This window comes from Scomber scombrus, chromosome 9, assembly GCF_963691925.1.
Source record: "Scomber scombrus chromosome 9, fScoSco1.1, whole genome shotgun sequence".
Lineage (NCBI taxonomy): Eukaryota > Metazoa > Chordata > Actinopteri > Scombriformes > Scombridae > Scomber > Scomber scombrus.
The window spans coordinates 8,751,018-8,823,106 of NC_084978.1; the positions used below are offsets into that span (position 1 = coordinate 8,751,018).

Genomic DNA, 72,089 nt, shown 5'->3' on the forward strand with positions numbered 1-72,089 from the left:
CCACCCTTCAAACATACTGACAAGATCACACTCACATTGTTTACAGTGTAAAGAACATGTTGTTAGCCATCATTATTCTCATGAGTCGATGTAATTATAGTCACATATATTTCCCTTCTCAGTGTTGCAGGTATTTTGGTTGGATCCATCCTTCTCCTACTCAAGCTTACAGCCTGTGCCAATATAGCAGCCTGCAAATCCTTAGCCCCACTGCGCCCTGGGAGTTGGGTGACAGTCTGTGTCAGCTGCGTTTTTTTACCTGTCGTCAGGGAGTGACTGCTATCCTTCTTCTTCTCTCTATCCCTGCTCCAACAGGGAAACAGGTTCACTCTTTCGACCGCCTGCATCAGAGGAATCCTCGCTGGGTGTCATGACATGGTAATGCTGAGGAGCCCCACAGCTATTTATCTCCATTTCTGCACCTTTTGGAATTGGCAACATCCCATTTCACTGGTGATCCTTCAATCAACAGCTGAGTGTCTGGCTAGCTGGCTGTTGCTGTGACAGTTGTATATTCTTACATGCTGAAATAGCTGCGGAGTGAGTGAGTGAGTAGGTGGGTGAGTTGAGTGTTGAATTTGCCAATGTACCACCATGTTTAGTCAGTGGGGAGTCCTTCAGGGTTACAAAATCAGCAGGAGTGTAATACCACAAATGTCACAAATCTCCAAGTAGCATTGCATCACAATAAAACTGAATGTAAGTGTAAGAGACAAATTGGTGACAAATGATGGTAACTTCCACTGTAATTAGGCCTTCGGATTGAGGACAGTTAGCTCAGTTGTAACACACTGATGTTTTTTGGCTTTGTTTTTAGCTTATTAACCGGTAGAAGTTTCATATCATGCATGTATCATTGCCATTGTTTTTATATTGGGTAGTGCATATGAGATGTTTTCAAAGTGAAGCAGCTGAAAACTGAAATTCTCAGAAAAATGTTCGACTTGCATTCAGAAGCAGTACAGAAATGAGCATCAACTAATCCAATGTTCAGATGAAGCTAAAGCTCCAAAATGACTTCAGAGGGTGCATAACATCACCAAAAAGCTAATAGCTGTTTTTGTTGAGCATCAGAGGTATTCAGCTAGCTCTACTACAATAAAAGTTCACACATGTTTTCTGAAATGGCCTCTTTTTCAACTGTAAGGTTCAGACCCATTACAGTGCTGGGTAGTGCAATCAAAAGAGGCAGAATGCTTAACCCTGCTTTTGTACTATATCAAATAAATTACCTGAATCGCAGACTGCAGAGCAAACATTTAAAGTGTCTGTTTTGAAAGAAATTGCTTTGTTGCTGCGGCAAATAAAAAAATGTCTGAATTGTTGACACAGAAGAAGACAGAAAAGGCTCATTTTTTAACGGTAACCCTACAGATTATCCTAATTATACACAATAACAGGCAGAGTCTTTTGAAGGTTAATCCTCTCCTACCTCCTCTCTTACCTCCATGTAACCACACGCTGCAGTAAAACACTGGAAACCCCCTGGAACAGTGTGAACATGTACGAGGTCTGCTGTATGTACAAATATTGTGTACGCATATAAGCACAAACATTATAAGGAATGCTGTGCCTCCCATGACTGAGGGAATTTTTCCAGCGATTAACCAGGTCTGTTAGATGTCCACTTGTTTGTGCAGAGATGCATTCAACTCAGCAGTATTTTTGATATTTTGTGCATTCACTGCACAATACAATAACTATATATTTTAAAAGCAAACTAAATAAGGATTTGTGTATCTTGTGTTTATCTGAGATCGATTCAGGTTTGTCCCCTGACGGCTTGTTGTTGTTGTGGACCCGCTGCTTGCTGAGGATTTTCAGCTTGGAGCTTGTGTGATTTTGACTGCAATTTTGTCAGGCCTCTCTTGTAAATGAGAAAGACAATGAGGTAATCTCCCTGGGTTTACCTGGAATGAAGTTGAAACACACTCACATGCATACTCTCTTAAATCCATCTGCTGCTTCACAACCAGTGTGATGTACTTTTATTTCTGGATTTCACGTTTCCTCACTGACACCCTTCCATACATGTTTGTTGTACTCTACCATCTCTGTTGGCGACCATCATGATCTTAATTGTTCAAATTAAAGCCACACACACACACACACACACACACACACACACACACAACCCACATTTTTTGGAGTTTAGCCACACACCTGCTCAGAGTTCGTATGACTTTATTGAGATCTTCTCCACCTGACTGAGGAATCATATGGCGAGCGAATGGAGCGAAAAGATTTATCGAGCTTTATGTCTTGATGTCATGAAATTTTATGATATGCTTTCCACGTCACCTTTTAAGCACACCTTTACCAGAAAGCTGAGAACTATAATTCACTCATGGTCATAATTTAGTCAAGACAGCCTCTCTAATCCTGACACGAACCTGCTTTGAGTTGCTAAAGCACATGTACAAGAGCTGCTCTTCAGTGTTTAGTTTTTTTTAGCACAGCCACATGTAATATTTCCTTGCCAGGATCAACACAACATTGGGACTTTCTGATGATCAATTTGACTGGAAACAAGATTGGGTTAAAAATGATTCATTGGACTGTTATTGATCCTTTATTAAACGTAAGATATTGGTCAATCTGTGTCATCCATTGCTAATATAGGTTCTTCACTGGAAGCTGCATAAATGTAGATCTGTGAAACCTGCAATTATACTGTCATTTTCTTTCCATATACTTTTAAGAAAATGTGATTGTTTTGTACAGTGTAGTTATTTTTTTTAGTTTTGGTAAATTGGGATATTTTGATTCAAGAACTTAATTGCTGAGACTTGGAGTCAAACACAAGCACACACATACATTTAAAAATAAACATACTTTAAAAAGTCCAGTTTAACCTTTTTGTGGAATTGGAATTGAAAACAATTATGATTATTTTAAAATTATTATTCAAATGATCTGTTACAAACAGTTAACATATAGTAAAACAGCAATATAAAAGTAACACAGTTAATCAGAAATTATTATTATTATCTTGTTTAAGAGAAGACGGTATTCTGTACTTCCCAACACCTTTAAGCAACAAAGGTCATGACCCTGCTTTAAAGAGACGAGAATGATATAGGAATTAGTATGGCTTACATGTATTATTTTATTGTTATGTTATGATCTAAATGCTGCTTCAGAGTTGTTCAGACCCAACCAAAAGTCAGTTTCTGAAGGAAACACTGTGAAAATCATCCAATTTAAAGAGATTAAAAGAGATTTTGAGACAAACATCTATTATAACCAGATTCAATTAAAAAAAGAATAGCAGAATTAGATCAAACACACATAAATAAAGTATAATAATCTCATATAACACTGAAATTACACCATTACTCCATGGTAATGGAGAACACATAACACACACACTTCGGATGCAGTGTTCGGCTTTCAAAAATGTTACAAGAGTCTTGGCAGTACGGGTGTTTTAATTAAGATTATATGTCTTGGTTCCCAGTTTAAACTTGCTCATTTTCATTTGGATGTGGAGAGCTGTAAGGGTTCAAAATAGTCCTCCGAGTTATACGATTAGAGGACACTAAATCCTCATTCTGTTAATTAAGGCTCAAAAAAATATTGTGGATGAGAGGAAATATCTTGGCAAAAAGCTTCGGTGAGGGATGCTCATGGGAAATTACTGTTTTTTAGTTAATAAGTTGTTTTACTCTTAGCGAGTGAAAGAGGATTTTGGGGATTCCAATCAAAACAAACTAAATGTCTAAATGAAGAAAAGAGCAGGGGAAGAATATTTAAAAAGGAAATCAATTTCACACATGGTAAAAACAAAACAAAGTTCAGATGTAATCATCTGAAATTCTACTTCAACAGTGTTATGCACATGCGTTGACTTGCATAAACGCACACACTCAAATGCAAAAAAAGCCTTGTCAAAGATAAAACATTATGAAGGAGCCCACAATCTCTTCATGCTAATCAAGATAAATCGCTTCTACTGTAGCAAATTGAACAGGCTCCGTTTAATGCTGCTCTAATTTTCATTTCTTATCTGAGCATAGGCGCGCCATTAAAACAAATTGTGAACATGAAGGTTTGGATAATATTTAAAAGCTTGAAGCAGCGACATGATTAATGTGGTTACAGTTGGCAGATAAGAAAGAGACTAATGGCTCTGAGAGGCTGCCAATTTTATGGCATCCTGACAGTTTATATCAACCCAGTGGTTTTTCTAACCAGCTCTTTGGACACAGTTCAGTTTTAAAATAATTTTAAGAGTTTCGTTTAAAACAAATGTAAGACAACTGATTGGCATGGGGGAAAAAACCATCATAAAACACAACTAGAGTTTTTAGATAACAGCAGAATATCATTTAGAAAATATAAACCCTACATTTAAAAAATAAATAAATATGTATCTATAAAAATGGAATGAAATGTTTAATTAGTTTTTTGCTCAATTTGAAAATGTATAACAACTTCATCAAACCAAACAAACAAACAACATTTAAAAAACAAAACAACAAAGACAAAACTTAAAATTCCAGATTCACATTTTCATTTTGAGCTATTGAGCAGTTTTTATTGGTATAAGTGAACTATAATCAATATGATCATACATGACAATGAGCTGAGCCAATAATAAGGAACTGTATAAAGACAATAAAAAGAGACAAAAACATGTTGTGCTTACATAAATAAACCAATAAGCTTAATGAGAGATCTCCTTAAAATTTTGGATAATTTTTTCAAGACTATGATCATTTTGCATGTTACAGAAAATGACTGCTGATGGTAAAGCAACAATTATGGTGCAATGCATTATTAATATTTTTAATTATAAAAGTATTATTTGAAATACATATTGTTATATTCTGTGTAATATGGGAGTAGCACATCAAGCTAAAAACACACTGATGATAATTAGTGCTGTTGATTATATCAATGTATTCCCCATGCATCTCTATACCATAATTCATTAAACAAAATGTTAATAAGTAATAAAAGTGGCTCATAATAGCTGATTTTTTAAATTTAATTTTAAATTTAATTTCTTTTTGTGTCAATAACATTTCCAAATTATGGACAGATACTGCTTATAGGTATCAATATTAAATTATACTAGATTTATTTTTTCAATAACACATCACACACTATTTCTATGGTTTCATTATTTGTCTTTGATTCTCATCATTATGTAATATTGTTATTAATCAACAATGAACTATGAACTCTATTTACTATGGAAGCAAAATAATGCTGATCTTCTTTACATGTGTCAAATGCTTTCATAGCGTTTGTTATTAATAGTGAAATATATCTCAAACATATTAATCCCTGCATTTTAATGAGGCACTTGACAATTAAAGTCCATTTTTGTGTGATCTGTGAGTGGGTACACTTCTCAGTTTGCACCATGTCTGCTAGTCTTTGTCTTTGAAACTCATGCAGTAGCGCTTGATTTTGTGCAACACTGCTCCCTCCAGTGGAGCTACACCTCCACTGCATTTACAAGACAACTGTCACACCAAAGCACAAGATAAATTGTGAATGTAAATCCCATCCAGAACCTGTTGTTTCTTCACATGTGATTACTTGTGATATTCCTGTGTTTGAACACTTATGATGCTTTGAACAACTCTGCAGAGCTGCAGATTTCAACTCAAGCAACACAATGAATCACATCAGGCAAATCTCTTCAAACTAACATCCACCATGCTTCAAAGAGCAATGCTGCAACTGATCATTAAGCAACATTTTCCAGTTCAAGCTCTCCTTGAAGCAGGCCAATTAGAGGTTTGAGTGTTGATCTCTCTGCCACTGGGCTCTGCAACCGTTAAACCCTCTTTCTTAATGAGCCAAGAGATGAGGCCTTGTCTGAGCAGTAACTGGGTGGGACACGAACACACGGGGGCGATACAATCAATCAGCTCCACATCTTTCCACTCAGTCATATTTTTCTTTCACACACAACAATGCCACCCACTATTTCGGAGCTACATTTTCCCAATAAAAGTGTTGTTACATAAAAAACTGTGAATAAGCTTGCTTTTAGAAATCCCTGTATACTGTTTATATTTCCCCTTTGCTCCTAATGCAGATATTCTCTATCAAACGTGATATTTCTAAGATAAATTGATGTTTTGCATGCGTTATCAGGCTTCTGTGATTGTCAGCCTTGGAAACTTTGCGATGTGTCACCTGTGATATGCCGGAATTAATGTTTATTCTCCTTTTGAGAAGTTTTAAAGTTACTTTGGTAAAGCTAAATGCCTGAATATATAAAGTGTCTGTGGGTGTTCCAAGGGCCTCTGCAGTACACTAACTTGTCAGGGCAGGACAGAGCTCTGAGGTGGGTAAATCTGCCTCCAGTGCCCCAGGGATAAGGGATTACCATGGGCTATTTGGCTGCTTCTAAACAGGTGAGGAACCAGGTTAGACATGACAGACTTTGTCGGGGTGTCCAGGGTTTAGGGGATATTACTTTAAAAGCAACTTGGTGGGTGTTCCTGGTTCTTTCTCCCTGTCTCTTCTTGGTTGTTTGTTTGTCGTCATTAGAGATGGAGCATTTTGTGTGGGTAGTAGTTCCTAATCCGAGGGGTAGTGATTATAGGGTGGTCAATAGAAGCTAATTGTGTGCACTGCGGCATTAATAACACAAACATAATCAGTGGGGTCTAAATGATGAAGTCATCTTATATTGTGCTGCAGGGCTTTCTTTGCTTATTTCTCATGAATAAGAGCACAAATGATAAAGTAATCATTATTGGGACAAATGTAATCACTACTGTGGGTAACCAAAGTGCAACTGGAATTGTTAGTGGACCCACTCCTCAGACATAAACCCTAAGTAGGCTGTGGACTTTGTGTGCCTTAATAAAGTTCTAATCACTGGGAAGCATTGTTTATTTTCTGTTACACTGGCCCTGGGGCCACACAAATTTAAACCCTCCGGCACTGTGGCTTTCCTGCAAAGCCTTGTATATCCACTAAATACCATCAGAGATCTGAGACTTTTCCTTGACTGTCCCTTTCATTAATGTTTGTGGTGATATGACTCAGCCTCTTGACCAGTTTCATCCACTAATGGAGAATCAGCCATGCTTGGTCTATTATACATAATAGATGTTAATCTACAGGGACAAATTATTTAGCTACCAGTTGTCTGCTCTGCTTGTGCTCTAATGGTTGTAATTTAGGATTTGAATCCTGTTATACTATAACTGTTGCTAAACTGGTTAAGAGCAGCAATTTAATGCTGGAAAATATGAAAGGAATATCTGGAAAATGTCATTGTAAAGCTAGAGTTCTGTGAAAATAGAAAGTACATAAGCACTTGAATAATAGACAAAGTATAATTTTGATTAACAACCTAAATTCAAGTAAACATGGCAATCTGGTCTTTTTTGTTGCACTAACTCTAACTCTGTACTAAAGTTCTGTGTATTTGCAGTGGTAAACAAAAGTTAAAAAAAAGATTTGATAGTATTAGCTTGGTGTATTTATAATGGGGAATGTGTGGATTTCGATTATGGTGGATATCACATCACCACCTAGTGGATCTTGTTGTATTTACAGCCACAGTGATTGCTTCTCTGCTCTACATAAAGGACAGTGACCAGGTTGACTGAAAAACGTCAATATCAAATCGTTTCAAAAATAATATCAGGCCCTGAATGTCACTTTATAAGGTCTCCGCACGCTCGATATCTCAATAAGGAGCAAAAACATCCCATCCCAATTATCATTGACTGTCACTGATATTCATATCAAGGCCAGATTTTCCCCGTTTGCTCAGGGAACATCCCATTCAGGCAAATGTGTTTGCTCATACTCTCAAGACATGTGGGCTGAGGAATGAAATATCAAACAGGACAACTGTTAAATGGGATGCACGCACGCTCACACAGCCACACGTGCACACACACCTACACAGTAATGTAGGTATTCGAATATACACACATACTGACATGCCATACCTCACTCTCCTAAATGATAATTAGTCCTCTATCATGCCTGCTGAATGATCAATGACAGCACTGTTGGTTTTACATTAATAATTTGTAAAGGAGATAGTGACAAAGAGAGTGGGAGAAGCGGGAGATGTGTCCTGTTGTGTTCTGGGACAGGGGGAGGCTAGATTACCCATGTGCCAGGGGAATCTAATGCAATTACGAGTGTTTGCTTACACCATGTGTCCCCTTCCGTCTGCGCAGCGGCATCGGGACTGCACCCGCCACCATCCTCCCATTCAGCTCTCTTGTTTGTTTTCAGTATTTACGCCTCTGCAACCCACCCCCCCACCCCACCCCACCCCCCCACACACACACACGGACACACACACACACACACACACACACACACACACACACACACACACACACACACACACACACACACACACACACACACACACATAACCCCCTTCTCATCATCACTGCTACCACCAACCCTCCTCATTTGCCCCTGTATTCAATATCACTAATTAAAGTAAGCCAATAAGGTTGGGGGAGGGCGGAAAATAAGATGTGTTTGAAGACCAAATTGAACTCTGAAGGCAACTCAAAAGTCAAAAGAGACATGGATGGGTGGTGTTGTGTGTGTTTGTGTGTTGGGGAGTTGATGGGCGGGGGGTGTTGGCAAAATATACATTATTTATACCGCAAGAAAGAAGGCCTCATAGGGAGAGAGGAGGTTTGTTTAAAAGATTAGCAATGGCCTGCTTATTAGCTTTAGCTCTCATTCCCAGTCATTTGCCTATTCTTCAAGACTCCCCTGCCATCCACAAAGAAGTAACCAGATTATTGATTAGAATTTGACTTTTTTTCTTTTATTTTTAATCTTATTATGGCTCCACATGAATGCATTTGTCAGTAGTAGAAAGGGTAATAATTACATGAAACATAAGATAGACCCTAACCCTAACCCTAGATAGATAGATAGATAGATAGATAGATAGATAGATAGATAGATAGATAGATAGATAGATAGATAGATAGATAGATAGATAGATAGATAGATAGATAGATAGATAGATAGATAGATAGATAGATAGATAGATAGATAGATAGGTAGATAGGTAGATAGGTAGGTAGGTAGGTAGATAGGTAGATAGGTAGATAGATAGGTAGATATATCAATTTTACCCTTTGCACTCTAGCAGGCCAGTCCTGGTTTGACTTTCTTATTTTGACTATATACCCTGGGACATGGATGACATTTCATTTTTGTGTATTTAGTGCCACGGATGATATTAAACTAATCTGCCTATGCTCCTGTTTGCTCTTACGGATTTGGGAAGTATAGGCAAACATGAAGCACACAGAGACTCCAGCTAAGATGAGGGGCGACAGGGAGACTTTTGGTAAAGCGACAGAGCTGAGGTGGCGGCGGCAAACTGTTGGCTTTCTCAGTGTGAGGTTGTGAGAATATGTCCAAACCTCCCTGGTTGGGATTATATATTTGATGTTAAATCCGTTGCTAAAGTTTAAATCTGTGTGTTTTGCTAGCAGTGAAGTTGACCTTACAATGTGAACCATCTTAAAAACTAACTTCCCAAAGGCATCTGGGATTTTTTGCAGCTCTGCTAACATGAGTCAGTATTAGTTAAAGGAGGTCATATGTTTTTGGAATTAAACTTCTGGATGACAAAATGAAGAATCATAGAAGAATCGTAGGTACACCATATGTAATGTCAACAAGCTTTCTTATCCACATTTTATCTATATATAACATTATTGACAAATAATTATAAACTCTATGACTATTAAGTACAATACATTTATACTAACCAGTATTTAGCACTGTACAAACAAGCTGACTGCACCTTGTTGTACTGGATTATACAACACTATATTTCAGTATACTGTAAGGTATCATGTATATATGTTTGAATATGTTATATTTCAAATATACAACCTCACCATGACTTATGACATCTAATTATGTACAAATCTACAATTCACAAATTGCTATAATGTAAATAATGTGTATGACTTTTGGATGTTTCTGTCATTTGTTATTTTGTCATATTTATTAATTTGCTAATTAACATGCTCTTCATCTGCCGCCTTTAGACCTCTTTCTTGCTTTAAAAAGGGATTTCCCCCTCTGGCGATCAATACAGTCTAATCCATAGGTCATTGTTTTTTCAATGACAACCAAGAAATGTTGTCCACAGATGAACGTTCAAATTAGATTTCTCTGCAGTAATTTTAATATTACAACTCCTGGGTCTTAATTAGTGCTTGCTGCTAGTAGACTATGAAAGGCAATACTGAAGTAGTGACGTATAATTGAATAATTACTTATCATCAGTGTATTTTGCTCTGGCTTGGGCACTCAAGCTATATACTTAAAATATACATAAATATAAATTCAGCATTACTCACTTGTACCCTGCCTGCCAATGTACATATAATTGAAAAATGTGGGATGCTTGCGAATGAGTAATGGGCCCAGGCACCTATAATGGATCATTTCAGGTTTCTTTTCTTTGAACCACAATTGCCAGCCAGCGAAAAGTATTTCAACTGTGTTCAGTTAAGTGTGTATTTTTGGGGGGGATTGGCTCGATCATTTTGTGGCTTGGCAGCAGGCCAAGGAACGGTGATTTGGAAGCCTCATCTTTGGACAACAGTGAGTTGTCGGGTGGAGAACGAGAAAAACAGAATGATGCACTTTACTGCGGCTGTATAACACAGTAACTATGACTCACTGCACACTCATTTTGATTTTTCTCATCTTACCACAACCTTGAGACTCATTTGAAATGCTGGGAGTTATATCAAGAAAATGTAATGAATGTGGAGCTAGTTACTGTATACTGTAACAAATCAAACAGTCTTTTTTCAGGGTTGAGCACATGCAAAATCATTTTTCTCAGTTGTACAGGGAAAAGTTTATTGTTGTTGTAAGTTAACATTTTTAGACATTTGCATTTCATCCACTTAGTTGCCATTAAAAGCAGTTTAAATACTCTGTTCATTCATCATAGTTTTCATTTTCAGACCATTTCTGACCATTTCACCTGACTTGAAGTCTTTTGACTCAAAATGATGAGTTGAATGAAAGTTCTGCTGAGAGTTCATTCAACTTTTTAAGTCAAATAATATATATACATATATATATATATATATATATATATATTATATATGAATAGAATTCCCAGTATGCATTGGTTAAGTGTTAAAACACTCCAGAGACCCATCTTTATTTCCAAATGATGGAAACCTTCCATTTGTGTTTTTTTTTTTTTTTTTTTTAAACACATTCTTTTAAATCTAAACAGTGCAAACTATAATGAAGGTTAGTATTGAAATCAGTGTCTATGCACTTATAACTCATTAAAGTCATTGGGATTAGCCAGGCATGCTGACTTTGTGCTGTCGCTCCAACTGCAGCCATAGCTGTAAATTCTGACTGTAAAATGAAAAACTGACTCTTCCAAGTGAGAAAACATAAATTGAAAGCAAATTTGATTGTGACTATTTGTCAGTGTGACTGATCAGTTGTTGGTTTAACTTAATACCTTAAGTTTTTTCAGCATTTTTGTCTCTAGTTGAATTAGTTACTTCTAATTCTTCAATCATATTCAAATATTTCAAATGTTTTTTAAATGTTTGTGCAGCTGATACATATTATTGTACTTTGAGGATATTCAAAGCTAAATTGGACCCACATTTATTCAAAAATCCAAATTAAAAAAACTGTTCAAAAATGTTGTTGCATTCTTCACATTTAATAACATTCAGTGAAATCAATATGTTTTAGAAGACAATTTTAAAGAATCACACCGACATCCAAAAAAACACTAGAAGTCATCTACATGAATAGCATCACTGAACATGACGACATTCTTATTGTTCTGTGTGTTTTAATTATAGGTAGATCCATATATAAGTAAAATCAACAATTTGATATCAATTATATTCTTACTGTCACAAAAAAATACCTTCACAAACATTCCCAGGAATTACCTGAGCGGGACACTAAGCAGGTTTGGGAGGTAACTAAATCTCCCAGTACTTTCCTCACGCTTGTGAACTTCTTCTCAGGGATTAGGGGGCAAACACACATAGGTCTGAGAGGAATATTTCCCCTTATACTTCTTTCCCATAACCACATGAAATATATCTGTTGAGTAAATGTTGGCAGGAAAAAAGCAGGGGACAGGGCTGGGTCCAAGTCTGTCAGGATGAGTTCTGTCAAGCCCACAAGGACGAATGATCTATTTAAGATGTTACCTTATTATGCGTATTTTCAGAGTATAATAATCAATTTCAAAGGTTGTAGAATGACTTAAAATGTGAGTAGCCATGTATAAGCATCAATCAGCTGTTTCCTTCCTGCCATTTGTTAAAGAAGATATGACATTTTCCTTAAATTTACATTTTTTAAATGTGTATTTGTCTGCATCTGTCCTTTCAGTGCTATTCTTGGACCAGGTCCTTTATGTCAGGGTTAAAAAAAACTAAAATAAGGCAAACTACACCAACTATCTGAGTGTATGACTCCTTCCCACGCCTGCCAGTAATGTACTGTGTGACCAATAAGGGAGAGACCAAACAAAGGAGTGCCATGATAGCACCTTAGAGCTAATCTCTCAATTACTACTTTACTGCTTCTGTCAGACAAAACACAACAAAAACTTAAAGCTGTCACGCATATAGCTTTTTATGTGTGTGTGGTTGTGTGTTTCTTTGGTAATAGCCATGTGTGGTCTGTCTAATCCTAGTCTTTGTTGTCTGTTTCTGTTGCAACTTAACTGTGAAACACTGACACAATATGATAGACAGGTTACAAAATACAAAACATATGGTCTTGCATGGCTCAATGAAAAGCACATGATACAGTCATTATCAGGGTTAAGGGTTTGCATCATAATAAGGTCAATGAAGTGCATCACTGTAGACTTTATATTATATGCTCTTGGGGGAGTTCCAAAAAATGTCTTACAGACAGTTTTGAAATATGCATTTCCAGGTGTTTTTTCAGTGTGAAGGTGTGATGAACCCATGCTGAGGAAACTTTGAGGTTAAAACTTAATCAGAAATTTTCACAACACTTGTGCAAACTATATTCGAAATAGTGAACCTGTACATTATAGTAAAACTATGTTATGCTGTGAAAAACATACTAGCTATCTCAAGGTTCAATTTTACAACCTATTTTGAGCATAAAGGACATTTTGTCAAAAAGCATTCATAACAAGCCTACGTTTGTTAATATTTTGTAGACAAAATAGGCTTTCATGATAGCAGCACCCCAGTGTGTAGCTCACTTATGCGTCAGAGAAGTAGCTGTCCCTCCATGAGACTAAGCACTGTATTGTGCTGTCCTCTAGTGAAGCTGAGTATATCCACTGACACAGCAAGCTAAAGCTAACCGTGTCAGAGAAAGACTGGGGATGTCACAGGCAATGCCCAGCATTAGCCATATAATGGCCAGGATTTGCTGATAAAACAGGGGCCTCACATTGGCAGTCTTTAGTGACTTAAGTGGGCCGTTCTTCCATGGCCGTTGGGGTTATACAGTATATCCACCGCTCAATCTCTCTGTTTGACGGAATATGTCTCTTTCAGATTTGCTTTCTCCCTCACTTACAATGTTTTTTAAGTTGTTTTTTTTACTGATTAAAGTAATTTCCTGTTTTTTGTTTATAGGCATGTGACTAAAAAGGTATACCAAAGGTTTGTATGACAGCACAACAATATCATTTTACACACGTACAGAATATAATCCCTCTAATAGGGTTGCACTGGAAAAAATAATAAAAATAATGTATATCCTAATAACCAATTTTTATTTACCTTGTAATAAAGAAGAAATTAAAACAAATGAACCAGCAAAAAATACACTTAACAAAAGTACAATGGTATCTTAACACTGTCCGATGTGTCTGTCTAAACATTAGCAAGATTACTCTTACATTTTCAACACATTACATACATAGAGCCAGTAATGTAAAAGTCGCTGTGACTAACATCAGATAAAGATAAACAAAAATGTATATATAACGGCAATCTTATAGACATGTTCATTTGTATCACTTTTAGCTCAAGGCTAATCTCCCAAGAGTCTATCTTGAAAAAATTCACTGATTTACTGCACTTTTTTCTTGTGCATATATTAAAATAACCATAACTAAGCTAAAGCGGTATAAAATAGAATGATTCTTAGTCTCTGGTGGATTTACTTTCTGTATTTGCTGTGCCATTATTTATACCTTTTGAAGCACAGCAGAACCTGTCTACAACGTGTGTAAATGGGTATTTTGTCTAATTTTTTGTGTTGTTTTTGACAATAGAAATACCATTGTTGTTAGACCAGGGTGTTTACGACATATTTTAATGTTCTCATCATACTCAGTGTGCCATCATCTGTCTTTCACACAGGAATATAGCTTAATAAATAAGGGGAAATCTCTTGATCCCAATCTAAATATTGTGAAAGGCAAGGCAGCACTTTTTGACATTTTTTCCAGACATGCCTTTATTTGTTTGATGGCATTTACCTCATCTGGCATTTCTGTTGTTTGTCAATTAACTTCATGAAGGTCTCATGTCTGAAAGAGTTGTCGGAGAGAAGTAATGACAGCAGGAGGTAAGAAAATGAACGTAGAAATAAAAATGTAAATTTGGTTTGTATGTTTGCAAATGTTGGGGTTGCTGTCTCTCTCGCTACTCAACTCCATGCCACTTTATGCCAAAGTTTTCCATCCAAAGGATATTTGCAGAAAAGCTGCCCAGATGAATGAGGAACATGACAAGATGGACAGTTAAGACTTTCAAATATGTGCGAGATGTTGTGGATAGTATGTCCTCCCTGTATCAGTTGCAGAATGCTGTGACAATCCCTGAGTTCAAACGCACAAAGAAAAAAAAAAAAAAAAAAGTAGGAGACTTATGGTCGTCACTTTGGATAGTTTTCCTGTAGACAGACATTCAGCCTTATAAATCTGTGAGCATGTCCAACATTTATAGATGAGGGTGCCCAGTGGCATAACCACCTGTCAAAGCTTGTCTTCCTCTTTCTTTTGATCTTTCTCTCTTATCTTCCTCTACTGCTCTATTCTATTTTTCTGCTTTCTATTACTGAAGAAAAACTAAACCTCTGCTTAAGCTGTATGATCAGTGATTGATAGCACGCAGACAAACACAGACCAACATGAGAGGAGGAACACCAATTTATTTTCCATTTTAAATAAAGATGGAAATGCCGGGGAAACTGCCAAGGGTATTCATTTGATCTGAATGGAACTTCAATAAAACAAATTCCTTCAGACAGCTATTTCAGTTCTTCACAGGGAGGCCTTCCCCCAAACAACCTTTTGTCTTCTGTCCTGACAGTCCACAACTGCTATTTTAGCCCTTCTCATTCTCATACTGCCTATTAAATCAATATATAATATTACCATGGCTGAAATTTAGTAAGCCTGACCACATGAAGCTGATACTTTTCCATGCCTGATGACAGATTCAGCCATTTGGTTCCTGTGTCTTTTATATCATATCATATACAAGGGTATTTAATTCCAACTATTGCTTCATATTGATATCAAGTCCAGAATCAATGCAGTTCTATTTATGACAGATGTAAAGACAATGTGTTACTGGAGATGTATATATGTATGTATTACTTAATGTAAGTGCCCTGAAAATCCTGTGATGTTTTCCCTTTTGATCAACAAGAACAACAACCCTGTATTTAATCTGAATTAAAATGCAGAATCATTTGCAGATAGAAAAGTCTCTCTCTATAAAGATAGATGGTATTAATACACACACAGAGGCTTTTATATGACACAAGACTACCATCTAGTGGCCAATGTGTTCATTTACTAGAATCAAGCAGGGAAAATATTTTGCATCAACACCTTTTAAGAAAAAGAGCATAAAAATATCAAAAATACACTGCTATATTGAATGCAAAATATCTATATGATCACATCTGTTTATCAAGTCGGTTCTCTCCACAGCTTAAGCCACTTTAGGATTATTCTCCTCTGGCCAAAGATTGATTAACGCACGGATGCTAAAAAAAACAGAAGAAACATGAGTAAAACCACTGTATGCCAGTCATTACATATATTTGTTTAAAAAAAATAGTTCTTCCCACAAAACTCAACATTTAATATAGACACAATATATAACAACAACAACAACAACAAGATATACAGTATCTAACAAATTTCTTTAATTTCTTTGAAATGAGACATATCAAAAATTTTGATATGTTTCCTAAAATTCAACACACTCTCCCTGTTTGGAACACAGTAAAAACCCTTTATATTACAGATATTCAATTAGACATGTGAATACTGTTTTAAGATAAAAGAGAGCAAAGGTACTTTACAAAGCCTGTTACTGCAGATGTTTGACAAACTCCTGCTACGTCAATATAGTTAGGAAATGAAATGCCATACAGGAAATAAAGCTGGACAATATATCCAAATTATATTGATATGATGATATGAGAGTGGATGTCATCTTAGATTTTCAATGTCGTAATATCATAATATGGCAAAAGTGTTGTATTTTCCAGGTTTTAAAGGCTACATTACAGTAAAGTGATGTAATTTTCTGAACTTAACAGACTGTTCCAAAAATCTCATTCTGTAAATATTTTGTGAATAGCAGTTGCCCCCATAACATTGTTGCAATATCAGTAGAGGTATTTGGTCAAAAATACTATGATATATTTTGCCCATATTGCATTTAACAGGAAATGATACGGGAGATCGACAGGATGTAACTATCATTGTATGACAATCTGGTGGTGCAATTGTATAATCAAACAAACCATTTTGACATAGTTTATTCCTGACACACATTTATTTTCTACCGTAAGGACATTTCATTAATTTCATGTATACTCACCGCTACCTAAATCCTAACCTATATGTTGCTAACACCAACTGTACTGTAGATGGAGATTATGGTCCCAACAATGGGAGTAATTCAAGTACACACATATCAAAGAAAGAACAACAAACACAATATCAGTCCCAAATAAATCAGGGTTCTTACCTTTGCCCAAGCTTCAAAAGGTCAAAGGCCTTATTGATTTGATCCAGTGGAAGTTTGTGGGTGATAAATTCATCCAGCTTCAGCTTTTTCTTCATGTAGTCGTCTACTAGTTTAGGCACTTCTTGCACACTCTTCCACCCTTTCAGAGAGGATCATAAACAAAGTCCTCATTACATAGACCTTAAAACAGACCTTGAATACTCTTGTAAGATGTTTGGTATTCAGAGTTTATTATGTTAGTTTGTGATTAGATGTTTTACTACTTGTGGACAAATTTTCCCTCAGCCTCTTTCATTTTCTATTTTAGTGATTTTCTGGGTTCCCTAGAAAGACAACTGACAATCAGGATAACAGGTGCAGACTAGATGCATATGGTTACAAACTGTGCATGCACATCATTTCAAAATGTGGTCTTAGACTTTGTAACACTAATACAGTGTCACAGAATAATATAACAGTAGATGCTTTGTATTTTGGTCTATTGTAGCTACAATTACTGGATAAACTGGTGTATGATAGTTGAGCAATAGCCTGAAGTCTTTAGTCAATTGATTGGTGGATCTGCAACAACACATACTTGGGCTCAAAAATGCAACAGTTTACTTTACACAGTGTTCCTCAAACTTGAACTATAATTCACTGAATTTGAAGATTCACTTATCACTCAGTTTCTATCTTGCAAGTTACACAAGTTGTGCAACCTATACAGAGAAGCTTGTTAACTTGTTTTAATTTCACCTCCAAAATATGTCCCCGTCAGTGTGCGTCCCATCAGGATCTTTTCAACCACAACATTCATTGCCTCTGTCTCTGTCCACCCAACGATGACACACATGCCCCAGGCATCTATTGTAGACTCCAGGGCAGCAGTCTAGGCCAACACGAAGAAACTAGTGTCTAATTATTACCCCTTTTAAAAGGTATTTATACTGTATGTACACAGAGCCAGGTGAAAGGAGGCCAATTACACAGCTTCAATATTGTATAATCTAAGGAAAAACTGTTGAGCAGAAACTAGTGCTATCAGATTAATTGCTATTACCAAATGGACAAGGAGGTCAGGAAGGAAGTTACAGAACATCTGATAAGAGTTTGCAATCGATAATCGACTTCCTGTGTACTGACACTGCATATACAGATATGGTTCTCTGTACTTGTAGGACTGATTTTTCATACAATAAAAATGCAACATAAAATACTATTTTAACTTCACATATGACCGAGATACACACCATGACAGCTGGACTACCGACACACTCAAAAGCATAATCCACCCCTCCATTAGTCATCTCCACAAGAACCTCCTGGATGTTCCTGCTGTGCTCTTTGGGGTTGACACATTCAGTGGCTCCAAACTCTCTGGCTTTCTCAAACTTGTCAGGATTGATGTCAATCCCAATGATCCTTTTTGCCCCCGCAATTTGGCAGCCCATGATGGCAGCCAGACCAACAGCTCCAAGCCCAAACACGGCACATAAGGAATCTTTTTCAACCTGGATACACACAATTTTGGAGTCAGGTTGAATGAAAGTTGTTTAAGATCAGTTCACTTAACAACACTTAATAATGGTTTTACAGACAACTCTTATATATTACCATTTGGTTGTATTCTTCTACACATGTCCATTACACAAGTATCACCTGTTCTATCGTTTGGTCAAGGAGCAGCAGTTGTGTGTTGTGTGGTACCCTGTTAGGTTTTATATGCAGTAAAATTGCAGGGACAATCTAAATGAGCTCTCCCAAGTTCAAAATTAGAGCCACAAAGAAGGCCCAGTTAATCCTTGCTGACCATAGTAACCTCTTATTCAGTAAGTTAAGATGGCTTCCATCTGGTTATAGATGTAATTTGTCAAGACCAAGGACAAATAGATTTAAGAACTGTTTGTCCCTGCTGCATTATGGGATTCTGTTTTTTTATATGAATTGTTTGTGTGATGATGTTTGACGATGATGATTGTATTTAATGCTGGCTGGGCAAGAAATTCCCCTCAGGGATGATAAAGATTACCATGACCTTTTATTTGTTTTTGTACTGGACCATTTTATTCTTACATGTAAGCTTGCGTTTAATTAATCAGGTTTTTGACTTATTCTTCAAAGATTTTGCAGGCCTCAGAAAGGAAAAAAAAGCGTATATCAAAAACATAAAAGGAATTTTACTGAACACTCACCTTGCTTAATTTTTCTATCAGCTGGAGTATTTTGAAATATTTTTATGGAGGTATCCAAGAATAGTGTCATTATTTCAGTGTTATTTGCAGTTTCACATAGGTTTTAGTTTAGAGTTTGTCCTTACATTTCCATTTTGAAAACAACTTGACATTTTATAATTTTTACAGTCCTACAGTTTTTTTTGGGACAAACCTCTCCTCTATGTTTTGCACTCATCTTATTTTAATATGCAGTACATTATGGAAAAATAGATCGGGTGAAGATTAAACTACTCCCAGATTTTTCAAAGAAATGATAAGGAACACTTAGGTGGTGCTCATGTTATCTACTGCCCTCTAGTGGGAAAAATAAATAACTACAATCCTGCTGTGTACTGTAAACAACACTGAACAGCTATTTTGGACAATGTCAAATATTTTTCTTTTAGATAGTTAATACAATTTGTTAAAATAATGTTAATTATTTATAAATTGGCCATGTCTGTACATAAATCTTTTTAAATGTGTTGCATCTGCATCCCTCAAGGTCTAACTACAGACAGCTGTCTGTACAGTGTTGTGCTGGTTCACATCTGAGATAATGAGAATTCAAGTTATTATTTGAACACACATATCCTGCAGTTATGTATCCTCTTACCTTGCCTGTGTTAACAACAGCACCGTAACCAGTGGAGACTCCACAGCCTAGCAGGTACACTTTGTCCAATGGTGCATCGTCTCTTATCTTTGCAAGTGAGGCGTCAGAAAGTACAGTATACTGGGAGAAAGAGCTGACACCAAGGAACTGGTACACCTGCTGCCCATTGCAAGATATTCTGCTTGTGCCATCAGCCAATATGCCCACTTGAGCATTTTCCCTGAAAGTCACATAAACACAATAATGACAAGTTAAAACGCTATGAAAGCAAAAGAGTCAATGTGAGTGTTGCAAACATGTGGTAATGGCATCACCAGTTCTTCTTGCATAGATTGGTTTTAGGACTGCGACATCGATCACAGTCAAAACACTGCGGCAGAAAAAGAGGAATAACTTTGTCCCCTGTGAAAACAACAACAAGAAAAAAAACTGCTTCAGTCAGAGTAAAAAAGAGGAACTAATCCAAACCAGACTTCTTCATTTTGGGCTGTGTAATTTACCAGGTGAGAAATTGGTGACTTCTGGACCCACACTCTCCACTACTCCTGCTGCTTCATGTCCGAGAACTAATGGGAACGGTCTAAACTTCATCCCTTTTCCTGTCTCATACAGGTTTACCCAGTCTGTGTGGCACACACCTGTGGCAACAACCTGAACAAATATGTAGGATTCTGGTTCTTGAGAGTTTCAGGAAGTGAATATACTTCATTTCTGCTAAATTCAAACCAGCAAGAAACAAGCAGACAGAGGAAATGACAATGAAAACTGTAACATTGCCTGTCAACATACCCCCTTATTCGATCAAAGTAATGTGAACTTGAGATTTACCATTTTTATCCTTAGTCTCAGTAAAGTTGCCACTGAGGGAAATTTCAGGACTATTGTCATTGTTATTTCAACACTATGCATTTTGCTGTGTAGCTTCACAAGTGCTCACATTCACAACCCAAAATGCCCATATTTCCTTGTAACTTGAAGACACAAACTGGGGAGGACCAGCTGACCTTAATGCGGACTTCATGGACTTTTGGTGGGGCAACCTCCACATCTTCAATGGAAAGAGGTTTCCCTGGCTCCCACGCAACAGCTGCCTTGCATTTGATCACCTGGACGTGAAAAATATGTGTGTTACACAATGTTTTGAGAGACGTAGGTGGGGAGCAAATTCTTGGCTTCTCATGATGCACATTGTGCAATCATTAATATAATGTATGTGCCAAAGCCCATTTCCGTCAATGTGATGAAAAAAAAATAAAAATCCTGTAAGTCAAAATAATGAGAAACTTTCTCAAAATAATGACTTAGTATCTCAAAATAATGACCTTGTATCTCAGAATAATGACTTAGTAACTCAAAATAATGAGAAACTAAAAAATCACAAGATAAGTCATTGTTTTGAGGTACTAAGTTTCTCATTATAATGACTTACATCATCACATTGGAGAAAATGGGCTTCTATATGTATGAGAGGCATTGAGCATAGTAAGCAGTTGTCAGAATTGACAGAATAAATTAAACATCTTCAGTTTATACTTTTTATTACAAAAAAATGCAAAGTAGAAAGGTGAATATTAAGATGAAGTTTTTCTCTCTTACCTGCCCTGTTGTTGACATATTTGAGTCCACTTCCACTTATTAGTAAGACAACTGCCTGCATTTGACAACACAATAAGTATATATTATTAAGGATATTTAGAACTGCGTCACGTGCAAAGTCACACAGAATAACAAGGATAATTTTGAGTGTCGTTATATCAACACTGGAGCACAAAGAGATAAACTGACCGACTCCCAGCCTTATCACCATAGACTGTATCATAGTGATGTGTCGTTCGCGAACGAGCCGGCTCTAAGAGCCGATGCTTTGTAGTGAACGAGAAGAGCTGATGCCCGTCGGAGAGAGCCGAATCTTCAGCCTCCTGCTCAGCAGTCTGTTTGGCTGAGAATCCATGCAGGTGGGGGCGGGAGTTTACTTTGATGGGCACACCATTCGGTCAATCACATGCGAGGACAGACTAGGATCATACCATTATGTGAAAGAAGGAAGGGGGGCAGACACTCCAAAGACAGTGAGTGTAGTGGTACAGGCCAGATACACACAGCAGAGACAGAGACAGAGGAGGATTTCAGTGCAAGCATGTCAATGTGTTCAGTTGTTCGTAGTTCAGTTCAAGGTTTTTCAGGTGTTCAAAGGTTTGATTAAAATGTTAAACAAAAGTAACTGTATTTTTTTTGTAATGAAAAAAAAGCTTACAAATAAGGATTTTATGAAAACACTTAATGAAAACTTGCTTACCAATACACAAACCATTCATAATTGCTAAATCAGGCTAAAATAGAATGCTCAGAGTGATACTAAATGAAGAGCCGTTTGGGAGCCGTAAGAGCTGGCTCTTCTAAGGGAGCCGAGCCAAAAGAGCCGAATCTTTGAAAAGAGCCGGATTGCCCAGTGTATCACGCAGAGATGAGTCAGTCAACCAGCTACAGTCAAACTTGGGCGGATCTGACTTTACGACAGTGTCTGTTAGCGCGACACTGGTAACCACCTTTACGGCAGTGAGTGATCACACGTGTTGTCATTGCATGGACGACAATCGGAGTTAAAGTTGCTGCTGTTGCTATCCGTCCAGATTTGTGAGTGTTTTTTGCGTTAATTCTGTGCGGATAGTATCGCAAACTTGTGCTTTGAAGCTACTACATAATGTGTTAGCGTGTGTGCGTGAATTGTGTAGTTTAATCAATGAAACGAGCTAGCATGTTAGCAGGAACTTATGACCTGAAACCACGTTGTTGAAAAATTCAGCTCATAATGTTTAGCCAGGCTTTGCAGCGATAGTAAATACAGATTAATAATGATTTAACATGTGTAATGTTTTCTTGTGTTTTGTTCTAACTTGTGGCTTCCTCTCCCTTTTTTGTCTTGTTTCTCACAGAGGAATTTAAAGAACAAGAAGAAAAAATGTCTTTCAGAGGAGGAGGGGGTCGAGGTGGAGGTTTTAACCGTGGTGGTGGTGGAGGATATGGCGGTGGCAGAGGAGGAGGAGGAGGATATGGTGGTGGCAGAGGAGGATTTGGTGGAGGAGGCAGAGGTGGTGGATTTGGACGAGGTGGTGGCAGAGGTGGTTTTAACAGACAGCAAGACTACGGACCTCCAGACCATGTTGTTGGTAAGATCATAAAGACACAAACTAGTAATGCTGGTAATATGTTTGCTAAGTTGGTATCGTTTTGAGTGAAGCTGGAATGATAAGTGATGAGAATACCTTCCAGTTGTGCCTATGCTAATCAATTAATCTTTTTGAGTCATCAAAAAATCTGATTTTAGCTTCTGAAATGAAAATAGTTTGTGGTTTCTTTTAATTTATGAAGAAACCACAACCACTATTCAATAGAATATGTAGGTTGTGGACAAAATAAGACATTTGAAGACGCAACTCAGGGCTTTGGGAAACACTAATAGGTTTTTTCATTATTTTCTCACACTTTATGGACCAACCGATTGATTAATATCCTTATATTGTTGTAATTAATGATGATTAATCAGTGATGCTCTATGTCAGCCAAAGTGTTGTACAATAATACTTAAGCCAATATTTACATATAGCATTATGCATTGTGCTTTTAATGCTCAGGCACCAACAACTGTACATTGATACAACTTTAGTGAATTATCTTGTGACTTGAACATGCATAAGTCATTAAAAGGAACACATACAAATGTTTTTCATTGCCAGTTAAATGTCTAAAGGCTCTGCATTTTGGGTTATTTCCTTGAGAAAAGTTGTGGTGACTTGTGGAAAACAGACAAAATGGTTCAAAAATGGAGCCCGTATGCATTTTTATAGTGGGCATTTGAATTTGTTTTTTGTTGTAGAGTCCATAGCTACATATTGAACTTGCACCACTAACTTTATCTGTGTTTGATTGTTTCTTCATTCTGCAGCGGTGGGAGAGTTCATGCACCCGTGTGAAGATGACGTTGTGTGTAAATGTACAACAGACGAAAACAAAGTCCCCTACTTCAACGCCCCGATATACTTGGAAAATAAGGAGCAGATAGGAAAGGTGGATGAGATATTCGGCCAGCTGCGGGACTTTGTATCCTTTCTGTCATCGTCATTTCAGTCTCTAGGCCTCTGAAATAATGTGTAGTTAAAAAAAGTCAACTTGTGGGCATGTAATTAAATTTTTGTGGCTCAAAATCGTATATTATTCCTCAACTCATTCTTGCAGTACTTTTCAGTCAAACTTTCTGATAATATGAAGGCATCATCGTTCAAGAAACTGCAGAAGGTATGAAGGGACCTGCATAACTTTGTAAATTATGCTCTCATGTGTTTCACTGCCTCTGTGTGCTGAACTCTGAATAATTTGCAACTCCTTGTTTAGTTCTACATAGATCCAATGAAGCTCCTCCCGCTGCAGAGATTCCTCCCCAGGCCACCAGGAGAAAAGGGTCCGCCACGAGGAGGTCGAGGGGGTAGAGGTGGAGGAAGAGGTGGTGGCGGTCGTGGAGGTGATTTTATCATCCTAATTAATCTTGGTGTAAATTGTTGATTAATGTGTGATGATGACAGTAACATGTCTTTTCCCCCCTGAATTTGATCTGTCAATCCGTCAATTGCTTTGGATTTTTTCAACAAAGTCGAAGAATATCTAGATATTTGCTTTAAGGAGACTGCTTTGCTTCTATCAGGTGGATTCCGAGGTGGAAGAGGCGGAGGTGGCAGGGGTGGAGGATTTGGCGGTGGACGTGGTGGTGGACGTGGAGGAGGCTTCAGAGGAGGTGGAGGCGGTGGACGTGGATTCAGAGGTTTGCCCTTTTTCCATGATCAAAACATATTTTGATATCTTTTCTGGTGTGCAGGTACAAGCTTTGTTGCACATGTAATGTCTATAATGCCTGCATTTTTGTATTTTTTTTATTTGTTGACATGTAGGTGGAAGGTGATCTGATGGTCGTGATCTGGTGTGATTCTCATCTGAAGCTTCTGCTACACAAGAGAAGGTGGCGCTGTATATCAGAGCCTGGCTAGTTGGACTCAGAATAAGAAAGTGGACATTGCCGCTATTGACTTTTGAGTGTTTTTTATTTTATTTTACTTTATTTTAAGTTTTGAATGATTGATGGATCTTGATTTTTATTTAAAAGGTTCATATGTATGCTTGAGTGTAACATAGCGGGAACAATTCAGCCTGTTATGATGTGGATTCCTTTGTAAACAGGCTGTGAACATCCTGTGCTGTCTGTGTTAGTGTTTGGCCCTGATAAATGTTTGTACTTCAATTAGAACATTGACAAACCTCCATGCTTTACTTTTGTCAGATATGGAAACATGGGGAAATCAGACCATATATACTTTCTTAGCTAAAGATTTGAATACTTATGTGTAAAAATCACAGGAGCAGAATATTGTCTGATTTTTGTTAACAACCTTGATTAAAAGGTGCTTTGTAAATGTGTCTGTGTTGTAAATTCCCAGGTATTCTAACAATCTTTGACATTGTGAAGCAAAATAATACTAGTACCATCTGAAAGTGGTACTAGGAGTCATTTATGGTTTAAGTATTGTTACCAAGAATGGATAAACTTGGTCTGCAGTCAGTGACAGCAATGCAGCGCTGTATCTCTGTTCCACACTACATGCCAGTTGTATACAGTATACTATATCGTAAACTATAGTATGTTGTCTTGTACACTGACTGCAAAACAAATTTGTTTTATAACACACAACAATATAACTTATGTCAATCAAACAGTTTAAGAATATTACTTTCAAATTAATGTAAACACCACATAGTTTACTTTCCAATGCAACTAACAGCACACTGAAAACTAAAGTTTAATAATGCATACTGACTGTTTTTATTTAGATTTGGGATGTGTGGATGGATTTGGGACTCAGATTAGGTCACGCTATAAATTAAAATGATTCTATAAATATAAGTGAATTCTGTCATTAAACACATAAATGCTACAAAAACATTAGGAGCATAGTAGACTACTAGCTTTTTCAAGTGCTTTCAATCACATCTCATGGTCATGTTTTGAAAAAAAATCAGTTTTAGTTTGTTTGACAAGTGATGAGTAGTTTTAGTTTAAATTTTATTTTGAGAAATTGACTAGTTTTTATTTCGTTTTTCAGATTTTAGGAGGAAAACCTTTATTTGTAGAAGCTGAAAAGGATGAAACCCAAATATGGTTCACCGAGTCATTGTTTATTAAAGTTATCATTTTCACTATTTCACTCTTTAACCATAAACAATGCTCTTCCCACAGCAAAACTTTAAATAGTCAACAACAAAATTATTTCTTCACTGCTAGTTTTAGTGTTAGTTATTGTTAACTATAATAACCCTGGTTACAATTACGTCTCAAATTAACTTAATGCTCTTAATTGGCTGTACATTTCATATTTATATATTTTAAAACTAAATAAGAGGATTGTCGCGCTTACCCTGCGCGTTCTCGTCTCTGATTGGTCCAGACGGTAACTCCTTTACGGCCTCTCAGCACCCGCTCCGGCCTCTTGTGCAGTAGCAGCAAACATGGAGACAGCTGGGAAAGTAAGTCGCTACATTTTTCCACAAAATGTGTAAAAAATATTTTAATGGCGTGCATATTGTGTGTGTGTATGTGCATGTCGTTAAATTGGCACATATCTCCTTTGTAGCAGAAACAAAGTTATAAAAAAGGTTTAGGGTCCCTTGTAAGTAATGTGCATTCGCGTCCACAGAATTAACAAATACAATGAAACACTGTTTGGTTACTTAATAAGGATCTTTGGACAGTCAGTCGCCAGTGGGAATTTGCAAATGTCTGCAATGCTTGACCTGAGAGCGATAAACAGTGTTGTTCTTGTTGGTTAAGCAAGTAATTAGAGGACTATGAAAGCAAGCTTCCTGCGGGTGATCATAAAGTATGAACGGTCACGTCTTTCACATTTAACGTTACCCGCAGAAACCTGTGAGAAGCAGAAATACTCTTTCAGCTAAGTGAAACTGGGAGTGGAAAGTTAACGGTTTCTCTAGCAGCATAAAGCACTGGGAGCTATTGGCTGTCCTTGCATAACCCTGCATACAGTTCAAAGGCTACACTATGCAACCAGCTGTCACAGCCACTGTAAGCCTCAGCCATGGCTGCAGGTTCTGCAGTAGCTGCAGCACAGTGTGATACAGTTTGAAAGAAGTATGCAGTGCGTTTTGCTTTTAGGTGATCAAGTGCAAGGCTGCTGTTGCATGGGAAGCTGGGAAACCTCTTTCCATCGAAGAGGTGGAGGTGGCCCCACCTAAGGCCCATGAAGTTCGCATTAAGGTAAGACAAAATTTAGAGTGTCAGCTGGAAGGAATTTTCAATTTTATAGCTTATGATTTCCTGTTTAGATCACAAGTAACACAATAATTACTTCAAAATCTCCCGTGGAAGTATCATAGCCCTATATTATAAGCTTTTGACAACCACACTTAGAGCTTAATCATTCCATCGATCATTGTATGTCTATGCCGATGTATCATTACTTCATTTAAATATTAAGTAATCAAACTAATGTGAGAAATAGGCAAACATATTTTACATTAAACTCTTGCATCTAGTAACTGTGTCTGACATGAACTTTTAATGGCATGGTTCCTTTCAGATCTTTGCCACAGGAGTGTGTCATACCGATGCTTACACTCTGAGTGGCAGTGACCCTGAGGGCCTTTTCCCAGTCATCTTGGGCCATGAAGGTGCTGGGACAGTCGAGAGCGTTGGTGAGGGTGTCACCAAATTCAAGCCTGGTAAGGAGCTGCTTGACTAAACCCTGAAACTTGGACAAACTTGACATTTGTTTATACAGTGTTAAAACTAAGTGTCTCCATGCATGATTTAATTATTTTTTTTTACAATTCTCCTTCACCAAGGTGATGCTGTCGTCCCATTGTACGTGCCGCAGTGTGGAGAATGCAAATTCTGCAAAAATCCCAAGACCAACCTTTGCCAGAAAATTAGGTAATGTTGAGTTAAAGACTGCCTGTTATTAACAATATGACTATGTTTTATTTAATGTATGTCTTTGTGGCAGAATAGCCTCAGGTGCCCAACCTCAGGGCAACCAAATCAAAGCTCAGTTTGAGCTTCCGCCTGCCCCACTTTGAAGTTCACATCAATTGAGTTTCATCATACACACTCAAAAAGAAACAATTTTTCCCCTGTGCTTCCTGCAGAGTAACCCAGGGCAAGGGCCTGCTCCCTGACAACACCTCACGCTTCACTTGCAAGGGGAAGCAAGTGTTTCACTTCATGGGGACCAGCACCTTCACTGAGTACACCGTGGTAGCCGACATCTCTCTGGCCAAGGTGAACGAGAAAGCTCCCCTGGATAAAGTGTGCCTTCTTGGATGTGGCATTTCCACTGGTTACGGTGCTGCTCTTAATACTGCCAAGGTGGGTATCACAGACTGTAGATCATGCTATAAGACTGCCTGTTTTTAAAATGGAGCATTTGTTTGTGAACAGTTTTTCTAAAGTTAAATAATCAGTATTTGAAATATGACACCTATATTGTTAAAAGTGTGTGCAGAATGTTGCCCTTAAAAAGCAATACAAAGAGATGCAAATGTTTGTAATTTTCATTCCAGTGTTAATAGTGCACATTTGAGGGTGAAAATAAAGAGAGTCTCTAAGATTTTTGTTTCTGACCATAAATGGTTTTGATGAGTAAAACCATAAACATTGAATGGTATCATGAGCTGGCACCTTGTAGATTTTTGTTCTTCACCTTTTCAATCCCTGTTCTTTGCTTACATCAAAGACAAAAATAATTCACAAGTCGGAAGACTCAAGGAAATCCAGCTCAGATGATTAGTGTGCATTAAGAAGACCACAGAAGCCAAAACCATTCCCAAATTCATACATGCTGCATAGTTTCTATTTGTAGAATTCTGTGGTCATACTTAAATTCTCCCTCTCTGTTACGGACTGGATAGACAGAGGAGCACTTTTTGTAATGAGCTATTTTATTTAGTTAGTTCTTGTGTTTCCTATAGATATATATTTCTCTCTTTTAGTGTTTATGTATGTTAACTGTATATTTACTGTTCTCATGAAATGCCTGGATAACCTGCTGCTGTAACACAAGAATTCGGATCAGTAAAGTACATCTGTCTAATTGCCCTTTTCTTTTTCATGCACACTCAGGTTGAGCCTGGGTCTACATGTGCCGTGTTTGGCCTCGGAGCTGTTGGCTTGGCTGCTATTATGGGCTGTAAGGTTGCTGGGGCAACCAGGATCATTGGTGTGGACATCAACGCTGCAAAGTTCGAGAAAGCAAAGGAATTTGGAGCCACTGAGTTTGTGAACCCAAAGGACCACAGCAAGCCCATCCAGGAGGTTCTGGTGGAGATGACTGACGGCGGTGTAGACTATTCTTTTGAGTGCATTGGAAATGTGCAAATCATGGTGAGATTTAAATAAGTTTCATAAGTGTGTAATGCCTTTAAAAAAACAAAACTAACTACCATTTTAATATTGTAGAGAGCGGCTCTGGAGGCCTGCCACAAAGGATGGGGTGAAAGTGTCATCATCGGTGTAGCCGGAGCTGGACAGGAGATCTCCACCAGACCATTCCAGCTGGTGACAGGCCGAGTGTGGCGGGGCACAGCCTTTGGAGGTGAGTCGCTATAGCAGATTCTTTGTTATAAAATGCTTAATTTTATCAGGCTGCAGTGCTAACTTTACATAATTTTAATTTGAGACTGAAGGCAGCTTCATACTGGAATACATCAGTGTGTGATAGATTTTTTAATGGTCATTTCTTGAGGGGAAAAAAATGACTTTCAATTGCAGCTTCAACTTTTTTAAAAATAATTAGATCCAGAAAACGTCTCTGATGATGATTATGATTATTATTTGTAATGGTATTTTATTAGCCTTGAGATGGACATGGAACAAATACAGAATGTATAATCTGTTTTTAAAACGTTGTGGTCACCATGCAACATGTTTTGTTTAGTTGAAGTTGTTGAACTGGTTTTGGTATTCACTCCCAGGCTGGAAAAGTGTGGAGAGTGTTCCCAAACTGGTGGACGACTACATGAATAAGAAGTTGAAGGTAGATGAGTTTGTGACCCACACTCTCCCCTTCGAGAAGATCAATGAGGGATTTGACCTCATGCACGCTGGAAAGAGGTAAGAAGAACAGTTAATTTCTGCATTTAGTGCATATAAAAGTTCATCTCTGTAGTTGTTTTATAAGTGTTTTGGGTTTTTTGCTGTTCATTTGTCCTAACCTATTAATCTTTTTTTTTTTTTTTCTCCATTGCAGTATCCGCGCAGTCCTGACCTTCTGAAGTGCCTAAAACATCCTTCACATCCTGCCTTGAAACAATCACTTTTCATTGTTGCAGCACTTACTTCTCTGCACTTGTCGTTGATTATATAATTTTCAGTATTAGAACTCAATTTCTTTCTAACACCAATATATTTTTGAAATTGCCTAAATGGTTCCATTAAATCTATTTAAATTCACTTATTTCCTCTTTTTTGTTGCCCCTTGTTACTGATATGCACATCTGTAGTATGTACCATATTCATGCTTACCGATTTTATACTTTGTAACACAATTTACCAAGAAAACACAGGTCAGAAAATGCATGCCAGACACTGAATATTAAAACAGAACACAATAATATAATAAAGAATACAGTTTAATTCAATAAGGTATGTACTGTAACATTGTTCTTATGCTACATTTGTACTTTGTCATCACAGGCTCTTAATGAACATCATGCACACATCACACTGAATAAAATATCATCTTAAACACTTAACCAGTAATCAGTAATTGCTGCTCATGCATGAACTTCATGACTCCCAGAGGAGCAGAGTTTGTCATCGCTTATTTCTGCAAAGCCTGTAAGACTTATACACTATATGTACATTATTTATGGGTGTAAAATACTAAGAGCCAATAACACTTCATCAGGAAAGTCAAACACATTTTCTGAAAATGATTTTTTGGGTTTATGGAATATTTTTCTTCCAAATTACCCCTAATTGCAGTTGCAGTCAAACATTTACTCCTTTGTAAATGTTCCTTCATGCTGCCTGCTACCCTAACCCATTTTTTACATGCAGATAATAGTATGTGTAGAAACCAAGAAAGGCTTTTACAGTCTTACCCAAATATACTGCAGCAGGCTGCATTAAAGATATCAGCTCCTCCAACTGTTGAGCCTATCAAGGATTTCCATTTATAAAGATTTCTTTGCTTCTTTGGCTGAGTGAGAGTTTGTCTCTGTTTCCTGTCTACTGTGAAGCCTGTTTAACTTCCAGTGATTGTGATTAAAGACTATAAATAAACCTCAGATTGCAGTTTGGCTCTCTAGGTCTCCCTACCAGACAATATGTAACACAATGACATCACCATCAGCAACTACGTCTCTGGTCAAACAAGCCATAAAACCTTTAAAAAAAAAAAAAAAACCTGACACTGGTATTCATCATCTTATTTGTAACATTGTTTACAGATAAGGATGTAAACTATTAAGTCACCTGTTTTGAACAGTGACTTCAACCATCTGCTGACTGAATCTGAGTGAGTTAACAACAATTATTGTTTGGAGTGATCATTCTGAAAACATTTCAGTTGAGGCAGTGTTACTGAGTGAAGTGTTTAATTAAAAATGAAAGTAATATTTTTTTGTTTTCATTTTTTAAAAACGTTTATTGTATTTGGCAATGCTTATACAAACACAAATACATACACAAAACAAACAACAGACAGGGTCATCTACTACAATGTGAAATACTCAGTATCATTCAAAGTAAAAATAGGAATGAAATGGGCTAGTAGATTGAGTTGAGTTCAATAGCTGTACTTCCAGGTATTTTTGTTTTCCTTTTGATCTATAATGTCTTAATTTATTATTTTATTTCCATGTGCATTGTATTTGGAAAATAGTTAATAAGGACCAAAATAAATCTACTACTCGTGAACCATTCAGTAAACAAACAAACTAAATATGTATCTGTCTCTGCCCCTGTTTCAGAATAATGTTCATAAGGACTATACTGCTACATGAAGTCTTAAACTACTATTTCAATCTATTTGTAATACGAGGAGAACATCCTTAGACACTTTTTCTTTTTTTACAAAAATGTTTAAGATTGTTTTTGTTCTTTACCCATGATGGATGCCACATCAGTAATTGAAGGAAGTAATAGTCACACTGTCCTCTTCACACCCTGGATCAATATGTACTATGTGTGTTCATGCTCTTGCGCATGCGTGTTGTGGTGTACCAATCAGCTATTTTAACACGCCGAAGAAACTTGAATGTGATTTCCAGAAGATGGCGACCGCTCTGGTGGTGAGTCAACCGAAACACGCTCTTATCTCCCAACCATTCAACTTCTATGAGTCGAGGCTGCTTTTTTCCTTTTGTATCTACACACACACACAAAAGAAACACTGGCGATAGCTTTGACAGAGTATAACATATAATTTAATATTAATCACCTGATAGGTAACGTAACTCGCTAGCCAAACATTAGAGAAGTTTGCATTATAAATTAACCTTTTTATTGAGTTTAACGACTCTTGGTGACATTTTTTTAAACTCGATAAAGCGGCATTAACTTTAGGGGGAGGGGGCAGCGGGGGGACAAACAAGCCAAGCTGCAAACAGTGGTGGAAGAGTAGAGATATATAACCCAGTCGGTTCCTCTTAAATGAAGTCCGGATGAATGAGAGGAAGCGTCTGATGTGTTTCACCCGGTGTGGAAATGTCGACAGTAGAAGTGCAATGTCGGCTCATGTTAATTCTCATTCTTAAATTCAATACGGAAGATGATAATTGTAGAAGAAGTTGATACTTGTGGAGAATTGAATTATACTGTACTGTACTGTAGTAGTAGATTTATTTTGGTCCTTAACTATTTTCAAAATGGAATGCACATAGAAATAAAATAATAAATGAAGACATCATAGATCAAAAGGGAAACACAAATATGGAGAAGGGTAATACATATTGGAAGAAATGGAGATGTTACTTGGATTTCGAGTTGATTGTATCACAATATGTTTGTTGTGGATGGAGTTCCTTGCTGGGACTTTTAAAATGGACTGTATGATTGTACAGAGAAACTCTCCCCTCTGAGTAAGGGTACCTGGAAGGACAGCTATTGAACTCAACTCAATTAGCCCAATTCATTCTTATTTTTACTTTGAATGATATTGAGTATTTCATGTAATATGCAATTTCCCTTTTAAATAAATAATTGTTAAGAAATGATGCAAGTAAATGGACTGCTGTAGTGGCTGGAAAAGATAGAAGTTGATACAGAAATACCTGTATCATACTCAAGTGCAATACCTGATATAGTATTCTGGCAGGGCTGCAACAATTGTTTTCATTAGTGATTAATCTGTTGATTGTTTGGTTTATAAAATGTCAGAAAATAGCAAAACCTGTTGAACACTTATTTCCCAGAGCCCAAGGTGACATCCTCAAATGTCTTGTTTTGCCAACAACAGTCCACAACTGAAATATATTACATTTACTGTCACACAAGACTAAAATAAACCAGAAAATATTAATGTTTGAGAAGCTAGAGTCAGCGAATTAGGGCTCCAAATGATGAATCGATTATCAACATAGTTGGCGGTTAATTTAAGAGATTAAAATTTAACTGTGGCAGCTCTATACTCCGGATTAATGAACTTCACAGAAGCTTATTTTGAGACCGTAAGAGAGAGATGATGATTCAACGTCATGGTAATTTTAAAGCTACTATTTAGTTGTTGCATTGCAGTTTTTTTAAACAAACTTTTACCTGTAGAGGCCATCAGCACAAAAATAGCTCTAAAACTGAGCAAAACAAATCTGTTTCTTCAGGTGATAACCTTAGAAAAAGGTCATAGTCAGAGAATTTAAAAAAACCCACACAACACACTTTCACATTTCTTTGAAAGTGCTTTTTCTTTTTCTTTTCTTCAATAAATACTTTTTTTCTTCAGGCGTCAGCTCCAGTTCCTGCAAACCCTGAAAAGGAAAAATGCGAAACAACCATTCAAAAGGTCGTAAGCCCTGAAGCATACATCAAGCATCCACTGCAAAACAAGTAAGACAGAAAACCTTGTGGACAGGCATATCATTATAAAGTTTAGTTACACTGTACACAATGGACTTCTTTCCCAGCTGAGATGTTGGTATAGTTGAATGACATGCCAAACTGGCTGAAATTTGAGTAGGTACCTTCACATCAGTTACAGATGCACATGTTGGAATAGGAAATGTGTGCATGAGCTGTTTAAACAAGTTGGTAAAGAGCCACATAATAAACGTTTAGTGAAAATCTCTCATGTGCTTCTCATACTATACCTCAACAGCTTGTATAGTGTTTTCTGAGGTACAGGCTCTACTCAGTGATGTATAGTTGTCTATATGCAATGAGTATCATGGCACATGAAGGCAAGGATGCAGCTGGCTTAAAAATAAATGACTCTTCTTTGACTTGCAGATGGGCTCTTTGGTTTTTCAAGAACGACAAAAGTAAAACATGGCAAGCCAACCTTCGTCTCATCTCTAAATTTGACTCAGTGGAAGACTTCTGGGCGTGAGTACATCATTTGCTTTCTATGTGACTGCACTCAAAGCTTTATAATTGCACAACATCAGAGGGGTTCATGATAGGATTTGTTGCAAAAATTGGCCGTCATTTCAGAGAGAGGAAAATTAATTGAAGACAATATTCTCAACAATAATCAACAATTTAATATCGTGGGGGGATTAACTCTTTAAACTTAGCCTATTGTGCCTGTTGTCCAAACTGTTACTGTTTCTTACTGTGAAACTAGAAAATGTGATAGATGATGCCATGCCAAGAAGTTAACATTCATAATGCATCATTTTTCTATGATGCATTATGAATGTTAACAGGCTCCTCCAAAGATTTCTGTTGTATGGTGTTTGACATAAACTTTTCTTCCTTCCCAGATTATACAATCACATCCAGTTATCAAGTAATTTGATGTCCGGCTGTGACTACTCACTGTTTAAGGTAAATTGCTTTCTACTTATGACATTGTACAATATACCCAGTCAAAACCTAAAACTGTCCTACTTTAAACTACTAGTATATGTTCCTTTTTTAAAGTCAGAGGATCTTCAGGGAAATTTATAGGGAAAGGGAAGAATATAGCCATTTTTCAAAATGGATAGCTTGGAAAATGTGTAGTGTCCTTAGCTCTGATCGTTATTTGGATGCAGGATGGGATTGAACCCATGTGGGAGGATGAGCAGAACCGAAGAGGCGGCCGATGGCTGATAACTCTGTCCAAGCAGCAGCGGAAAGCAGACCTGGATCGGTTCTGGTTGGAGACGGTATGTCAAGTTTTGATTGCTTTAACTCTACAATGCTCCTTATCTATTGGTACTAACTGACATCAATAAACTGTTCATCACTGATGAACCATTTGTAAACAATGTCTGTTTTGGGGGGGGGGTTTCTGCAGCTCTTGTGTCTTGTGGGTGAAGCTTTTGACGACCACAGTGACGACGTGTGTGGCGCCGTCATTAATGTCCGAGCCAAAGGAGATAAAATAGCGATATGGACCACAAACTATGAAAACAAAGATGCCATCACACACATAGGGTGAGCAATAAAAAATACTGTATAAAACAAGTTTGTAAGTCATAGTTAAGGATTTATTAGAAACACTGAATTTATGATACCTGTAACTCTAAATAAACAATTAAGCAAATGTATTTACTTTGATTTGTAGCAGTTTGTATACATATAAAAAGGTTACATCTTCATTTACACCTTTTTAAAAAAAAAAAAACATGTATTCATGCCCTCAAGAGCAACTAGTTGTACACAATCATGCAATTGGAAATTATATAAAAACAAAAGAATTCAGTGATTTTTGAGTGATATTATTGGGCTAAGGCATTTGAACCCAGCACGATGTAGGCTGGCCATAATGATTGAAATATGTTGCTCAAATTTTAGTCCTTAATGAGGTGATGGCTGCCCATTAAGCTTAACAGCTGGACAGAAAATCCCAGTATCATGTTTCATATTTTCAGACTTGTTGACGATTCCTCCGAGGCAAATTGCATTAAAAATCCATCATGAGTGGATGCTTCCGTAAAGAGGTTTGCTACAGCTGGATACAGTACTAGAAGTGGGCATTAAAGAATGGGATTAAAGATATTACCAAAAAGTTGCGTGTGTGTATGTATTTGATTTTCATGTCAATTTTTGGATTCTAATATGCAGTACATGTTTATCTTCTGTTTGCCTTTTTTAGACGTGTGTATAAAGAGAGATTAGGCGTTCCGCCAAAGGTGATCATCGGATACCAATCACATGCAGACACGGCCACGAAGAGCGGCTCCACAACCAAAAACAAGTTTGTAGCCTGAGGACTCATTACCCAGAATCATCAGCCATGCCTCTTTTTTTCTGTTGTCAGCGTACATTTTCTGTAAAGTCTCCATGAATGTAAAAGATGTGTTTATCCACTCAGAAATATGTAAAGTGGGGGAAAAATAACTTCTTTTTTGTTTGTCTATTTCTTGACAATGCCAAAGCTTTTGTCTTTGAGTATGTATCATTTGAGAACTTGTGGTGGGCTGAAGATGAGTGAAAGATATTTGATGTCCAGTATTCGTTTTCCATTGCAAATGCACATTTTCGAGAGTTTATTTGGTTTATCCAGCCCTCAGTATAGATTATTATTGTTATTTCTCTTAAAAGTATTTAACATAAAGGGCAAAAAATAAAGTAAAAAGAGAATTCTGCTTTGGCATTAACTGTAATTTTTTTCATGCCGTACATGCCACTCAATTCATAGTATAAATGTATGGATGTGGTTGCAGTATCACCAACATCTTGGTTCAGCTCAGATCTGAACTGACGAATTGGGAGGGACCTTTTTTTTTTATTTTTTATTTTTTATTCTCTTTTTGTTTACATTTGGGCAGTCAATGTTTTGACATGTTTATGCAGTTTTCAAATTATTAGTCACTTTATTTCCATTATTACAGACAGGATTTCTGAGGTTGACCTGTGTTAAGTTCTTGTTGAGCAGTTTGTGCAATATGAGAAAAGTTAAAGTGGTACCTTCACTATGTTGAGTGAAAAATATATTTAAATATACGTGTTACTTGTTAAATATCTAAGATTTTTAAGTTGACTTCTTTACTACCTGAGAGTGATTTACAAATTTCAAACTGAAATAGAGGGTTAGGGTTAAATAGATCAGGTAGCATCACTAATCCTCTGTGGTACCCAGGATTGATCACATTCAAATTTGACCTGTTGTCTTATTCACATAATCTTTACAATTTTCAGAAAACATTATTTTGTACCACAGTATGCCTGTGATGGGGATATTTTCCAAAAATACATATTTGATATTTTATTGTTTTTTTCCCCCCTACACACCAAGCCATGTGACTACGGTCTGTTTTGTTCAGTAAAAAAGTTTACGTATTAATTTGATGTGAGTTTCAACTATCATCTACTTGGATAAAGTTTACATAATAATAATTTTTCATTCCAGATTTTGGTTTGTATGTGACCTAAGCATAAGGAGCATTGTTTGAAGGGATAAAATGTGCCTTGAATGTAATCTCCTTCCCTGTATCTGAGCAATAAAATAAATGTAAAAAGGAGAGATGTAAATAAACATGTACATTTAAGTGTGTTTTCTCAAAACAAGCTGTTTTTATTATGAACTAATTATTTTAATACTAAAAAATCAAAATGGCACACTGTCATGTGATTTGGAAAAATGTCATCTTTGAGTTGCTTTTATGCAATGTAATGACACAGGTGAGGAAATTATCTTATCTAAAATATTGTAATAGTTTTATATTTGATCCTTTAAAAGCAGTTCAGGATATTTCATTTACTGCCATGGCATTTACGATGCCATAGTGGTGTCTACCCAGCAATTTAAAATACTGCACATCTGTGTGTAAGTAGCTCTGCGTAACTCTGTAAATCCTTTGTGTTTGTGTTCAGATTTTACTTTGTCTTAGGTATTTAAAGTGAATTAAGGGATTCTTGTGGCAGCAGGTACTGTGCAGCCACGGTAATTCAGTAATTCATGTTCAGTTGCTCTTAACCCACATTAGGCTGTACAAATTGCAGTTGAACTTAAAGGTAGCTGTAAGTGATCTATGACATCCATTGACCGCTACTTAAGACCAATAGCAACATAGCCCCTCCCTTCACTTTGGAATAGGGTTTCCTGTAATTGACACAGTAAATCAGGGCACGTTTTCATGCTAGAGACAAGTAAGAGGAAATTAGAAGAGAGACGCACAGAAATGTCTCAAGAGGCTGCAAGGTTGTTTACCTCATGATTCAAAATCACAAGCGGAACCTCGTTGAAAGGTCTCCAGACCTTTTTTTCTTTTATATCCTGTCAATGTTTCCATCGCATCACCCATTCCATTACTCACCATTTTCAAAAAGCTGAAGAGCGTATAGACTGTCTGACTCACTGCAGACCTCAGGAAGAATAACATTTAAGGATGTTGTAGGTGCTGTCTCACAATCCTCTGGAGGCAAAGCTCCAGGCCCAGAAAGTTTCACAGCTGAATTTTATAAAAGGTTTCTCTTCTCAGTTACTTCATAAAATGACTGACACGGAGACATTCAGGAGAAGCTGCCAGTCTTCTCCTGAATGACTCAGACACTTGAGGCATCTTCATAACCCAGTGTGTTTGACAAATTGTGTTGTAAATCATGTTGTTGTTTTGGCTTAATTCATCAGTGTAACTTCACTGATTATGTCAGATTTCTTTGGACTCATATTGAAAGTATGGAGAGAAAGTATGGAGTGCTTGAGGAGGCTTCTGGGCATTTTGCTGCACTCTGCAGGAGTGTCAGTGACTGCTGTCATGATCAGCCAGACACAGCTTGGCTAAGAAATGGTAAAAAAAAATATTGATGGAAACAGTTGCTCAAATGGCACTTTAGGACATTTAAAAAAAAAAATTGATACAGATACAGTGTACTTGTTTTCTTAAAATCACTTGTATCCCACTCTTATTCTTATACAAAATAATCTTGTCTTTATTATGTGTAACATTATCTTCTCATTTAATTAGCTGTTCACATGTTTTTGTATTTATTTATGGAGGTAGAGTACAAGTAATTTTAGATACAAGTTGCCTTGTGTTTATTAAAAAACAAATATTAATGAATGTACTTGCTATTATATATTTAATTAACACATTGCTGGGGAAAAAACATAGTTTAGATATTTGATCAAGTGTAAACCCTGTCAGATGGATTTAGTTTTGTTGGTATTTTTATTCTTTTCTGTTCAGCTGCAGCACAAGTTCAAGTCAATTAATTTACTGCAGGTGAAGTAAATCCTTCAGGCCTCAGATGTTTTCAGATGCCCTCCTGGTACAGGCCAGTGAGATTATTTGCCCATTTATTGTACAGAGGAGTGTGTGTGTGTGCACGTGTGTGCTTACATAGTCATGTTGCTGGGACTCAATGTCCTCATGGGGACAAAAGGCAAGTCCCCTTAATCATTTATTGGGGCTATATTGAGGTTGGGGTTAGGTAAGTAGCTGTTAAGGTTGAGGTTAGGACAAATCTCCAGGAAATTATTGTAAATCAATGTAATGTCCTCTGAAGTGATGGAAACACAACTGTGAGTGTGTTTAGACTTTCATGTTGCAGGGACTCGACTCCCGTATGGGGACAAAAAGCAAGACCCCTTAACGTAAATCATTAATTGGGGTTATATTAAGGTTAGGTAAGTAGTTGTTATGGCTGAGGTTAGGATACGTATCCAGGAAATTTATGTGAGTGAATATAATGTCCTCTGAAGTGATATAGAAACATGGCTGTGTGTGCGTGTGTGCGTGTGTGTGTCATGATGCAATCAGATTTAAATCTCCCTCTGGATGAGTGCAAAATGTGATAAATTATGTAAATGTAATTAACTGCCTGATACTGTAATAATGTATTTTGATGGATAATTTAATTACTTTTCTCTATGATAATATATATACTATTATATCATTACTGCATGAAGGAGATGTAAAAACAGACATTTTATTACATTCATGCAAAATATTACAAAAGCTAGTAGATTTTATGTCGCCAGCTACTTGGGGCCGGTCTTAACTGGTGCCTGTCATTTGAGATTCTTGAAAATGATGATAATGCTTCCTGATCATAGTCATCTATTCACAGCCACTTTCAGTATTGATTTATGCAAAACCTACTTTTCTTGCTTAGATCCTTTTCACTGATTAGCACGTTTGAGTGGTAACAGCTGACATCTGCAGAGTGGATTTGATGACCCTGATGTTCTGACAGATGGAAGTGCTAATCCAAACTGACACCTGTAATTTAAAGAGGCAACATAAATGTGCTCTGTATCTCAAGCACAGGCAAGAAAAAACATTCAATTCTAATGCAGTTGTTTAAAGGCACCTGTACTTTCAAGCATACCTTTACATTCAAGGCATTTGGCCAGGTGTTGAAGTTGTATGCATATCCTTTGCTTAAAGGGGCTATGTGTAAGAATTGTGAATCAATTTATATGTAGCCTATTAATTGTTGACATGAGATTGTAACATAATTTAAGAAATGAGACTTCTCCACACTTTCTTAGGTGCTTATGTCAGCTTGTGAAGGGATTTCTATGTGAAGGAGTCAGGCCTGTTTTCCATGCAAATGCAAAGGATGTGAAGTTTTCCCGTGCTCCCAAGTCCCATGCCTCTCCTGCTAACATCAACAAATAACCAGCACCCACCACATCACAACCAGTGCTATTTGAATAGAAACACTTTGCAGATATTAGCTCTCAAGCTCTGTTAGCCACCAATCAGGTTGGTGGGTGGCTAGCTACCTAACCAAGCCAGCTATCACTGTTTCTGGCAATAATAACCTTTGTTTTTGGGGGTTTGACTGACCGCGAGTGAGAGATTCTTTGCTGAAGCACTGTGCAAAACAACATCAGAGATCTTTTTAGTTATGAAAAGTGTAAGCAAGGAAAAATCTGCTGCTTGCTTGCACTGATGGAGTGTGAACATGGACGCAAGTGTGAGCAACATGATGCTGATTGCAGCTCACTTACTTGCCACAGGTGTTACTAGTGAGAAGTAATTTCTTACATAAAGAACCTTTAAGTAAAAGTGCAACCATTAAAATGAAAACTCCCATTCATTGTTAAAATATGAATGAGTTTGTAAGGAGCTCCCAGTACCTCGAAACAGGGTTTAAGCACAGTACTGAGTATTATGTATATATATGTATTATGTATATATGCATTAATTTTTCACTTTCCACTTATGCTTTTAGCTAATGATTATATTAAGTGTGACTTACAGTGAGTAGGCTTTGTGGTTTGGAGTTTAGGTTCTCAGCATTTCTGTTTGAATATCAGCCATGTCTTATTCTTTACTAAGCTGTGATACAAACTGAACATTTGTTGCTACTGCTACCTCACATCAGTGAACTAGCTTATATTGTGAAGCTGGAGCAATAGGAATCCAAAGATCTACTATCTATTCAATCTATCTTTCTTTTTTCTTGATTTCTTTCTTCGCCCAACCCTGGACATACACTCACTAACATCTTACACCCAAACCATGGGAATAAGGAAGATATTATAACAGCCTCCACTGTTCTGGGAAGGCTTTCTACAAGACTTTGGAGGCTGGCTGCAAAGATTTGCTCCTATTCAGCCACAAGATCATCAGTGAAACCAGGCAATGATGTGAGCTGATAAATCCTGGCTTGCAGTCAGCATTCTGAATTCATCCCAGCAGTGTTCAAATGCTCTCTGCAGGCCAGACAAGTTCTTTCACACCAAACTTTTTTATTTTGGACCTTGCTTTCTGCATGGGGGAATTATCATGTTGAAACAGGAAAGTAACTATTTGAACCTATCTATAGCTTTTAATATGAAGTGATGGAAACAGAGTGAATCCTAGAGTGAATGTGACAGTGGTGATTTTATTTTTTCATCAGCTTTCCACAGGGAGGCAGCATAGCTACACTCTTGATTTGCAGTCTCCAATCTTTCAATCTTCCACAAAACACTTTGGTGGAGGAAATTGTGATTCTACTGAGCGTGTCTGTGTTGCACACACGAAGGAAAGAAGATATCTGTAAATAGCAGCTGGGTGTCTTATTTATTTATATACCACCCCCACCAAAAAAAATCCACATTACGATTCCCCCCTATCGCCTTAGGCAACTGTCAGCCTCCTGCTCACCAGCCCCTGTACAGCGCACAAAAGGGGACAGGGAGAGTCAAGCAGTGCAGCCTCTATTTGACTGATGTTTTTGTACCACCTCCTATGCACAAGTGCATGAGTTATAAACCCAGTGACATGACACCACTCTGGACGAGGCTGCAGCATCAGAGGTTGCAGATAGTTCTTTGCATCCACAGGAGGTGCTGATTCCCTCTGTGTTTCATGACAGAAATGTCACTGAACTATTTCTTATTGGCAGTACCTCAGCAGCGGCTGCATCTGAGGACTCTTAAGCTACGCTCAGTAGGTAGGTTATTATCCATGGGGCTGCCGACAGTGTCCTACAGTCAATAATAATCTTGTCATCTTTCTGTTTGAACCAGAGGGAGGAATCCACTCATTTGCAGTAGTAATATGTTGGATACTTCATATCACTCATACATGTGCACAAAAGCTCACACACATAAACAAGCTCTGGAATCAAAATTGATGTGAAAGACACCATGCTTTTATTACTATTATTATCATTAGTTATACATGGTTCAAAGTAATTCAGTTTTTCTCATAGACAAGTTTACATTCTATAAATCAGTCTGTTGCTCTGCAGTTCACCACACAATAGTGGCCATGACTATTTTAATAGTCAAGACTTTAAATGAGCAAGGATTCAGTCACTACTGTGACAAATGCTTCCTTTTTACCTAAGATAGTTGATATATTTTGATGTTTATGGCAATTTAGCTGGACATTAATAACAAAAGTAAATGATGCAGTAACAGAGAGAGAGACAGATTGATTAGTATTTTTGTAGACCTAAATGTAATTAATTCTTGTCTTTTTTATATTACTATTGTTTAGTCACAGTGTTAATTTTTTTTTTTTTAAAGATTGCCACTGAAAAAAATGAAAACAACAGAAACAAAACATAATTAGAAAGCGTATAAAGGCTTAAGCCTACTGTAGTTTTAGGCACACAAAATTTGTGATATTCTTGTATTTGGCTGTTCTTCCCTGTGTCTGTCTTCTGTTTTAATCTGCACTGATGCGCTTTGTTCTGTAAACCACTTTGTGACAAACTTGTTTGATAGAAATGGCTTTGCAAATAAATGTAACTTCACTTTGAATCATTGGGAATAAAAAGGCTGTGGTTCTAAAAGCAGTCAACACTGGAATGTCTGGCTCATATTTACACTCATGATTGTTTCAAACAGAGCCGTGTATAGAAGGAATTTTACTACCCAAACAAGTCTCAACTTGTTATAGTGACACCAAGTTATCCAATGCTGATAAACTTTTTTCCAGTTGGTTTATTCTTTTATCTAACTCAAAAACATAAGAATGGATTTCCATTCAATTTGGTGGATAGACAGATCCCAAAACCCAAGGATTTTACTGTCAGAGTGTCTGTAATTTTTCATGAGTCTGAAACAGATAAAGAGAATTCTTGATCACAAGTGAACCTTAAGTCTTAAAATATATAGGATACAATTAATCACACTGACTTTCAGTCTCCTCTCTTAACAGACTGTAAAGACAAACACTAATATGTCCATAATCCACAGATTGGCGACAGTACCATTAAACTGCCTGTACGCTGCACCAGAAAGACAGACTATAATCTATCTGTGCTTGCAAAATGACATTGCTCAATGAAGTGAAAACCCACTGTAAGCTAATTTATTCAGCAGTTCACTGAGTTGTGGGTTGAGAGTACAGTATGGCTATTCTCAATGGTCGCCCGTTATTTTTGTGATGTAATCTAGACACTGACAGCTTCTTCTGCACCTACACTGCTGTCACTTACTGTTTTTTTTTTCTTTTTAAACTTGAAGATAACAAAAGTAAAATATCATTAATATAAAGGAAACCTGCTAGATCATAAATAAATGGCAAACCAATTTAAGTTAGAATGAAATGCATTCATTATAGAAATTCAAACAGCAAGGCTGTCTGTCCATAAGGTTACTACTATTACTACTACTACTTCATAGTGTATTGACATCATGGCTCCCTTTTGGTTGGCTTATTTATTTTTGATGTATGCTACTGTTTGACCAGGCAGTTACATTGATTTGCAAAAAAAACATTTGTCTAGAGAGCTGGCCAAGAAAGCAGCATCATAATCAGTAGGCGGCAGACAAACATCATGCTACAACTAACAAAGAAAGAACAAAAAAGAAAAGAAAAAAAATTACATATTAGTGAAGTGCAAAGTGAAAAAATTATATGACTCAACCTTTAAAAACATCAGACGTCTAAGAGCAGCCCAGAACCAAACCTTTACAGATCTTGGCTAAACGACGTATATACAGCTACAGTATTGGAACTGCCTCTAAATCCTTTAACTTTTTAGAAAACATTTTCAATGGATGGGAAGTCATCTTAAATGTTAGGATTTTATTTCCAAATTTGGTCCACAAACTCTACTATTTGTTTTTTTGTGCCAGTTTTCATTCTCTTGCTTTTTTGAAATACCATATACATTTTGGACTGTAATTAAATGTGATAGCACTTATTTTTGCTTGCCTGCTAAAAAAAAAAAGCCACTGGAAATTAGAAGCCACTCTCTGCACAACAGCCAGTAATAAACAGTAACAAAATCTGAGTAGAACCTCTGAGGGAATAAGTGAGACTATGTAAAATCAGTAAAAAAAAATCGGTTAGAAAACAAACATCCTCTGGTCTTTATTATACAAGAAAAATAAATTAAAACTCTTCCATATTCCGAACAATGTTTCCATCTAAGCCGATTTGTCCTTGAGCAAGACAATAAACTCCTACCTGCTCCTGGTATCTTTGTGCTTTGACCCATCTAGTGAAACGGCAATATGTATGTGTGTAACACAGCGAGTAACTTGCATTAAAAAGCACTCATTCCCCTTCATCAGTTTTAGTAGACGTGTTCACTTTGGGCAGCAAAAAGATCCCCTGGCAGTTACTTAGCAAAATGAGCTTTCCCTCCTGTCCGTTTCAGCAGTAATCACTGATGTCGCAGCTCCAGAATCCAGTCTATGTTAAATCTATTCCCCAAAGCTTTGGGTATCATCCATCTCTGAGCCTGCATCCCGAGTCAAGTTAGGTTTTCTGACCCACTTTTGGAAAAAAAAAAACTAAAAAACTGCAACACATTTATGTCAGGTAATACTAGGGCAGGATGAGCTGCTGAAATATGCTTCTTATGCAGAGTTTGATCTTGACTCTGAGGTCAGCTCATCATGCGTAAATGGTGTTTCCCTGGCAACATATTCCATATGAGAAATGCCGATGAGCGCAATGGAGTGAGTGGAGTTGAGATCTCTATCTAGAAAATCGTTCACCGGCTGCAAGTGCAAGATGATGATCCCAGAGGACTAATATTTCAGAATTTAGGATACAATTGACATATAAAGTATCATAATTCAAAACCCACATACTGAAGATGTAGACATTTCACTAGAGGGGATAGTAAAGGCAACATATAGGCAGTTATTGTGAAACAGAATGAAACAGCGTCTGATTTTTACCTATGAAGCAGGTAGAGAATCTATGTCTTGAAGGGAATGAAACTTTGAGATCAAACATGTGACCTTTGTTGTACAGAAATGTTTCTCAGACAACAGCCTGCTCTGCTGCCAGTGTAACACATGCAAAAAGTCTCAAAACAGGACTAAGAGTCTGCAGCCAGGGTAGCGGCCTCTGTGAGGCTCTACTTATAGGCACATTGGTGCTTTGAGTTAAATGTTGATGTCATGATGCTTACATGTTCACGATGACAATGCTGACATGCTGATGTTTGGCAGATATAATGTTTACCATGTTAGTTTAGTGTATTAGCATTTTAACATTTGCACATTAGCTCTGAATAAAAAATACAGCAGAAGCTGGAAGCAATGTCATTTGGAAAATTTGACCTGATGATGGCACAAGATGACAATTTAAGTGATCACCAAGTTATTACATGGATGTACATGGATGTGTGTACCTAATGTTATGAAAATATATCCAACATAAAACCATAAGCCGACCTCATGGTAGCACTAGAAGAAAAGTCAGAGGATCACCGAAGTCAGTTGGCCAAATTATCTGGGAACCATGAATGTTTGTACCTTATTTTGGGCCAATTCATCCCATTTAATATCTTCAAATGTGGAGATATTTAACAGGGTAAGTGGGAACTGACCCCAATGGCAGACCATCTTTACCAACCCTTATAGCGATACCAATATATGGCTAAAAACTTTGGCAAGAAATGTCATGTTTTCGTATATTTGGTCACACCACATGACTCTGTGTGCCCTGTTGTAAATATTCAAGCCACAGCAGCTGTTGATATTCCCTTACATGTGGAGCCATTGCTTTTTTGTGATTGATAGCCAATGCACAACATTGTAAAACAAACAGCGAATTGCTCAGCCGCCCGGTTCTTCGTGATGAGGTTAATGCAACAAAATCCTGCATGTTCAACATTTGTAACTATACAAAACTGCCTCTAATCCAAGTCTCCAGTGTTTAGGGGAGCGTGTGTTTTCTGTGTGTGTATCGATTTGTTAGCTGTGTAATCCTCGATTGTGACAATGGTCAGCGAGATTAGAGGCTAGAGCCACAGCGTCGGCCCTTTTAGGCGCGTAATGGGCAAAAAAGCGTGTTAATTGCCCTTGACTGTTGAAAGTAAATTAATTATTGATCGCTCTCTTGACTCCTCTTCTGTACTTACATACCCTTACAAATCCTTTTATCTCCGGCTCGGAGTAAGAACATTTCCTCTTTTCCCATCATTATGCAGGCTGGCGAGCATGTGGACCACTAGCCAACCTTTTCAACCAAAGGCTTCCTGTTTTATTCCTGCTTGTAGCGGTGTCCTGTGCTGAAAAGGTCTGTCAGAAAATCTCACCTCAAAAGACACTCTACCTCTTCTGTGATCTCTTGCTTTCTCTCTCACACCTCTTATCTCTTTTTTCTTCCTCCTCTCTAATTTTTTAATAGTTTCTTCTTAATGTTCTTGCTCTATCTAACATCCTACCCATCATATGCACGCAGATTCACACATATGCACACATACTACACACACGTTCTCTCGCCCCCACATCAGCAGCTGTTACAAATACATAAGAGAGCAGCTGAATAAAAAGTTGAGGTCTAAAGGTTGTGTCGTAAATTGATGGCAGTGAATGTAAAGGCGTGATAGCAGTACAGACAACAGCATCATTATTCTGCCTATTGATTTTTCCCTTTGCTGCTAAGAAGAAAAAGCCACCTTGTATTTGAAATGAGATATAAACAAAGTCCAACATGATATAACTGCATATATTTTTTCTGCAGCCACAGATGTCAGAGCCCTTTGGACCAAAGCTTCAGTTTGGAAAGGGACTTGTGCGTGGTATCTTTATATCTGTCTGTGTGCCCATGATGTAAATGTGTATGTGTGTCTGAGAGAGAGTGGCAGATGCCCTATACTGTCAACGTCTTATTTGCATTTACTGTTATCTTACATAATGGCCCTATATCTTGCACACATCAAACTGTATTACAAGTCAAAACCAGAGGTTCTCTGATCTGTCTGTGATTTGCCAGCGAGCGTTTTACCTTCCTTCATCATTACTTAGACTACTTAGTCATTCTGTCTTCAAATAGCAAATTAACAAGACAAAACCATGATAGCTTAGATATTATACATTGTACATTATACAACAATTTGTTTATCTGGTGTACATTGCACACCAGATAAACAAATTGTTGATTTGTTGAAAAATGGATAACCTAAACCCTTAACATGAAAAACAAAGTCAGGTTCGGCCTGAGGGTGGTGCCAAAGCTAAGGCCATGTTGTTCAAGGTTTATCCTCTGTAGCCTTTTTAGGACATCTTAGATCTGTAAACTGCCAGAATCAACTGTCATCAGTCCTTGTGTTAAGCCTAAACTATACCTGAGCTGAATTTTAACCTCACATGTTACAACCATGCTCAACCCCATTTAAAAAAATGTAATCTGCTCAGGTTTAAACACTTTTAGTCAGTACTTTGTGAGTTCCCTAGTTAGTATGTCTGTGGCTGTCTGGAAGTGCCTACTGAAGATGCAAAAATTATAAAAAATATGTATCATTTCATTAAAAAAAAAAGGCTAAGCAAGTTCCTAAAACAGCTGCTTAAGAGAAGTAAACAAACACTGTTAGGGTGTTAGCCTACATCCTGTTTTCTCTGTTGTTAAGTTTGTGTCTTATTTTAAAAAGATATTTTCTCCTTGTGTATGTAGTTAGTTTTACTTCCTGAGTTTCCCCACCTTGGTTAATTTCATAATGTGTTTCACCTGTGTCCTGTTTCCCTCACCTGTGTCCTGTTTTTTAATCACCCCATGTCTATATAGGTCTTGGTTTTCAGTTCAGTCTTTGTCCAAATCTCTGTGTTAGTTTGCTCTGTGTGTTTTTGCTGGTGTTCATTTGTAAGTTTGTCATGTGTGGGAATTAAAACTACTATTTCTTCAGTAAGACTGAGCTTGCAGTGTCTGCATGTGGGTCCTACCTCCTCCACCTCATGACATAGGGACTATTTTCAGCCACAGAATTAGCTTTCTGGCAAGTATTTACAGTACCAATGTGGAATAAAAAGACTACAACACCCATAATGAAGGAACATGCAATAATTTAGCTCATCGCTATGTTTTTAATATTTTTTTGACAACACTAAAGGCCTATGACACAGAGGAATACGATATATCAGGCTTTGGCTACACAGGAAATACTTGTTAGTAGAATGAATTCATGGTGGGTTTCAGTGTTTTCATGGAGTTTGTTACCAGTAACAAAAATATAGAACCACTAGACTTATCCTCTTAGCAAAGCTTGTGTGGGACTTCTTGGAGTCTCCAAACTGCACAAATTAAAAACAAGAAATTATGAAGGTAGGGAAACTAAATAGAGAGTGATGGAGATGTCAATCAATTTACACTGCCATACAGCTCTGGAAAGAGGTATGTGGGTATTTAAAAGCGCCTTTAATTACCATACTTTTACAGTTGATTGATATTAACATGCTGAGATTTAGCATGTTAACAGGTTAGTATGCTAATGAAATTAGCATATAACATTTAGTATGCCGTGTTGTGTTTGTGCTTTAAAAATTCCATTTAATGAAAAATGTTCAGAATGTGTCCAGTGAAATAATTAGAAAACCAACATAGCAGTAGATTTGCTTTTCATTACTTTCCCTGAAAATGACTTTGGAAACATAAATGTGAATTACTTTCTTTGTGCAGCATGTGTATTCACACTTTAATTTAGATTTTTGGATAGCTGATTTTATAAAGCTACTAAAATGAGTGTAGGATTTGAAAATTCCTCTTTGGTCACCATCTTATGATAGAAAGTGTATGGTCCTACATTTGATCAGTGGAAAATAATGTGTAGAAAGAAGTCTTTGCTATTTACTTTTCTTAGTCTAGTCTAGTCTTTGTCAGAAATCTAATGTCTAATAATAATCTTTTACATTATAGCTGAAAACCCTTGAAACCAATGTGATATCATGCAATATCTGACAGTTGCTTTATGAACAAGGCAACACATCTTCATAATTAAACATCCACATTAGTCAATCGCACCCTGCACTCCAGAATGACCCATGGGGACATTTTCTGTTTTGCTGCTTCTACTGGAGGCTGTCCAAAAACTCTTACAAATCACTGTTAAAAAATGTTTTATGGTACGTGGTTACGGTCTTTTTAGTTTTAGGCAAAAAACCCCCACTTGGTTAGGGTTAGGGAAAGATCATGGTTTGGGTTAAAATGATCACTTGAAATGTGGCGTGGGTTAAAGATACTATTTCCTTCAAGTTAGGCAACCTTCCTTGTCATGGCAACAGTAAACACCATGACAATCATAGTTACTGTTTTTAAAAAACTGTTCTCACTTGCAGTTGGGTATGGGAAGTGATTAGTGGTCTACTTTTTGCCATATATATCTATCTATAGCCATCGATCCAACTGCCTCACTTAAATGGATCATAATTACTACAGCCACTGGATAGCGTCTGTCACTCAAACATAACTGTAGGTCACTTTTGCCAGCTCAAGTTTCGACCCTTACGGTCTTTTCTTTTGGTTCTTGTGAGGACAGGCTGACATAATGTTGTGTTGAACTTAAAGTTGTACCTGCCTACATGACTTTGATAGTTGTTTTCTGTATGTTTCTGTGCCAATGTCATGACTAAAATTCAATTCACATTCATTGCTTTTGGTGACTTTAGCTATTCTTATTCTGACATCTTTATCATCGAAGGACCTTGAATCCCCTTGTAGCACTTCTACTATAAAATTGAGAGAGAGATTTAGACAGATCTCAGGCTTCTCTGTGTCCTCGGTGTTGGCAGAGAGGTGTTCATCTCTTTGAGGCTAGGATCTTTATGGTGATCTAATCTCTTGCATTTAGGCTTGTGGTCAGTAGAATTATATCCTTTCACTTTCTGAACAAGAAAGCAATTTCTTTTTGGCTGAGTTTAATGCACTGAACCATTTCAGTGACTTGCCATGAAGAAAGTTAGATGCTGAAAGATATCTATGTAATGATTAAATTACTCCTACTTCCTTTCTTTCATATGAAGTCAAATATTTCAATTGCTTTTACGAAGTAGGTGCTAACAAAGGATAAAAAAATAGATAAAGTCAAGAGCTAATATAGACCTATTTTAGATATTTATTATCTATACTTTATAAGAGTCTACAAGTGAGAAGCTAAAGTTAATCAACCTACATGGAAAATTCTGAACTGATAGAAAGACTGTCCTCTGAAAAAATAGCACATTATTTTGTAGAGCATATGGGTCCATATAGGGAGGAACAAGGGGAGACCACTGTTTGTTTCTTGTTTCTTACTAACGATCAGCTTTGGTTTGTAGTAGCCTATTTTGGACCCAACCCAATATTTGTTTTTGAGCCTAAACCTGTCCAAACTTTAACCATAGCATCATAAAATGGCTTTTGTCCTTTTGTTAGTACAAATAATGTAGTAATCATGACAGTCACCTTTTGATCTGAGAAATTAATGAATATGAATCCTCCAAACAGGTTATAGTCAACAGCAACAGATCAGATACAGAATGGCAAACGGGAGAAGTGCTGTTTGTGTGACTGTATAAAGCAGGACCTTGAGGAGCAATAACCTAGTAGCCTTACTTTGCACATGGAAAAACACAAGACAGCTACACTCAGTACATGAGCACATGGTTTACATTACCACATGACATTCACATTTTAAACCTTTAGCTCTTACTTTTAATAAAGGCATTTTGCAGTGGCTGAAGTAATATACAGTATGCAGGATCATAGCCGCGGACCTTATTGATACATGGCTAGTTAGTCTGTTGATCCACCCTACCAACATACTATGTGTACAGCTTTTTATAGGAATAATCATATGTTATTCAGGGGCCTTGCTAAGATTCAGTGACTTCTGTCCCCTGAATCCTGTTGTCCTACTGAAGTTTGTCTGCATAAAGGGTTCCCTGTCATTCTTTCCTCCATACTTTTCCATTACATGACCCATGAATGATTCAGAAGCCACTGTGTTTGTTGCAAATAGTCATTCATTTTTCATGGCAGCTTTATCTTGAAAACCCACTCCTGTCCTGAACCACCCTGCTGGATCACGGTTGGATTTTCATCACTGGTGGATGAAGTGCCACGCTGGCATTTTTTCCCCCCCTGACCTGCCCAGATGCATGAATTCATAAATTGTGGATGTGGTACTGATGGACTCCTTGTTTTCTCTGATGACATTTCCATACATGGTTCACTGTGGAAAATGTCATTTTCAGTCACAAGCATCATACCATTGCCTCTTATGGTAAATATGATACTGTAAGTGCTTCAGAATAGCACAAAAAACATTTACAATTCTCACTGTTTTGCATATCTTCTGCACCAAGCCCACATGGTTTATTTTTCCCCAACTGCACAGCAAATGCTTTTCAGTGGGAAGACAAATGCATGCGCATCACTAATTGACTGTGCGTGGTTATATGCTCTTAGGTGTCTGTTGAATCAGCCTCATTTGAAGGCACTTCCTGTATAGCTGCTCAGGATAAGTAGCTATTTACTGAATTACCAAAATATCAAATGATATAAATGCCTTATATAACAGGTACTCTGTTAGAAAGAGAGAAAAAACTGCTAAGTTGATCCTCAGACCCCAAGCTATTAGTCAAGGTATAATACAACCACATATCAACTTTTCATGTCTATGGCTTATCACAAAATAAACACTGTACTGAACTAAGGCATTTATGCTGTGATGTTATTGAATTTTGACCTCAAGAATAAAAGCAGAGCTGAAATGTGGCAGTGGCACAAGTAAAAGTAAGTAAGATGTGGTACTGGGTGCAATGCGGCCATCCAAAATCTGTCTTGGGGCAAGAAAAAAAAGGGTAAGTCATGTCTGGTGTGTGTGATTGTGTGTAAGAGAGAGTACTGATGTACATATGTGTGTCACTGTCCGCAGTTATTTCCAACCAGGCTTGAGGGGACAGTTATCTCCAGTTATCTCAGGGACTACAGATGAAAATTAGCCTTTCTGGCTAACTCCGGCATATTTTCAAAAATGTTAATTATGCTAAATGTTAATATGCACTATCCCTGTCAAATGAAGTCATAAAATAAATTGAAAAAGACGTTTCTTTATTTCGAGTCAGTGGCAGTCTCTCCACCCACCTAAATCTGCAGCTGTGTCAGGTGAGAGTGGCAACCTTATTTAGCTAAATGCCTCCTTTCTTTTTTTCAGGAGCTTCAGCTTGTAAAAGGAGTTCAAAGGGAAGTTATCTTGTCCTCTCCTCACACCACGGCCCCCCTCTCAATTCAATTCTCTCAACCCTTCCCTTTCTTTTTCTTTCTTTCTTTCTCTCCACATCTCAAGATTAATAATGCAGCATAACTGACCCCCTCCCCCTCCCCTATTTTATCTTCACCAGATAGTGCTCAGCCAGCACAAGCTAATTTTAGAGGATGACACTGCTGAGTGCTTGCGATAAGCAGCTCACAATGAGCGGGACATTATTTTCTTCTTCTCTCAGGTTCCAGTCCTTCTCAGGTGGAAATCACTGTAAACACAGCATGTCCCAGATCTCACAGATTGCAGAAATTGCAATACATATTTTGCATCATTACCCTAACTTTTGGAGCATGCATCTGACATACATCACGTCTATTCTCTTTCTTCTTGCTCAAAGGTGCAGATCTAAAGGTATGGTGGATAACATAACTCAGAACAAATACTGCTGTTGAGGGAAAAAAGGCCAATTTTGTAGCAAGTTGCAGTTAAAGAAAAAAGTTTGTCCCATAATGAAAGATGAAAAAAACAAACAAACCCTAACCCTCAAAGAACATCACTGATATTGCAAATTTGAAACCTATTATACCCCTTTTTCTATGGATAACAAGAGCCTTCGGAGACATATTTTTAGCAATTAACAAAGAGGTTGAGTTGATAACTGCAGGGGGCCCCATATCCTTGCTTGGCAAAACAACATAGCTGTTTAGCATTCCATGCTTGGAGTCCATGGTGCAAGTGTTTAGTATACAAAATGTATTATTAATTTCCAAGCCTTCAAAAATATTGACCTGAGTATTTGTCTAACCTAATCATGTTTATTTTATCTTGCCCATAGCGTATAGATCATGCTTAATCAGCTTTAATTACACTGGAGTGGAGTTTGTCTACAGTTGAGGTGGTAGAGATTAGATTCAAGGACAGGATTATTTTATTGCTATCACTGAATTTTTGTTGCCTCCTGCTTAGTGTGTGTATTGCTACGCTGACGTGGGTGTAGGTGTGTGTGTGATCTTATCTGACGATGAAGATAATTGGAATTTATAGGAGGTAATAGATAACATGGCTGTACATCCAGCCTGTGACAACAGCAGAGGCAGCAATATATATCCCATCATGGCTGTTCATTTTCCACGAGTGGTTTAAAATGGGAAGGCTGGGTGATGCAGTGTAAGGCTGAAGCTGCTGCACCTGGGATTTTCTTCTTCTGTTTTTAACGCTGGTAAACCACATGAGTCGAGTGTAGGTGGCCCTTGTTCATAACCTGGAGATTTTACTGTATGCAGCAACACTTTATCTTTTATGACGTCTTCTCAGGTCTCAGAGGACATTTCAGCAGCTGTTGCTTCTGTAACCTTCATCAACACTCCAAGCCGCTATGCTGATTACAGAATATAAAATGTTCAATTACTGTAAGCAGCTCTTTGGAATGTAGTGCCAAAAAAATAGACAGAAGAGAAAGTATAAAGGCTGCTGTGATTAGTGGATTCACTTGCAGGAGCAAAATAAATCTGTGCAAATCTTATGTGGGGATTTTAACTTTGATATGCAAATTGCACTGTTGACCAATAGCAAACCATCTTCAAAGTGCTGTCCATTACAATAACAGAGAGCTGGAGAGTCCAAAATGGAGGAAGTGATCTGAGCTTATTAGATATGTTGCATCATCCACTTTTGTTTAGCTTCCTCTGTGTGCCACTTCCTCTGTGGGTTTTAGTAAGTTATGAAACAGGACAGGAGTTAATGGTCCAAAAACAACTCTCGCATAAATTGTAAGACTCTTAGAATTCAAAAGACCAAAAGCTCTGGATTCTTCTTGGTGCTTTCTCACTCTTATGTGTTCATGTGAACCAATATGCATTAATATGCATTTCATTTAAAGTGGGCAGAGTCAAGGGACTACGCTTTCAGAGACACTTGAATAGAGAGTTTTTTCTTCACACCATGATATGTATTATTGCTGTAGTGTTGGAAGTAAAGCTGTCGCTGAAAAGGGTTAGAGGACTGTATGCAGAGATTCCTGCCGTATTTAAATGAATGTGTGACAAATGAGTTTTCCTTGAAGACATATGATACATTATTAGCATTTTATTATAACTAATGATGTGGGTGATCAGGATTATGTAGAGAATATAAATCATTTTCCCTCCTTTCATTTAGGGAATGACAGTGGTTTATGGCTCTTTACTGGGTGTTAGACCGCGTTAGATGATAAAAATCTCCTATCCTGCATCTATATTGCATTAATACTATAGTGGTAACCGTGGTAGAGGTCCCAGCTCCTTCATCTATATTGCATTCATACTACAGTGATAAGTCCCCCTCTTGACATCTATACTGCATTAATACTGTAATGATAGCAAAGGTAAAGGTCTTTCACAATGTATCTATCTTGCATTAGTCTTGCAGGAGCCACTGCAACCTATTCTTTTAAAAATGTGATAAAGCAGAGTTGAAGAATTGCAGTATATTGCGACAGTGACCTCATATCTCAAACAGCTAGGTGCTCAGCTATTCCTTTTGCCGTCTGACAGCTGAAAAGAGAACACATTTAAACAATTTTGACCATTTCTTCTAAGGGCAGAGGAATACTATAATTCTGTCTCCCTAATTTTACTGTCCTGCTCTCGTCCACTAAACTGGTTTGCAATCTACCATCTGCCTGAATCCATGTGAATGCAGCACAGTTTAAACGTTTGAAGAGGCAGCAAAGTCATGGTGTAATAAGATTTAAATGCAATGATAAGGTCAAAAGATCATACCATCATGAGAAGCAATTTATAGAATGTGCTTAAAAATGGTAAAAACTCATGTTAAAAGGGGTTAAAATGCCCTAGTATATGCTCTCACTGACCTCAACCTATCACTCTTGTGGTTATTTCTCCCTGTTTTTCAGGGGAAATTATGTTGTGCAATAACCCAAATCCCCTAACCAATGGAATACCAGGTGTAGTGTTGACCAACAAAATCATCCCTGCCTCCTTGTGGACACGTTTGCTTTACCCAAATGCAGGACACAGCGGTGCAAATAAGGTAATGTGTGAGGGGGATTTCTGGGTTCTTGAAGAGGCCAGGGGAATGAGTAGTGTATCAGGGACAGGGCAATGGCTGGTGGCGAGTCCGGGAGGGCTGGAGTATCCACTAGAACTCAAGGTGGAGGCATGCAATAGTTCCAGGTAGTGGAGCTTGAGACAGTGATTGACACTGGGCAACTGCTCTGGTTGCTGGCAAATGGGACTCAGTTTCCAAGACAAGTTCAACAATCTGGCGATGAGTGGCTAGAGATACAGGGTAAATATACTGCAGCTTGATGAGTTGATGAGGAGCAGGTGAATATGATTGCTGACTGAGAATGAAAATAGACACAGGTGATTAGAAGCTGGAGCCAGCAACCAGATAGCGGAGAAAGGACACATTTGGTAAGGGGAAACGCAAGGAAGCACTAAACATAGAGGGAGGATCCATGACACTTCTGCCCTCCAGGGCTTTATTATATGTTCTTCACAACTTTTGGAATAGAAAGACGGTTCACATACATACACATTCTTAGATGTATTATTGTGCCACAAATGTGAATTCATCAATTCGGTTTGAAGGAAGTAAATGCCAATTGAAATAAAAAACTCACTCAAGGTCCTTAACTTTGGTGGTCCATGTTGGCGATCTGCTAAGAATCCTGTCCTGTGTCATGAAGGTGACATTGTTTCTAGCACACTTATGTTATTAAGCTATTATGCTAGATTTGGGGGAATTCATTCTGTCAAGCTTTTATATCATGCGCCATTGTCTGATCTACCAGTTTTTTGAACCAACCAGCGTCATATGAGGATGCTCGCATGATCTTGTGAATCCAGCTGCCCCACGAGGTAAAAATACATTTTGCAAGGATTATTTGTAGCTGTTATAGTAAGAAATATGTGCACTGGTACATTGTCCTTTTATTTCAAAAGTTGTAAAAAAAAAAAAATAATAATAAAAAAGCAAGGGAAGTACATACAGTAAAGCCAGGGAAGGGGGTAGTAGAGGATCCTGGTTAAAGACAGTAACCACTCTTACGGGTCACTTTTAGAAGTAAAACAAACGTGCCCACTAGGAGGTCAACATTACACCTGGCAATTTATTGGTTGGGGAATTGTGACAAGATTGTTGCACAAACAATCGGAGAGCCGAGCAGAAATCTGAGAGCAGACATTTCATGAGTGCACAGAAGCATCCTGAGAGAGAAGGTCTGAAGCTGGAGCAGGAAATCTGTGCAAGCAACAATATCTGAGGGTAAGCATACAGTTTGAGCAGAAGAAGAGCCAATGTAGGCACAAACACAGGCTATTTAATTGCAATGGAAGGGTTTGAGGGCATATTCTTGAATAAAAGCCCCATATGGTGTGAAAATGATCTATATGAGTAGGCTGGGTATGAGACAGACTAATAAACACATAATACTAGTCAGAGAGACAGTGAGAATACACACACTACTCTATCATTCTTAGCTCTTGGCAGTGTATGCAATCTAGGCTGACTTAAGGCTTTATCCCAGGAGTTGTTGATGCAGGAATAATGTCCTCCAAACTGTACTTAAAGACAATTCAGGTTGGCTGCAGGGGCACAGGGTAGTCTCTCTTTGGGGATTTAAATTTGCATTGACTCTGCTTCCCTTTTCTCATCTACTTCCTTCTGTCCTGCAGCCATCAAGACAGAGTAAGGACAGCAACTGGCTTAATTGAAAAGAAGAAAAAAAACCTTTAATTAACATATGTTGAAGTGTTTCTCTCAAAATGTTGGCATTTGCTTAACGTAAAAATGTTGGATCCTTGGTATGTTTCTATTCTGTAAGCACAAAGTGATTGCCTTAAGATGTTTTTGACAATATTTATATTATTTATTGAAATGCTTCAAATGTAGCAGTGAGCATTCAAAATGTTTTGTGTACAGACTAAGCAATTGGAATACAGCTAATGTGGTTTAAGAAAAAATAGATTTGAATATTTTAGCACCTTTGTTTTTACCTACTTAACTTCCAATGTTATGAACTCAAGAGGTACCCAAACACAGGACAGGGACAGTGTGGTGTTAGTTAAGAAAAGTTTTATTGTAGAGGAGTTACTAGTCTTGGAGTTAATAATGGGGAAGGGGATCCAACAGCAGCAGGAGAAAGAGAGGGAATGGAGGTGCATTGCTGTGAGCTTGAAATGAAGGGAAGTGTAGCTGGCAGGGGTTAGTTTGGATCAGGGTTTAGCTAGGAAGTGGCTGGCAGGCAGGCAGGTTAACAAGAAGGAATGCGATGATCCTGGGACACAAGACAGACAGGTTAGAATACAATCATTAGCTTTACACAGGCAATTCACTAATTTAATTAGCCTAGGGAACATTTACTACCACTGAGATTAAAAACAACAATCTGGCAAAAAGTGGATGATGATGATATACTGGAGAGGAGAAGACCTGATTGATGGCAGGTGTGTCGACTGAGGGAGAAGATGAGCCGATTGAAGGCACGTGTCCAGTTGGAGCCAGGAGCCGGTACAGTGAGGCTGAATCCAAATATCCACCCTCTGGACTTGGGGACTGAGCCTTGTGGGTTTCAGTCATACGTACTGTTCGTGCTCACCATCACCATGTCAAGTCTGCGAGGGTGATGGGCCACCAGGGGATAAAATATGCTCTGACACAGACTTAAGACCTCCAGTATTTCCATGGAGACAAATTGAAATTCCTCCTGTTGCTATAACTGTTTTTCTGAATGGCTCCTAACAGTTTTGATATGTGCTGATGATATGCAAATCCAACTTGATACATCAATTAATACAAAAACAAAAGAAAAAAACAAATGTCATCACATGCAACAATTTTGCATTGCCTATTATTGTTAATATTATCATAATTATTTAGTAGTATTTTTTTTACATTCTCCATTTATAGCTAATTGCTGCAGAATTATGGGTAATTTTCCGAGCAAAGTCTGGTGAAGTCTGCACCTCAAGCAGACTCTGGAAGCCTACAGAAATTCTTGAGGCCTCTTGTGGATATGTTGAATTGTGGGTTTGAACAGCCCTCACTACTCGTAGACTTCCCAGGAATGTGCTTGCAATGTCCATGAGTCTGCAAGTGTGGTGAAGTCTGGACATTTTGGTTGACCCTGAGTAAGGAAGACCACACCTATGACAAAATACACAAAAAGACAATTTAAATCCATTAATTACTGAAAAGAACAGAACCAATACAAAGGAGCAATAAAGACAGCTTCTTTAGTTTGTGAAAGTCCGACATCCTTTTCAGGCTCAGGATGATTTTATACGAGACATGCAGCTGTGTGACGTCATGTTTTCCTAAAGGAGCTGAGACATACTTTAAACAAAAGAATAATAAAAGAAGCTATTGGCTTATGAAGAAAATAATAAACTTACAAGAGTGTTTTTGTGATTGATTCATGATTCAGTAACTTTTATTTCATGAATAAATATGAACAGCTGTTGTTGGTTCCATCATTTCTGTTCCACAGGTAGTTTTCCTGTGTAGGATACACCTGTGGTTCTGGCTCTAAGCTCCTCCAGGGGCCTCATTTAGGTGCATTTAAGGAATTGGAAGATCCTCCATGGTGGAAGAGGGGAAATGATTTCCGGGTCATGGGAGGAGGGAGGACACGAGGAAGCATAATTTAGCATAATGAAAAGCACCCACAGACACAGATAGGAAGAGGCAGACAGGGGAGCACTGGAAACACAGAGGATGGAGGTACAGCTGTGACACACAGCACACTCCTGAGCCCTGAAAACCCATTAACAACCTGCTGTTTAATTTCAAATACCCATGGTCAATAAAAACTAAATAATTCTTCAGTCTTATTTGACATGCTTTTGTACATACGTGGATACTCCTTCTTGATTTTCATTCATTGCATTCACATCATTGTGGTGGAACCACATGGACAATTTGTTTCATGACTTTTTCCATGAATACTTGTATGAATTTCATCCTGCTCAGTATGTTTATCTCATGGTACATTGCCCAAATGCATTGTGGGACCTTTGCAGTCACCCTCAGCAGCTGCACACCTGCTATATACCATGCTGCTTTAATGCATGACTTCAGGTAAGAATGAATTCTGAAATCATTTCGGTTGGTTTGCACCATTTGTAAGACCTGTTGTCCCTGTATAATATGTGCCCTCTTGTGGGTTATGTCTCAGCAATCTGTGATGTTCAGTTCATTTATATTGTTATTAAATCTCGGAAATTACTTTTTTGATGCACTACGTTACCTCAAACTGCCGTGTCTGCTTCTCAACACATTGTCCTTTGACAGTCTCTAGAGATCATATGTGATCTTGTTGCATTTGTTTTGTTGTACACATAGGTAAAGAGAACAGTAGTAAAAACAATGTTTTTACCAGAGACATCTCTTCCACCAAACAATGTGAACTGCATTTTAAAGCTTGTTTAAGGCAGGGTTTTATTCACCTACATGTCAGTATGAAAGATGCAAAGATTTTCTTAACTTTATTTAATTACATTTTTTTCTATCTTTTTGGATAGAAAGCAGTATCGGAGACCAGTGATGGATGGAAAGGTCATGCCAGCTCTCTTTTCAATAGTGATAGACAGCCTGCTGTCAGGACCTCTAGAGCTGGTTGAACAGGGCTAAGCCTCAGAGCAGATTGTGCCAGTTACTAACATTCAGAGCCACAAAGCCGTTGAAACAAAGGTGCCCTGTACCTGAACTCTAACACATTTTTATTTATTTATTTCATCAGAATACAAAGAGTATGATCAAGTTTTTGCAAGACAGTGCCTATTGTATATAAATATATCTGTCATGAACAAAAATAGCAAAATTTCTGAAATTGAGGGAAATATTACATGCCTTCACAATCCTAATGGTGTTGCCGTCTTGACTTGCCTTTTGATTCAAAGATGAATTGAGAATGCTGACTGCTCATTTGTTCCACTGACTATAGTCTAATAATGCCCTCAAGCCCTTCATCTAGTCACACAGTGTTACTCTGAAAAATATTGTTTGCGAAGAGGTCAAAAGCTCAAAAGATGAAATCTCAATGCAGTCAGTGACCTGATTCAATATTGTTTCTTTAATATCATCACTGTCAACCAATAATATTGTTTGTTTGACTGGATGAACAGCAGTTGGTGCTTGTAATCAGGCTCCACATCCAGAGTCGGCATTAAAAGATTTTACGGTGCAGATTCATCAGCAATCCTATCACAACTCGATCAAGCATTATGTCTGCTTGCCCCACAATCAAGAACTGCAGACACTGTGGTTTTCCAGGATTGATGTGGAAAACCATTGCTTGTGGGGTTAAAGATTACTGCTATTCCATCTTGATGACATCTAAGCACATAATCCACATGGGACATTTTAATTGAGCATTGTCGATTGAAAGACCAAAATCGTGTCAGGTCTCTGAGTTGCTGAGTTGGGGTTTTCTTGCAGCTTGTTTGGTCCGTATGTCGCAAGCTTGAAGAACAACCGTGTGACATGGGGTTCTGTGTCAGGTTTCCTTCACAGATGGGATCAATTAGAAGTGATTGCCTGATAGACGTTTGTCCGTCTAGTATGAATAATGTAGTCTAGAATGAAAAATGTGAATCCTGAAGCTAAACCCCTCCTTAGCGAAGTTCAGTTTTAAATGTATGAATCTTATTCAAAAACACAAGCACATACAAATGTAGAATTGTACTACAATAAATACAAGAAACCTGCAGGAAATTATCATGATACACCACATTTCTTTTAGTGCTGTCTTGTAGCATGTTTTCATGCAAAAAAGTTATGACCCCAACCCCCAATGTCCCAAATGGGCTGTCATTATAGCAAGCAGGCTATTTAACAATAGGCCACAAACACAGCAATATTGTAAAAACAATTTTCTATTTTAGACCTTAGCAATTGTGAGTAGATGATGTGGTCAATCTTTTTTCCTCCCATCTATTTATTTTAACAGCATGTCTCAGTCTTATGAATGTTGATGGAAAGTTTTCTGTGTTCCCATATTCTCCTGTGGTGGTGTCCAGCAGATGTTCCTGATGTATTCCTTGCTGCTTTAGAACAGTCCTATGTTGTAATCCCATTATTCCTTGTATGTTTGCACTAGTCAGTTCATTGGAATGTGCAGTTTTTCAACAGGCAATCTCATCGATTTCCAGTATGTATGTCCATCTTTGCCTGATCCGTGCAAATTTTGTAATGATATTGCAGTCCAGCCCTTTAAAATATTTAAGACAGGAGGTTTTGTTGTCTTTCTCACAGTCAAAATGAGGTTAACCACCAAGAACAAACTCATTGCTCAATACGGGTTGGCCTAAATCTAGATTTCATCAAACATTTTAGGGCTTTTCATACTTCTCTGCATACAAGGTTGACAGAGCATGAAACAAATCTCCTCTTAGGAATTTAAAAACAATCAACATCATGGCAACTCGTAATTTAAAGCAAATGTTATATACATATTCTGACATAAAAAACTTAAGGTAAACAAAACTCTTACTGATAGAATGCCACAAAAAGGTTGTGGTTTCCTCGCAGTTGTCGCTGATTGTGACTTTGATTTCTGCAGACTGCAAGTAATACTGAATAAGCAAGGTCAAACCACCAGTTACAGATTTCTAAGCATCATGACAACACATGTAAGTACATAATGTAACTGCACCCTTAGAGCGTGTCCTCAGTCAGTGTCTTCTCTGTTACTCTGTTAACTTGGCCTGAAGTGGACTTGAAGTTTTCTTGACCTTCTGTATTTTCGAGAAATCAACTTTAGTCCAGATGTTTTGTCCTGGCCTCACATCTGTACTTGTGTTGTGTCTACCAATCATGACCATGAGTAGGACTGAAATGTCTTTAAAAGTGAGGCCAGTAAAAAATAGCAGAAACAGCAAAATTAGTCCAATGAATTGATATTCTACCGTTTTTATGAGTTGGTTTGTGTTGGGTTGTAGTCTATAGAGAGAGAAAACTGCCTTGTTTCTTATCTAAAATTTGGCAGCAAATCAGGAAATACTCTGCTACATATATCAGAATAATCATCATAATTTTATAATTTCAGTAATTGCCCGGCTGCAAAACCATGATACCACGCAGTACATTTTATTAACCATTAGCTCAACCGTTACTTTTGTTCTTCTGCAGTTTAGGACAACTTTTAATAGTAATTGGTGCATTTATTTGCTTCAGCGACCAAATTGAGGAAGCATTTATGAGACAGTCTATAATCAGTCTATTTTATTTTATTTGCCAATTGTGAATGTGGGTTGTGAACACACTGCAGCATCTTTGTCAACAGCTTTGAATCCTATTAGAATTACGGCATGCATGTCTCAATGGATGCATGAAAAATGTACAAAACAAACAACAGATAATTACTAGATTCGTGAAGTACAGCTCATTACTTTTGTCCTTTTGTGCTTGTGAAGAATCCTCTTCCCACTTCAGTTTACAGAGAATGAACTGATTAAAAATGTGAGAGCTGAAACGCCTTTTTACAGTTTTACATCAACTGTCTTTAAGAGGTTTCACAATTAAATGCACACAGATGTTCATTTTCCCAGCTGTTTCAACCATTTATATATTTACAGCTCCAGCCTACAACAGCTCTGTTTATAATATCCAATATTCAATCGAGGTACTTCCTGGATGGCAAGAAAACATAACATTTCTATTCATCCTCATCATTAGCAGAATCTTGTGGGATTGTACTTCAGTTATTCGGTCCAAAGTATGTAATGTTCATTGTGTAAGACTGAGGCTGTCAAAGCCGACATACAAGATCAAAGGTAAATAAACATTTCTGTTCCTTTCATCATGTGTATTCTGCATTTTGAGGCTTACTGGCTATGTTCATTTATCCTGTGAAATATCAAAAATCACAAAAAAGACTGCCAAGAAAATTGGTACAGATATTCATGGGTGTCCAGAAGATAGATCCTAATGACTGCTTAACTCTTGACCTCTTGACCTTCTTGACAACTGTTGGATGGATTTGCATGAAATTTAGTTCAATCAGGAGAGACAAGTGATAAAGAAAGATATTTATTGTGAATAAATGAGAGAACAAAGTCTTAGTATATACAAAATCTTTGGTGCTTGAACTCCATGAGGAATCATCTCGGAATGGCTGTAAATTTAGATCCCCCATGAAGTGGTGGTGATTGCTGATAATCTGATGAGAAGATGGCAGAATGGAAGATAGATTGTAGATCCTGCGGCGAATGGCGGAGAGGGGGAGGTTGTGGGGCGCACGAAACAGCTGTATGACAGACTGAAGCAGAGAGAGAGAGGCATATGTAAAAGGACCGCAACGATATGAAAGGCTAAGATCACGCCCCTTGGACATTGACAACTAGGAGAAAGATGAGCATGCATGAAAGGAAGAAGGCATGAAAGTTAGCCCTGAATGCCTGTATGTCCTAGAGTCTTCCTGACTGAACTTTCGCTAACCTTCATTGCAAACATTAATGCTCTGACTAGGTAGATTGCTGTTACTTTGGTGATCCCCAGATTCCCTTTGTAGCGCCATCATACTGTGAAAAGCTTGTATTTGAACAAAGGTATGGGTTATAACCAGTTGTGTGCAGTCAGGGGCAGCACTGCTAGCCCTGTCAAAAATGTTTTTTTTACTGTTTTTTCCATAATTAAAAGGTCATTCTGAAATGTATCTGGAGTCAATTACTTGTTCAGTATGCAACTTTATCCAGAAAAAGAATGGTTATATTTTGTGGCGCTCAAATCTCCTATGTCCTATAAACGCATCACAGCTCCTTTCCTCTGCTGGGGCCAGCAGTAGTTGCATTCTAGCCTCTGATCGAGCTGGACGCTGCTATTGGGTGCGTAATGTTGAGTGACCGTATTTTCAGCCAATCACATTTTGATGTGTTATTGACAGAACGCCCTAAGTCAAGCAGAGTTTCTAGTGCTGGCCTGGGCGACGTCATTCAAATGAGCTTGGCTGATTGGCCCATGGGCAGGTGCGTGATGACGCACTGTCTGTTATTCTAGAAAGGTGATGGCGGTTGATTTAACACAGGCGGGGAGTTCTGGTCCTCTGAAATGATGCAAAATAACTTAAAACTGCATTCTATCAAAAGGCCACCAGGGGGCGACCGTTTTGGTGTCAAAAGGACTTCCGTCTCTATACAAGTCAATGGAGAATTCCCCAACTTCTCACTTGATTTCTAACCTCAGTAAACGTTTTAAAAATGTGTTTATGGTCTTAATCGCTAGTTTAAAGCCTTCTTCAATGCAGTATGATTTTCATTTGTGAAATTTTGGCCTCCCTGATTTTATATTTGACGATAAAGCAGGGTATACATTAGGGCGTGGCTACGTCGTGATTGACAGGTTGATTGGTTCACAGGTTCAGGAGGGCACCTCATGCTCTTCCTGATGCCCATATAAGTAGAATCCGTGTTTTTTTTTTACCCAACATGCACCAGAAATTTTCAAGATGGCGCTGCTCAGATCCGAAACTATTCGCTTCCAAGCAGCAGTCCACAAACCAATGGGTGACGTCATGGATGTTATGTCCATTTTATATACAGTCTATGATTTAACAGCAAGATCGGTAGATAAAGATATGATTGCGGACCTGCTTCGGGTGCCTTTTTCAGCATGAAGGATCGCAGGATGGATTTAATCTACAAGTAATCGGTGAGTGCTAGTTTTTTAAAATTTTCTCTGGAACAGATTGGCTCTGCTGTTGGGCTAATATCTCTCTCTCTCTCTCTCTCTTTGTGAAGTAAACTTAGAACCGTGCATGTTTGTGTCTGTTATAGAAATTGATTTTATTGTTGAAGTGATTTAGAAGTTTCCTCTAAGAGCAGTCGGGCAGGATGTGCTGTTTTTGATGTTGTGTCACATGGTATGTGCATTGTAAAGTGGCCAGTGACCTAAGGGAAGATGATCTGATGGCGATGCTGCACAGTGGTGTCTTGATGCGTTGCGGATGTTGATCAGCTGTCATGTTGGTGTTGATTAAGTACTGTTGCATAAAAGTGACCTTACATTGAATTTGCAATGTGTATGTATTGTAGGACATAGGCCTATATGTGTGCGGCTGCTCTGTTGGCTGTATCGGCATACAATACTTTCTTTTGGGGCTGGGGTGGGAGGGGGGAGTTGGATTTTGGTGCTGGCCCTGACTGAAACACCACCGCACGCTAATGTTAGCATGTTAACATGCTAACATTAGCTAATCAGTACTAAACACAACAGCTGAGTATTCTGCCTATTCTGAGGCAGAATACTTTTGTAGTAGTTTCAAGTTATAACTACTACAAAAGTATTCTGCCTCAGCTGTTGTGTTTAGTACTGATTAGCTAATGTTAGCATGTTAGCAAACTAAACTAAAAGGGTGAATGTGGCAAATATGTCTTTTTAAGATCAGCATTGTCATTGTGTGCATTTTTGTATGGTGTTAGCATTTAGCCCAAAGCCTCACAATGTCACTAGCATTGCTGTACACTCTTTTTTTACTTAAGATCCATCTGTAAGGTGGGGGAGCCTCAACTGCTTCTGGTCTGAAGCACTTTGTGTCAATAATTTTCGATGAAGTAACATTATCTTTGATGGCAAGACTAAGTGATCTGCCTTATTACAAGACATTGCCACTTGGTCCAGGATAAACTGCACTGGAGGAAAATAAAATGGCCTTACTTTATATGCTGATTTTTTTCACTTGTTTTAAGGTAAATGAGATTTGCATGGATCATTACCTGATGCTATGACTTGTTAAGATGGATATTGTTTGCAATGAGGTGCTGCCAGGAGCATCACCTGTACTGTAATAAGGAACAGTGTTGTGATGGACTGCAACAAGGGCAGCTACTGACGTTCACCTTGAGATAAGGGTCACACTCTGGCCTCATAATCCATAAAGGAGCCATAATAGCCTCTCCTCCTACCAGACATGACCCATTTTTACACCAAAGTAGAACAACACTTTCTGTCAGTACTGAACTTTTATACACTCACAACACATCTAGTCACATGTGGCAACACAGAAGAGAGGAATACGTGGAAACAAACACACATGCACATATTTAAGATGTAAATTACTTCATGAGCTAATATTCGCCTCAGGCTTTCTGCAGTAACATGAAATTATATTACAATATGTGCAGTGGCCAACTGATTAAAGTAATATGAAGGGGGGAAATAGTTTTGATTACAAGGTCAGCCCAATGCTTGAGTCTGTTGTTTTTATCCTGGGAGAAATTGGGAAAACAAATTAAGGGATTAAGTGCATCATCAAGGTCTGATCAATAATTAGGATGATAGCGACACATCCAAACACAAACACACATCAATACACACATGATCATGGGTAGGCTAATGTAGATGCTTCTGCTATTGTCCAAAACTGCCACACAAAAAAAGAAAAAAAAGGGATTTCTCAGAATCGAACACTTACATGTTTTTGTGTTGAGAAATGCTGAGTATCTAAATAAAATAGACAGTGAGAAAAATACTTAACGGCAGCAGGTTATCCGGTCTGCCCATGGGACTGATAAAGACACAACTAGGATAAAATCTCCTGATTAAATATTGAGTAATGTAGCGCTTATAGTTTAAACATTTAAATTAAATGAATTAAAAAACAATACAGCTTCTGTGCTCTGGCTGACAGAAAAAATACATGCTGCAGGTGCAAAATGTACTTTCTACTGAAATACATTTCAATCAGGAGAGACAAGTGATAGAAATATATTTATTGTGAATATATGAGAGAACAAAGTCTTAGTAAATGTACAAAGTTGCTATTGGTTGCCAAGAGTGACAGGTAACAACTCAATTAACTAGGAACAAGAAGAGCATGCGTGAAAGAAGGCAGGAAAGTTATTCCTGATGCCTGTATGTTTTAGACTCTTCCTGTCTTCATTAGTTTGAAAGTCGTGTTGAATGATACAAAAATATTTTTTAAATTTGTGTCCAATAGAATACATTTCGTGGCTATTTCACAAACTCCTGTAAAACTGGGTTGGAATGGGTGAATGTTGACATGTATTGTAAAGCGCTTTGAGAGGTTGGAAGAATAGAAAGGCACTTTATAAATGCAGTCCATTTACCTTTTACCAAAAGTAGAGTAGAAGTCCCATGAGAGGAGGGGGACTTTAGATACATCATGTGCATGTTGGTGGACTGAAAAAATAAGGCTCCAAATACAAAGAAAATCCTTTTTTATATCTCTATACAACATTGTTATTCCACACAGCTAGATCCTGGCATAAGCATGTCCTTGTAAGAGCCATTTAATGTATTTGTTTTGTGGGGGATTCACTTGTATTTATTTAGAGAGCATCATTATCTAGCATTTGCACTCACTCTTCTGCAAGGAATGTCTGACATTTATCGCCTAAAATATTTCATTTGCGTTGTATTTGGTTATTTTTAATCCCAGGCTTTGTTGAGTATTCCTGAAAATATTGCCTGAGCTTTTACACCACTGATGCTCTTTGAACTGAGAATTGTGAAAAAGAGAGGCAGAGATAGAAACCGAGTGAGACAGACAGTTTTGTTGACAGGTAATGTTGTTTTGCTCCTCTCTGAGAGGGTTCTGCTCCTTGAAAGAAGTAATTATGACTGCTTCTTAGCTACTAGTAAAAACCACTGTCATTCTGTTGAAGCATAACCTGAAAATGGATTCACTTTGATTCAGAGCACAGTTTCATTCTATATTCTGCAGCAGAAAAGATTATTATATTGTATGTGTGTGAAAACAAGTGTTGGAAATTAACTTCCTCTTTAACAGCCACTCATATTTTTTTTTTTACCAGCCAACATTTTCACACTTCTTTGTACAATTAACTTTTTTGTAAAGTTTGCTTGCTTTGAAAAATTAAACAAAAAACACAATACATATTTTCCACATACAAATTATTCATTTAATATCAATTAACTTATGGAGAAATAAACTTATTTACTTATTATCCTTTTTTAATCCATACACACATGTGCCAGACATAGCTGCATGATGGTTCACGTCATGCACACACAGTGCAGACAGTAGCCTGACATCACAGTCACACACATGCTAAAACAAAATGATATGAACTGCAGCAGAAACTCGTTGTCGACTGGTAACTTTACAGCACCTCTGCCACCATGGCTGGAAGGTTGAGCAAATTCACAGGTCATTTCACAATCTGATCAGCATTTATGCAGTCTTAATTGCTGATTAACACTGCTAAAAAAATTGCTAATTTTCATTCCTGGTGAAAACACGGACAATGTAGGACATTTAGTATGATATTTGGTTGGATATGTTAATCTGAAACATTCATTTTCCAAAAAATTGAGATAGAACTATTACATTATCCCAATTAATTAAGCTCTATAATACAGACAATCTATCTTTGACAGAGCTATTTCTTAGCCAACCAAGTGACCGATTTTCCTTAAAAATGTCCTTATTTTTTCTGTCACTGAGAGCAGATGTCTTGTTTTAGAAAATGGTGTATCAAATTCATCTAAATGTATTATAATGTTCTTTTTCTCCTGTCAATCATTTCCTGAGAGCAGATGTCATGTCTCTCAAATGACAGATATTGTATCTCACTTTTGTACCAAACTTTTTGAGCTACAGGCTATAAGAAAGCAGATTTTTGTAATTTATAACCTCCAATATGTCCCGTTGCCTGTGGCTATTCTGTGACTGTTAATGAATTGTAATGTTGTTTTTGTCTTCATAGATTTTAGTGGCCGAGCAAAACTCAGTACCCATACATAGCAGTGATGGACTCTATAGGTCTGACAAAGACAGCTATTAGAGACAGAGAGAGAGAGAGGGATACAGAGAGAAAAACAGAGCAAAATTGGAGTAAAGTGAGCAGCCTAATGCCTCCACTAGCAGCTGTCAAGCCATCTCACAGCCCCAGTGCTAAATGAACTCCCCAGCCCCACTGTTCACACTCCACCCATCTCCTCCAACCACGTCCATCTTCCTCCCCCTCTTCATCCCCCCTCTCTCAGAAAATGGGCAATGAGAATCCATTCTGCCCCACAAATCAAATCATATTATATTGTCATTTTCCATCTCCACTCCGTCTCTCCCTCTCTTTCCTCCCTCCTCACGCTATAACTCTCCTATATCTTCCCTTCTCCTTTCGTCTTCCTGGCTCTTCCACTTTCTCCCTACCCCCTAAGAAAAGGGCATCTGACCCAATGAAAGATGTAAGTCAAGGCCTGGGAATTTTCCCATTCCCATAGTGTAATCCCATCAGATCATATGGAAACGCTGGCGGCCAGGAGCTTCCCATTCCAATTTTAACATTTCTCATCATGGTAGCCAGAGCCAGGCGTAAGAGGGAAGCTCTTTTATAACAGCAGCGTTTGGTGTTGTTGAGCACCTTCCTATCTGAGTGAAATTACATTTCAATGTCGTAAAAGTGGAAAAGTTTCCCTGGTCTCCTTGGGTCATGCTGACCTCCTTCCATTTGTGATGTGTCATGTTCACCACCAAATGTAATGGCTTCCTTTTTTTTTTTTTTTTTTTTTTTTTTTTTACAGGGAACTCAAATGAACACAAAAGAACAGTGGGGTATATACACACACACACACACACACACACACACACACACACACACACACACACACACACACACACACACACACACACACACACACACACACACACACACACACACACACACACACACACACACACACACAGGATACACAAAAACACAGGGACACATTTCTCTTCCTGGTTGAGTGATCGTCCTCCAAGAAAGTGAGAGTCCACTTCATATGCTCTAGGCTGTATGCTGTGGTCAGTCTATTTAATAGAGGGACTCCAAATGAAAATCTAGACTTCGTCGGGGGAATCAGCCCTTATAAGAAATACTGTCTTTGACCTTGGGGAGATTAGAGCTTTAACATCCATGGCCAATAGTATGAAGTAGCTATCCTGTCCCTATCACCAATCCACCTCTGCACTTCACCTTACGAGTAGAATATCAAGAAGGCCTCGCTGAATGCCTCCCCCCGGGGCACAGCTATGCACATATATCAGGAAGTCCAAACAGAGGAAAACAAGTGAATAAAGCAGATCCCTGAGGGAATCATGACCACAGCCTGATTGTATTAGATCCTGTGTCCATCACCAACTAGTGTCCGCGCTTCACTGGGGAAGACCTGTAAACTGCCTCAATGTAAAAGATTGTCCAGGATTAAATTCCACAGCTTCGAACAAGTCACACAGAGGTTTATTACATAAGGGACAGACAGCTCCCGCAGGTGAAGAATAGATTAGCTCACAGCTCAAAACCACCACTACAATAATGGACATTTAAAGCTAATTGTGAAATAAAATATAAATATTTTAAAAATAGTTCATACTGTAATTAAATCTAATGACATGGTAATTAAAGTATGAAAATCCTCTCACAATCAAGCCATGCTGTGATCTTCATTTAATCTCTTTTTTCCCTCTGTGTTCCACCAAAACAGAGAACAATGAACAACAAAAAATACAAAAAAAATAAATGAATCCAATAAGTAAGTAAGTCATTCAGTCATGAGTTCTGTGAGGATTACAAAGACACACATAATACCAATAAAAACAATTACATGAAAGAGTGTCTTCAAATAAACTGCTTTTAGAGGCAGTTTAAAAGATTATGAGGATTTTAGGAGCATTTACTCTTCAGAGGGGATGTGCCAGGTAGTTCTGGCCCTTCAGCCTCCTTCAGTCTAGATCTTGAAATTGCCAATTATTCCTTTTTTAAATCCCTCATTGCCCATGGGAGAAATTAGTCATTTGCTTGCCCTCCCCATAACAAGGTCAAAGCACATGGTCAGCAGTATAATGCCCCTTGCAGCTGGGATGGATCCAGTATCTTCAGCAGATAATGGGCCTTGAACCCTCTGGTTTATATGTAGTCAGGGATAGATTCTCCAGTCATTTCACCAAAATATATCACATGCAGTATAAAATAATTTAGGTGTTCCTGACATTATAGCTCTATTTTGGGTCCATCTATGGCACCATCAATGAATCATTTAATTGCAAATACTTTGCAGGCAGTGGATTAGATAACAATGGATCTTTATTCCCCAGCTATCAGAGCCACTTAAAGCATGTACTCTGCTTCTTCATATTGTAGGTACTTATATATTGTATTCACTGTTCAATAATTGACTGTGAACGTTAAACAAGTTTGAACAAGTTTTCTCAGACAGTGTGGGGAAGTCAGAACACATGCAGAAAATAGAGGTTACTGACAAAACTGTGCATACAATCTTAAACTAAATTATATGTGTACTTA

At 37.8% G+C, this 72,089-nt stretch overlaps 4 protein-coding genes across 5 annotated transcripts; 3 read left to right on the top strand and 1 right to left on the bottom strand.

The window, feature by feature from the left end:
• Positions 1 to 15,087: 15,087 nt before the first annotated feature.
• LOC133985885 (alcohol dehydrogenase class-3-like) lies at positions 15,088 to 21,680 on the bottom strand. Of its 2 annotated transcripts, XM_062425615.1 has the most exons (10): positions 21,585 to 21,680; positions 21,396 to 21,450; positions 20,804 to 20,905; positions 20,300 to 20,450; positions 20,114 to 20,201; positions 19,800 to 20,019; positions 18,221 to 18,481; positions 17,727 to 17,859; positions 16,989 to 17,127; positions 15,088 to 15,993 (listed from the first exon to the last, which is right to left on the bottom strand). In XM_062425615.1, the coding sequence occupies exons 2-10, from the start codon at positions 21,411 to 21,413 to the stop codon at positions 15,939 to 15,941; spliced, it is 1,167 nt and encodes a 388-aa protein (XP_062281599.1). In that variant the 5' UTR covers positions 21,414 to 21,450; positions 21,585 to 21,680; the 3' UTR covers positions 15,088 to 15,938. The 2 variants fall into 2 exon arrangements, with proteins under 2 accessions (XP_062281599.1, XP_062281598.1); XM_062425614.1 differs by lacking the exon at positions 21,585 to 21,680 and having other exon boundaries at positions 21,396 to 21,508.
• A 707-nt stretch (positions 21,681 to 22,387) lies between these two features.
• gar1 (GAR1 homolog, ribonucleoprotein) lies at positions 22,388 to 25,262 on the top strand. Its single transcript, XM_062425592.1, has 7 exons — positions 22,388 to 22,433; positions 22,733 to 22,966; positions 23,743 to 23,897; positions 24,033 to 24,092; positions 24,189 to 24,315; positions 24,496 to 24,612; positions 24,740 to 25,262. The coding sequence occupies exons 2-7, from the start codon at positions 22,759 to 22,761 to the stop codon at positions 24,748 to 24,750; spliced, it is 678 nt and encodes a 225-aa protein (XP_062281576.1). The 5' UTR covers positions 22,388 to 22,433; positions 22,733 to 22,758; the 3' UTR covers positions 24,751 to 25,262.
• A 1,033-nt stretch (positions 25,263 to 26,295) lies between these two features.
• Positions 26,296 to 30,306, top strand: LOC133985513 (alcohol dehydrogenase class-3). The gene is made up of 9 exons (XM_062425169.1): positions 26,296 to 26,366; positions 27,013 to 27,114; positions 27,437 to 27,578; positions 27,702 to 27,789; positions 28,005 to 28,224; positions 28,978 to 29,238; positions 29,314 to 29,449; positions 29,829 to 29,967; positions 30,104 to 30,306. Exons 1-9 carry the CDS (start codon positions 26,349 to 26,351, stop codon positions 30,126 to 30,128), a joined length of 1,131 nt encoding a protein of 376 aa, XP_062281153.1. The 5' UTR covers positions 26,296 to 26,348; the 3' UTR covers positions 30,129 to 30,306.
• A 1,826-nt stretch (positions 30,307 to 32,132) lies between these two features.
• Positions 32,133 to 37,464, top strand: eif4ea (eukaryotic translation initiation factor 4ea). Its single transcript, XM_062425170.1, has 7 exons — positions 32,133 to 32,150; positions 33,800 to 33,903; positions 34,303 to 34,398; positions 34,779 to 34,842; positions 35,052 to 35,165; positions 35,297 to 35,436; positions 36,098 to 37,464. Exons 1-7 carry the CDS (start codon positions 32,133 to 32,135, stop codon positions 36,210 to 36,212), a joined length of 651 nt encoding a protein of 216 aa, XP_062281154.1. The 3' UTR covers positions 36,213 to 37,464.
• The last annotated feature ends 34,625 nt before the right edge of the window (positions 37,465 to 72,089 follow it).

Coding starts and splice junctions, on each gene's coding strand:
- LOC133985885 (XM_062425615.1), bottom strand. Junction 20,202..20,299: donor AGTCACCAATTTCTCACCTG/GTAAATTACACA, acceptor TTGTTTTCACAG/GGGACAAAGTTATTCCTCTT. Junction 20,020..20,113: donor AATCTATGCAAGAAGAACTG/GTGATGCCATTA, acceptor TGTGACTTTCAG/GGAAAATGCTCAAGTGGGCA.
- eif4ea (XM_062425170.1), top strand. Junction 35,166..35,296: donor ATCGGTTCTGGTTGGAGACG/GTATGTCAAGTT, acceptor GGGTTTCTGCAG/CTCTTGTGTCTTGTGGGTGA. Junction 35,437..36,097: donor GATGCCATCACACACATAGG/GTGAGCAATAAA, acceptor TGCCTTTTTTAG/ACGTGTGTATAAAGAGAGAT.
- gar1 (XM_062425592.1), top strand. CDS start 22,759: ATGTCTTTCAGAGGAGGAGGGGGTCGAGGTGGAGGTTTTAACCGTGGT. Junction 22,967..23,742: donor ACCTCCAGACCATGTTGTTG/GTAAGATCATAA, acceptor TTCATTCTGCAG/CGGTGGGAGAGTTCATGCAC. Junction 23,898..24,032: donor TCGGCCAGCTGCGGGACTTT/GTATCCTTTCTG, acceptor TCATTCTTGCAG/TACTTTTCAGTCAAACTTTC.
- LOC133985513 (XM_062425169.1), top strand. Junction 27,790..28,004: donor AACCTTTGCCAGAAAATTAG/GTAATGTTGAGT, acceptor TGCTTCCTGCAG/AGTAACCCAGGGCAAGGGCC. Junction 29,968..30,103: donor CTCATGCACGCTGGAAAGAG/GTAAGAAGAACA, acceptor TCTCCATTGCAG/TATCCGCGCAGTCCTGACCT.